This window comes from Arachis stenosperma, chromosome 5 (genome assembly GCF_014773155.1).
Source record: "Arachis stenosperma cultivar V10309 chromosome 5, arast.V10309.gnm1.PFL2, whole genome shotgun sequence".
Classification (NCBI taxonomy): Eukaryota; Viridiplantae; Streptophyta; class Magnoliopsida; order Fabales; family Fabaceae; genus Arachis; species Arachis stenosperma.
The window spans coordinates 6701765-6773853 of NC_080381.1; the positions used below are offsets into that span (position 1 = coordinate 6701765).

General features: G+C 34.5%; 3 protein-coding genes and 2 pseudogenes across 5 annotated transcripts; 3 read left to right on the plus strand and 2 right to left on the minus strand.

Annotated features, from left to right (window-relative positions):
• Positions 1-3376: 3376 nt before the first annotated feature.
• On the minus strand, positions 3377-17075 carry LOC130979532 (uncharacterized; annotated as a pseudogene).
• Positions 17076-17488: 413 nt separating this feature from the next.
• LOC130979533 (probable ribose-5-phosphate isomerase 2) lies at positions 17489-22097 on the plus strand. 3 transcript variants are annotated; one of them, XM_057902993.1, is made up of 4 exons: positions 17489-18457; positions 19814-20181; positions 20488-20952; positions 21052-22097. In XM_057902993.1, the coding sequence occupies exons 1-2, from the start codon at positions 17689-17691 to the stop codon at positions 19855-19857; spliced, it is 813 nt and encodes a 270-aa protein (XP_057758976.1). In that variant the 5' UTR covers positions 17489-17688; the 3' UTR covers positions 19858-20181; positions 20488-20952; positions 21052-22097. The 3 variants fall into 3 exon arrangements, with proteins under 3 accessions (XP_057758976.1, XP_057758975.1, XP_057758977.1); XM_057902992.1 differs by having other exon boundaries at positions 19961-20181; XM_057902994.1 differs by having other exon boundaries at positions 17500-19494.
• LOC130980343 (inactive beta-amylase 9-like) lies at positions 21340-21837 on the plus strand. The gene has a single exon (XM_057904036.1). It carries the CDS (start codon positions 21340-21342, stop codon positions 21835-21837), a length of 498 nt encoding a protein of 165 aa, XP_057760019.1.
• Positions 22098-23105: 1008 nt separating the features above from the next.
• Positions 23106-52521, minus strand: LOC130980344 (tubby-like F-box protein 3; annotated as a pseudogene).
• Positions 52522-52711: 190 nt separating this feature from the next.
• Positions 52712-54204, plus strand: LOC130982481 (probable ribose-5-phosphate isomerase 2). The gene is given in 2 exon segments (XM_057906502.1): positions 52712-53684; positions 53687-54204. Coding segments are annotated over 2 exon segments (549 nt in total). The 5' UTR covers positions 52712-53293; the 3' UTR covers positions 53845-54204.
• The last annotated feature ends 17885 nt before the right edge of the window (positions 54205-72089 follow it).

The following is a 72089-nucleotide window of genomic DNA, read 5'->3' on the forward strand; positions in this document are numbered from 1 at the left end:
GCAAGCAATGATCTCTTCAGAGGGCGCCTAGAGCGCAATAAGACTGATCTTCAGATGGCGCATAGAGCGCGATAGGATTGATCTTCAGAGGGTGCGTAGAGCGCGATAGGATTGATCTTCAAAGAGCACATAGAGCGCAATAAGAGTGATCTTCAGAGAGCGCGTAGATGAACTTGGCCTAAATGTCAAGAATAAGTAGTAGCTTAATTCAAACACCATTAAATGACATGAACAATAATGTAGGTAAAATTGGAATAATCAGGGAGGTAGTTTAATTCGTCAAGGTTGATGCTTTGATATCTGGGGTGCCCTTTTGGGGGCTTCTAACATACCATATCTGGTGTAGTTGCAATTGCTGGAGAAAGACAAAGAATCCTCCTAACAGCTCATTTAGGATATATACTTTTCTGAATACTCAGAATGGTGCAAAATTTGCTGTACTTGCAAATTTAGCAACACTTGATCCTGGATAAATCACATAGAATCTAAAGACATAATCTTGCTTTGCTTGTGAGAATACTCTAAAAATAAGAAAATTTACTTATATTGGAAAATCTTGTAATAACATGTGTTAGAAACAAGAGACTAGACTGGATAAATGATTTGTATATTATTGAGTGTATTCAAGTTGTCTATTCAAGTTGTCTGGAATGATACAATATAAAAGGGTATTTATTAAAAACGTAATCTCCTATAATAAATATTCAGATATACTGAATAATGCTAATTGATCCTAATTATATTCTAACATCCCCCTCAAACTCAAGTGACAACTTGAGTTTGAAACTTATTTAAAATAACGAAATAAAGAGAAAAAAAATGCATAAACTCTCTAAAACGGGTGCAGACGGAACTGTCGGAAGGAAGCACAGGCGAAACTGCCGCTTGTCTGAAGGAAGCGCAGACGGAACTGTCGTTAGTATGAAGGAAGCGCAGAAGGAACTGCCGCTTGTCTGAAGGAAGCACAGACGGAACTACCGCTTGTCTAAAGGAAGTGCAGACGGAATTGCCGGAAAGAAACGCAAATGGAACTGCCACAAAAAAAAACACAGACGAAATGCAAACGGAACTGCTACGAGAGAACGCAAATGGAACTGCCACGAGAGAACGCGACGGAACTGCCATGAGATAACACGGACGGAAAAAGAGAGCAAAAACTATATGATTTCTTCATGAGAATAGGAAAACAGTGGATGACATTGGTGTTTGATCATTCGACTCGAAAAGACACAAGACGGAGAGAATAGGCTAGTCAGTGAGGTGAAAAAGCATCAAAGGAGTGACAAAAGGTAAAGAAAAATGGCATAGAAAAAAAAAGTGCAAAAACTACGGTGATTTCACCGCATGAAAAATAACCTATCCTTTTCAAGGAGGATACCATGGCTTTGATACCATGTTAGAAACAAGAGACTAGACTGGAGAAAGGATTTGTATATTATTGAGTCTATTCAAGTTGTCTGGAATGATACAATATAAAAGGGTATTTATTAAAAACGTAATCTCCTATAATAAATATTCAGATATACTAAATAATGCTAATTGATCCTAATTATATTCTAACAACATGAATGATGCCAGTGTGCCTGTTGCCATCAAACATTCTGCCTTCTATATTATTAAAAAGTCCAATTGTTATGAAGTTAAGCAGATTAGAAAAAGAAACCCAACTTTCAGGAGTCAGCAACAAAATCATAAAATTTGAACACAGAATTAATAATTTCTTCATTTCCAACCATTATATAACAAAGGTAAGTTTCATTTACAGAGTAAATGACGGGATGCACAATTTGAGTAATTTACTCTATCAGCTTAAAAAATGGAGCTAAATCCTAACCTCGTATTGGTTACCTGTACCACCTAGCAAAAAAATCCCATCGAAGTTGCTAAATCACAGGAACACTCCCGTTTGGTTGTTGTATTGTTTCGAGAGGATTTCCTACAAAACCAAGCCCACGTCACTTCTATGGACATCTAAGTTTCCCATAATATTAATACAACTACTACAACTACTAAAAAAACCACACACACACTAACACACTCTCTCACTACTCAAACACTCTAACTATAACAACTAAATGTTATGTGGCTTATCCAAATGCAACAAAGGTGCTGTAACATATCTGTTTGCTCCTCGTCAAAGTTTATGCTTCAAAACTAGTTACGTAATAATTAATTAGTACCAAAATGCTGCGAACCCACTTATAGCTAGAGATACTCTTTTGATAATTGCCGAATTTACTTAATTTAGCACATGTCATGATCAGCATAAGCAGCTTGGTATAACAGTAAGACCAAATAAAACAACTTAATAACATATTACCTGTGTTGCTGGCAAAAGAATAAGGTTTTGAAAGAAAGTTGCTTCTTGTCAAATCCATATGGGTAGCTGCAGACCTTGAAACATTATCAACAAGAAACTGATTCGAAAAGCTACCACTTGGCGGACCTTCTTTAAGCATGGATATTTCTGAGCTTTTTGCAAGAATATGACAAGAATTTTGTGCATGACACAAGGCAGGTAAATTGCTCTTCTTCTAGCGTTGTGTTTGTATTTAAGTCAAATTTCTCCTAGTTTAATTTTAAAATTCTAAAAAATATATATTATTACCAAAATTTTAAAATATGAAAATATAAGTTAAAATAAAAATTAAAAAATTAAATTAAAGTATATTAAAAATCACTATGTTGCATTAATTTAACACAATATATAAATAACTATTTTGATAATAAAATTATTATGATAAACTTTAATATAAGAATACTATTTAATATCTTATCAAGTGTTGTGTGTTACTAGATCAACGAATTAAATTAGGAGCGTTTGAGAAATTTTTGTAATTATCTTATAAAATAATATTTTTGTATATAAAATGATTTCATTTATATTTTAATATAAGAATGCAAAGACATATTCTTCGATTTTCTTTTTTTTATCCCAAACATCTATATTATTTTGAAATATAAATACATTTTTTCGTAATAAATTTATAATAAAAGTTTTAGTTAAAGAGTACTCAGTACTTCTTTTATAATATAGAGTACTAAATTTATTTTTATTTCATAGTTATTACTTTGTAAGATATACCTATTCATCCATATTCAAAAATACACATAACAAGAAATAAGAGATATATTTATATTTTTCCTTTTTATTCTATTTGTTATTATTAGTTTTATGAATACATTGTTTATTTTAATTTTTTTTAACTATTTAATATTATATGATGAGGATGAAATATTAAAAAAAATTATTTTTTTGTCCTATAAATTTATTTGTTGAAATGAATTGTGTAAAGATACACTAAGTCTAAAAGAGTTGGACACCAAACTCTAGTAACTTTATATATTGTTTCATTAAGGAGTATTATGTTGTATGTAATTTTTTTTTAAAGTTAAACAATAGATATCAGAAATAAATAAATAGTGTATATTAATTTAACTAATTTTGTTATAGAATACCAATCAATTATATTATTATGACGGCTGTTACTTGTACCAGCTCCATGATCATGTGCTTCCATTCCTAGATTTTTTGAAGAGTAGAATATAGATATTAAGCAAAAATTGAATTTATAGCAAAAAAAATAAATTATCATTTTAAGTTTTGTATTACCTGAAATAAAATGAATCAATTTTAAATTTTATCGTGGGTAGAGTCATTTCTTTATAAAAAAAGAATTGAATATGTAGTGGCAATTTTTTTTATTAAAAGTGAATTAGTTTTTAAATTCTGTCGTGGGGTAAAATTATTTTTTAATAAAAAAAAAGGATAAAATAGAAAGAAATTGGATACCAAACTTTCGTATCGATATAGATGTTTTTCTATTATAATGTTAACTGTCTGTGTAGATATTTTTTAATATGCATGTGCTCACTTTCCCGCAGAAAAGTTCACTGGAAGATCACTCTTCGCATGCTCATTCCAAGTACGAATTCGTATGTGAAAAATGTGGCAACAGATTGGAGTTACCATTTTCTTTTCTTTCGTTCTGGTAGTTTTAGATCAAGATGCGGTAATCGGTTTGAAACCGATCCCGCGAGAAGAGGCATCCAGGTAATCAATTTTTCTTTCATGGTTTGATTATTCCCAATTATCGTAACTAATAATTGCATTTTCAATTAGGAAACTTATAAATTATACCTAGGTAATTAGGGTTAGAGTGCACGAGAGTACATGGGAGTACACTCAAATTGAATATTCCCAAAATGAAGAAATGAGGGGGAAACACGGGAGGATGACGGCATGCCATCGGAAGAGTGTGGGTGAGTGTGCATCTCGTGACAAGGAAGATCTTTTTTGGGATGATTTTCAGAAGATTTCTAAAGTCTCTTTTCGAGATAAGGTCATTGGTACAGCAAAGTCGAAGGCCTTTGGAGGGAATGGTATTGCGACGGTAATAGGCAAACAGGGTGATTCTCAACCACCATGTGTAAGCTTAACGACAGAGACGAAGACCTATTTGGTCGAATTTTATAGAGAAGCTTTGGTGATCAAGGTCCTGTACAGGAAGTATAGATACATAGCTCTTTCTCAAAAGCTGAGGGTAGTATGACATAAAAAAAGTTTCACTTTGTTAGACGTGGAATTTGGGTACTTCCTGGTAAAATTCGATGTTGCTGAGGATTGTGAGAATGTCATGTTTGGTCGGTATTGGTTGATTGAGGGTCACTACGTAGCGGTGAAACCATGTGATGTTGATTTCCGACCCGGTGAACAATCTTTCAGTTCTACGTTAGTTTGGATTCGGGTCTCCGGTCTCCCAATATGGTATGATCAGGAGCAGGCAAATAGGTCTTCGTCTCTGTCGTTAAGCTTACACATGGTGGTTGAGAATCACCCTGTTTGCCTATTACCGTCGCAATACCATCCCCTCCAAAGGCCTTCGACTTTGCTGTACCAACTCATTTCTTCATTTTGGGAATATCCAATTTGAGTGTACTCCCATGTACTCTCGTGCACTCTAACCCTAATTACCTAGGTATAATTTATAAGTTTCCTAATTGAAAATACAATTATTAGTTACGATAATTGGGAATAATCAAACCATGAAAGAAAAATTGATTACCTGGATGCCTCTTCTCGCGGGATCGGTTTCAAACCGATTACCGCATCTTGATCTAAAACCACCAGAACGAAAGAAAAGAAAATGGTAACTCCAATCTGTTGCCACATTTTTCACATACGAATTCGTACTTGGAATGAGCATGCGAAGAGTGATCTTCCAGTGAACTTTTCTGCGGGAAAGTGGGCACATGCATATTAAAAAACATCTACACAGACAGTTAACATTATAATAGAAAAACATCTATACCGATACGAAAGTTTGGTATCCAATTTCTTCTTTCTATTTTATCCTGTTTTTTTTATTAAAAAATAATTTTATCCCACGACAGAATTTAAAAACTAATTCACTTTTAATAAGAAAAATTGTCACTACATATTCAATTCTTTTTTTTTATAAAGAAATGACTCTACCCACGATAAAATTTAAAATTGATTTATTTTATTTCAGGTAATACAAAACTTAACATGATAATTTATTTTTTTGCTATAAATTCAATTTTTGCTTAATATCTATATTCTACTCTTCAAAAAATCTAAGAATGGAAGCGCATGATCATGGAGTTGGTACAAGTAACAGATGTCATAATAATATAATTAATTGGTATTCTATAACAAAATTAGTTAAATTAATATACACTATTTATATATTTCCGATATCTATTGTTTAACTTTAAAAAAAAATTTACATACAGCATAGTACTCCTTAATGAAACAATATATAAAGTTACTAGTGTTTGGTGTCCAACTCTTTTAGACTTCGTGTATCTTTACACAATTCATTTCAACAAATAAATTTATAGGACAAAAAAATAATTTTTTTTAATATTTCATCCTCATCATATAATATTAAATAGTTAAAAAAAAATTAAAATAAACAATGTATTCTTATATTAAAATATAAATGAAATCATTTTATATACAAAAATATTATTTTATAAGATAATTACAAAAATTTCTCAAACGCTCCTAATTTAATTCGTTGATCTAGTAACACACAACACTTGATAAGATATTAAATAGTATTCTTATATTAAAGTTTATCATAATAATTTTATTATCAAAATAGTTATTTATATATTGTGTTAAATTAATGCAACATACTGATTTTTAATATACTTTAATTTAATTTTTTAATTTTTATTTTAACTTATATTTTCATATTTTAAAATTTTAGTAATAATATATATTTTTTATAATTTTAAAATTAAACTAGGAGAAATCTGACTTAAATACAAACACAACGCTAGAAGAAGAGCAATTTACTTGCCTTGTGTCATGCACAAAATTCTTGTCATATTCTTGCAAAAAGCTCAGAAATATCCATGCTTAAAGAAAGTCCGCCAAGTGGTAGCTTGTCGAATCAGTTTCTTGTTGATAATGTTTCAAGGTCTGCAGCTACCCATATGGATTTGACAAGAAGCAACTTTCTTTCAAAACCTTATTCTTTTGCCAGCAACACAGGTAATATGTTATTAAGTTGTTTTATTTGGTCTTACTGTTATACCAAGCTGCTTATGCTGATCATGACATGTGCTAAATTAAGTAAATTCGGCAATTATCAAAAGAGTATCTCTAGCTATAAGTGGGTTCGCAGCATTTTGGTACTAATTAATTATTACGTAACTAGTTTTGAAGCATAAACTTTGACGAGGAGCAAACAGATATGTTGCAGCACCTTTGTTGCATTTGGATAAGCCACATAACATTTAGTTGTTATAGTTAGAGTGTTTGAATAGTGAGAGAGTGTGTTAGTGTGTGTGTGGTTTTTTTTAGTAGTTGTAGTAGTTGTATTAATATTATGGGAAACTTAGACGTCCATAGAAGTGACGTGGGCTTGGTTTTGTAGGAAATCCTCTCGAAACAATACAACCAAACGGGAGTGTTCCTGTGATTTAGCAACTTCGATGGGATTTTTTTGCTAGGTGGTACAGGTAACCAATACGAGGTTAGGATTTAGCTCCATTTTTTAAGCTGATAGAGTAAATTACTCAAATTGTGCATCCTGTCATTTACTCTGTAAATGAAACTTACCTTTGTTATATAATGGTTGGAAATGAAGAAATTATTAATTCTGTGTTCAAATTTTATGATTTTGTTGCTGGCTCCTGAAAGTTGGGTTTCTTTTTCTAATCTGCTTAACTTCATAACAATTTGGACTTTTTAATAAAATAGAAGGCAGAATGTTTGATGGCAACAGGCACATTAGCATCATTCATGTTGTTAGAATATAATTAGGATCAATTAGCATTATTTAGTATATCTGAATATTTATTATAGGAGATTACATTTTTAATAAATACCCTTTTATATTGTATCATTCCAGACAACTTGAATAGACTCAATAATATACAAATCCTTTCTCCAGTCTAATCTCTTGTTTCTAACATGGTATCAGAGCCATGGTATCCTCCTTGAAGAGGATAGGTTATTTTCCTTGCGGTGAAATCACCGTAGTTTTTGCACTTTTTTTTTTCTATGCCATTTTTCTTTACCTTTTGTCACTCCTTTGATGCTTTTTCACCTCACCGACTAGCCTATTCTCTCCGTCTTGTGTCTTTTCGAGTCGAATGATCAAACACCAATGTCATCCACTGTTTTCCTATTCTCATGAAGAAATCATATAGTTTTTACTCTCTTTCGGCATCTCTTTCGGCAGAAGAAATCATATAGTTTTTACTCTCTTTCGGCAGTTCCGTCCGCGTTATCTTATGGCAGTTCCGTCTGCGTTCTCTCGTGGCAGTTCCATTTGCGTTCTCTCGTAGCAGTTCCGTCAGCATTTCGTCTGTGTTTTTTTTTGTGGCAGTTCCATCTGCGTTTCTTTCTCTCGTAGCAGTTCCGTCAGCATTTCGTCTGTGTTTTTTTTTGTGGCAGTTCCATCTGCGTTTCTTTCCGGCAATTCCGTCTGCACTTCCTTTGGACAAGCGGCAGTTCCGTCTGCGCTTCCTTCAGACAAGCGGCAGTTCCGTCTGCGCTTCCTTCAGACAAGCGACAGTTCCGTCTGCGTCTGCACTTCCTTCAGACAAGCGGCAGTTCCGTCTACGTCTGCACTTCCTTCAGACAAGCGGCAGTTTCGCCTGCGCTTCTTTCCGACAGTTCCGTCTGCACTCGTTTTAGAGAGTTTATGCATTTTTTTTTCTCTTTATTTCGTTATTTTAAATAAGTTTCAAACTCAAGTTGTCACTTGAGTTTGAGGGGGATGTCAGAATATAATTAAGATCAATTAGCATTATTCAGTATATCTGAATATTTATTATAGGAGATTACGTTTTTAATAAATACCCTTTTATATTGTATCATTCCAGACAACTTGAATAGACTCAATAATATACAAATCCTTTCTCCAGTCTAATCTCTTGTTTCTAACATGGTATCAGAGCCATGGTATCCTCCTTGAAGAGGATAGGTTATTTTCCTTGCGGTGAAATCACCGTAGTTTTTGCACTTTTTTTTTCTATGCCATTTTTCTTTACCTTTTGTCACTCCTTTGATGCTTTTTCACCTCACCGACTAGCCTATTCTCTCCGTCTTGTGTCTTTTCGAGTCGAATGATCAAACACCAATGTCATCCACTGTTTTCCTATTCTCATGAAGAAATCATATAGTTTTTACTCTCTTTCGGCATCTCTTTCGGCAGAAGAAGTCATATAGTTTTTACTCTCTTTCGGCAGTTCCGTCCGCGTTATCTTATGGCAGTTCCGTCTGCGTTCTCTCGTGGCAGTTCCATTTGCGTTCTCTCGTAGCAGTTCCGTCAGCATTTCGTCTGTGTTTTTTTTTGTGGCAGTTCCATCTGCGTTTCTTTCCGGCAATTCCGTCTCAGACAAGCGGCAGTTCCGCCTGCGCTTCCTTCAGACAAGCGGCAGTTCCGTCTGCGTCTGCACTTCCTTTGGACAAGCGGCAGTTCCGTCTGCGCTTCCTTCAGACAAGCGGCAGTTCCGTCTGCGTCTGCACTTCCTTCAGACAAGCGGCAGTTTCGCCTGCGCTTCTTTCCGACAGTTCCGTCTGCACTCGTTTTAGAGAGTTTATGCATTTTTTTTTCTCTTTATTTCGTTATTTTAAATAAGTTTCAAACTCAAGTTGTCACTTGAGTTTGAGGGGGATGTCAGAATATAATTAAGATCAATTAGCATTATTCAGTATATCTGAATATTTATTATAGGAGATTACGTTTTTAATAAATACCCTTTTATATTGTATCATTCCAGACAACTTGAATAGACTCAATAATATACAAATCCTTTCTCCAGTCTAATCTCTTGTTTCTAACATGGTATCAGAGCCATGGTATCCTCCTTGAAGAGGATAGGTTATTTTCCTTGCGGTGAAATCACCGTAGTTTTTGCACTTTTTTTTTCTATGCCATTTTTCTTTACCTTTTGTCACTTCTTTGATGCTTTTTCACCTCACCGACTAGCCTATTCTCTCCGTCTTGTGTCTTTTCGAGTCGAATGATCAAACACCAATGTCATCCACTGTTTTCCTATTCTCATGAAGAAATCATATAGTTTTTACTCTCTTTCGGCATCTCTTTCGGCAGAAGAAATCATATAGTTTTTACTCTCTTTCGGCAGTTCCGTCCGCGTTATCTCATGGCAGTTCCGTCTACGTTCTCTCGTGGCAGTTCCATTTGCGTTCTCTCGTAGCAGTTCCGTCAGCATTTCGTCTGTGTTTTTTTTTGTGGCAGTTCCATCTGCGTTTCTTTCCGGCAACCTTTGGACAAGCGGCAGTTCCGTCTGCGCTTCCTTCAGACAAGCGGCAGTTCCGTCTGCGCTTCCTTCAGACAAGCGACAGTTCCGTCTGCGTCTGCACTTCCTTCAGACAAGCGGCAGTTCCGCCTGCGCTTCCTTCAGACAAGCGGCAGTTCCGTCTACGTCTGCACTTCCTTCAGACAAGCGGCAGTTCCGCCTGCGCTTCTTTCCGACAGTTCCGTCTGCACTCGTTTTAGAGAGTTTATGCATTTTTTTTCTCTTTATTTCGTTATTTTAAATAAGTTTCAAACTCAAGTTGTCACTTGAGTTTGAGGGGGATGTTAGAATATAATTAGGATCAATTAGCATTATTCAGTATATCTGAATATTTATTATAGGAGATAACGTTTTTAATAAATACCCTTTTATATTGTATCATTCCAGACAACTTGAATAGACAACTTAAATACACTCAATAATATACAAATCATTTCTCCAGTCTAGTCTCTTGTTTCTAACAGATGTTATTACAAGATTTTCCAATATAAGTAAATTTTCTTATTTTTAGAGTATTCTCAAAAGCAAAGCAAGATTATGACTTCAAAGGTTTCTTTTGCTCTATCAAACTGACCAAACCTGTATTAGATCTCAAATTACAAAAGTGTGGGCAAAAATTTCTATCTCACTACCGTGTAATTAAAGTACCATCGATAGTATGAGCACTGCTAGAATATTAGGTAATGTCTTATTGTTTGTGGGTTCCAGCTTGAATAAGTAGTCCTTGACATATGAATCCTTTATTTTAAATTATCAAATTGGTTGTATGAGGTCTAGCATAATTAAATAGTGATAAAATTTGGTAAAATCTATCTATCATTGGCTTTGGCTCCTAGTAACATGATAAGGAGTTAATCAACCTATATGTTAGGCAGCTCTAGTTCATTCACACTCTTGCTATATTAATTCACACAAGAATAAAAAACAATTATGAAAATATAATTATTGAGGAGATGCAATATATAATTTTTATGCATCAGCAATTAACTATTGACTGGGACAATGAAGTAGAACCAAACACAAGCAATATTGAAAGAAAAGTAATAGCTAATGGAGCATACTTTCAGTGTAGGTATTAGTTTGAAGAGGTATAAAGAGACTATCATATATACAATAAAATTTGCTAGTCAACCTACCTGATACAGGCATAACCCAACTGCCTGAACTGATGAAATAAATGCGATGTAGGAGGACATCGTGGATAATCTCTCGAACGCAGAAATTCATCTTTCAAAACAGATAAAGCAGTGGAAAACTTCAGAGCTTTCACAGCATAGACACCTCGCATCACCTAAGGTCACACCTCAACAAGATTAGATAGGCCATAACTAAAGTGGCAGGACAAAAGAATTTCATCATTACCTGGTGGAACTGTGGACCTGATTGGGATAATGACACTGCCAAATCTCCACAAACTGGAGAACCTCTGGAAAGGATGTCGAGAGACCTTGGTGTTATGCGCAGGCTGTCAAACCTTCATACATATAATAATTTACAGTATTAGTCATTACCAACTTTCATGATAAAGAAATGTAAAAACACAACTTTATGTCTAAAACTTTATAAGATATAGAAAGAAGCTAGATTTTTCCTAAGGATGTCCTAATACATATGTGGTAGAGAAGGAAACCTTGACGTTATTTGGTATAGTATTTCTGACAAGTCAAGTTTCTGCTCAAAAGTTTGCTGCATTGTAGCAAATCCGACGAGAAGAGGCTCAAGAAGACCAACAAGACAGCTTTTAATCTCAACCCCCTTCTTCTGTCTGGGATTTATTTCTGTGGGGCTAGCAAGCAACAATCGATCATTCAATGCACCAACCAAGACTGTGAGAAATTAAAAGAAAAAAAAAATCATTAGTACAATACCCTACAATATTTTGACAGAATAAAACATCCAAAGCAGATGGCTAAGATACAATGACATCCCAGCATGCAGTAACAGTTACCTGCATAAGGCATACTAATTGAGAGGATAGTCCTAGCTTTCCCATCCCAACCAAGTATACTGATAGCAGTGGCAGTAGAAAAAAGAAGGGCAGGTCCAACCCATAAGAGTGATCTAAAGTGGGCAACAGTTAGGCTGCGTTTGTTTCTGAGAACAGGATAGGACAAGACATTAAGAATAGGACAGAACAAGACACTGATGGACAGAGACACAAAATTTTGTGTTCTTGTATTCTGTTTGGTGATAAACTAGAACAAATTATGAGAATCTAATTTATTCTCATCTTTTTCATTCAAAAAATTTGAGATGAAAAATATAGTAATAAAAAAATACAATTATGAAAAATTAACAAAAAATAATGAAAAAAGAATGAAAAATAAGTTGTGTCCCTTGTTAGTCTCTGGACACACTGTCTCTGTCCATGTCTCTTCTGCCAAACATGATTTTGTGTCTCTGTGTCCATGTCTCAGTGTCCGTCTCTGTAAACAAACGCAGCCTTAAGGCTTTAAAAGCAAGGTAATCCACATGACAAGTACAATTTAAGGTCTGCTCAGCCAAGTAGGAAGAAAGTGGAAAGGTATAAATAAAGAACACAGTGAAAATTATCTTCAACAGAATTCCTGGCTTTGAGTGCAAGTGAGTACAGTTTATTTTCCACTTTCTCATTCATGTTATCTGGGCTAATTTAAATGTGAATAAATGGTTAGTTGATTTTAAACTTTATAAAAGAAAGTAAGAAACAAATTATAAGGATATTGAAGGAAGTCCCTTGTCAAAATTTGTAGAAGTGCCTGCAAGTATATCGAGACCTGCTGAAACTATAAGAACTCTATGTGTTTGTTAAAATTCCTGCAACATGTCCCCTAAGAGTCTCTTGCCAGTGCACCTGTCAAATTTGAACAAAAATGATCTGTTACCAATCAGAACCATAATCAGGGCCCTTTAATAACACTTTTTTTTATATGTGTATTCTCGAAAACAAATAATACTAGAACTAAGGACTTTTATGAAGGAAGGCAAGGATTAAAAAGATGCATTCTCATTGTGAGTGATACAAAAGAACTTTATTTTTTTTTATGCAAATTACAAAAAGGTTTTCACTGTGGAGCAAGCTCTAAGTTTGTAGTTAATAATTAAATAAGCATGGTTTTGAACAGTACCTGCAGTACAATCTCATGTCTTCTCAATTTGATTGACTTTTTGCCCTCAACCTTGGTTGATATATAGTGACCATCAGAAGTTGAATTTGAAGTTGAAAGGCGGTATCCTTGTATGAGCTTTACTAATCCAATCTGGTTCCCATGAGTAGCAAACATCAAAGTTGAATCTACAACCAAAAGGACAATTTTCAATATTTTATACCTAACAATAAACTACTGCTAAGCGCATAATGAATGTGTTTATGGGTATAAAGGGATCTATTGACCCCATATTAAGACTTGATGCAGTTATGGTTAATGATTTTTGTCTAGATAATTATTTAATAAATTCAACTGCCAAAATATGATTAAATATTATTAGGACAAAATATAATTATTTTAACACTAAATACGTTTACTTTTATAGAAAAAGAAATTTGATTAAGATAAGAATGAACAGAAGAGGATGAGACAGATAGTAAACGTTCAAGACCTAACAAACAAGAACATGTGACACACCAATATCCATTTAGGTTTCAGCTAAGAGAACACCCTTAATCGGACCTTTTGTTGAGCCCCAAATGGGGGCCAAAAAGGTGATCTTGTAGCAGATAAAATCAATAGTTTAAAAAGAATTATTAAAATAATGGATTTTGTGAAAATTTTTAGTCAATTCATTTGTGTAAAATGTTTATTAATATCATTGTCAATAGATCCCATGCATACAAACAGTGTACTCAAGTACCTAATGGAGTAGAAAAGATCCGATCAACTTCAGTCTCAAACAGAAATGGCGTAGGACCACGAATTGAGCCAACATTAGTTTCTGTAGGTTGGTCTTCCTGGAAAGCTTTTTCAATTTCCTTAGGATCCTGCAAGGCCCCTCCTGGGTAGAACATACAATGCCAACCCTGTCTTGTCATCATCGAGAATGGCAAATTGGTTTTCATTGGGACCAATAAATGCTGCATCTCGACCTACAAGACAATCGAATTATTATGTCACATAAAGCATGACCAGCAATAGAAAAGAAATACATTCCACACGTGGAAGTACCTTTCACTGTGCTGCTTTTACTATTTGCTGTCTCTGCGACAGTATTTTCCCAGTACAGCACAACTTCATTTGTAGCACCACTAAATTCGTAAACTATAAGAAACAGGCGTTGCTTTTTACTGTAAACCAAGTATTTTGCATGATACTCCACGTTCCCAGGAATCTATACAAGGGGATAAGCATTAGAAGGTTGAATACAGGATTCCTTTTCACTTACAACACCCACAGGAATCATAGTATCTACACAAATCTATACAAGTTACAGGGACAAGATAGATGTTAAATATACTATACTCTCCACATTACCGAATTATAGAGCTTCCTGTAGATACTCTCAGATCCAGATGAGAGATTATGTGCCACAAGATTTGGTCCATCCACAAAGAAAGCCGTGACAGGATAATGAAGAACTCGGTTTGCTTTGCTAAAGAAATTTAGCTCCAAATGAAATGGCTGGCAGTGCATAAATTGTATCAGTAGAATGAACCCAACAGAAGTAAGGACAGGCAATCAAGTACCAGAATCAGATCGCCAAAGGGATCATACCTGGACAACTGGAATGTCCTTCAGGTGATGCTTGGTATCTAAAACAGTGATCAAGGGCAAGCGAGATATCGGAGTACTTTTTGCATGGCCTTCCATGAAATGCTACAAGGACAACGTGGAGTAAGGGAACATACAACAGCATCCACCAAATTTCGTGATCAGAATTCAGGTAAGCTTTTGAATCCTTCTGACTTGAGGCTTATAAGAAAGACAAAAAAAATATGAAAGTAACATACACTGTAAAGAAAAGCTTTCCTTGCAATGTCTGATATCGTAAGATGACCGTGGCTGGAAGAAGGAATGAGATTGTCAATGACAGCATAAGATAATTACATGTCACATGCTTCATGTACTATATAATGGCAGGAGAAAATAATCAATATTGAGTTGCAAAAGCATTTGTAATGGTTTCAAAACTCGAACTAGTTAGTTAAGGCTTAATCTCCAACAGAAGTTTATGGAAAATCAATCCCATGGGAAACAGCATGATATGCATAGTGACACACTAATATTACGAAATTGTCACAGCAAAATCTAACAAGCAGGAACAGATATCAAGTAAAATTTCAGATACTATTCAGTATATAGTATATACCCAATCAATCTTCATGACCATAAATCAAAGCAAAAACATTGGGGGCATTCGAGTGAAATCATATAATTAACCGAATGAATTCAAGCCCCATTTTTCTATATAGTTCAGGTGGCTTATTTTCATCTACCTAATTTCAAATGCCAACTCACCCTTTCAGATGATGTTCTTGTAGTTGAGCTTGAAGCTGATGATCAGCTAAAACTCCAGAGGATCCCAAGGCTGCCAATTTTTCCTTTAACACAGATGCTGCATAGCAATTCTACTATTAACATATGTGGAAAGGAATAGACGGAGAAAAGGCAAATATTCAATAAACATGACATGCATGGTTCTAATAGAAGCAAAAGAGAACACACAGCATGCAACAGTAACTTCATAAAATAAGTTCACAAATGAGTATATATAGACATAGATACAAACATATATGATAGAAATTTAAATAACTAAATTAAGCCTTGCAATTGAAGACATTGCACAGCCTTAGGTGGTTTGGACATGTTGAGAGAAGGCCAAACGAGCATCTAGTTAGGAGGAATCAGATTAAGTACAGACATGATCCATGACTGCACACAATAGCATTGTTTGATCCATATAGCCAACCTCAACTAATGGGCTAATAATTTGATGTTGTTGTGAGACATTACATAAAATTGTGCACTAAAAGGAAATTAAATAGAATATTATGAAATATATTTATGAAAGGTAAGAAGAAAAGAGGGGGGGGGGGGGGGGATAAATCACATGCCACAAAAAAATAAACATGAAAACTCACTGAATATTATGAAGCATCATAATGACAAGTGGAAGTATAGTGGAAAACATACCAAACACAAATTGTAGAAGTTTTTATTTCTTCAAAATTCAAATAGCAAACATTCTGAAATACTAAGGACATTAACTGTGATTCCAGCTAAATAAAGACAATTACCTGACGATCCCCGTGCACTTTGCAAAACTGCAAAAAGTTGCTTTCTCCCTTCTCTACTGGATGTGGCCTTACTTTTAGAAGGGTCTCCACTTGGTACGTTCTGATAAAATGAACACCAAATTTATATTTACTATATTCACTTGCAAGCAAAATATAAGAAGTGTAAGGTCACACGTAACTGCAAACACTAGTGCTGCTAAATTAGATTTTGGATGAAATTCTAAAGTTTTAATCCGTGGTAAGGGATACACTGCTTCTCCACCCTGTTGCGAAAGGATGCGAGGAATATCCAGTGATTCAATTGCTGCATCAGAAAGTAGTATCTGTTAGAAACCAAATTTACTGAAATGAAAAACAGAATAGTGAAGCAACAGAAAACTTAGAATACAATTAATATAGGCGACACAAGCTTTCAAAAACAGAGGAAATACAGAGTACAGTCAGTAAGAGTTAAGATAGCTACCGGCAGTCTCACAAAAATTTGCCTGCACAGGAGGTCTGTTAGGATTAACTATAACCCGTGTTTTCCAAACTTGCAAATTCCCATCCCTCGTTACTGTTACAAGTAAACGCAACAAGGCTAGCCAAGCAACTGATGTTATCGGCTGTGAGCTAACTTGTGTTCTAAAATAGCAATAATAAAATGCACAGATCCAAAGTCAAGAACAAGAGCAACAGAAACTACAAGCCTCATGTTAAACATTGCCAACAACTGGCTGGAAAAAAAATGAAAAACAAATGCAAAAGAGAGCATAACTATTACCCTAGGTTGCTCAATTACAGAATGAGAAAACATCAACCATAGGTAAATTACAGCCACTCACATTCCAATCAAACTAGGTCTCTCAGTTGATACATCCCATGCCAGAAGTGTACCACGTCGATCACCAACAAAAATCCATTCGAGAGTTGGATGAAATGCAAATGCACCAGCTCCATTGAGCTTTATAGTATTATCAACTGGAGAGAAAACAATAAGTAATAAAACTAAAGTTATTGGATATTCTACCAGCACCAGAATGCTTCTCCGCTTGAACAGGTTCAGACTGAAGAGCTCTCAGAGTGAATCTAATCCCCGTTTTCTTCCACCTAATATTTTTCCCGAAACAAACCCTATCATTCGAAACCCTAAAACCATCCTTCAAATTAATAAAACCCAGCTCCCTATTTCCCAATTCGGGCATTCCCAATTTATCTTGGACTCCCAATCACCGAAATCTCCATGATCAACAGCAAAAAACCCTAGTAATAATCACACCGAACGAAATATACCGTAATAAAAATGAATCAGAAAAACCCACTCGAAATTTCCGAGATAATTAACACAGGAAATGAAGTATCTGAATGAAAGAAGAGATTTTGAAAATGGATAAAGAAGAATTGGGGGTAACATCATATATAAAGGTGTGGAACTCTCGCACGCACTTTTTCTTTGAAACCGGTAAACGTGAGACAAAAGGTTGCGTAAGACACACTTCCACTTGCATCCCCTTCCTCTGTTTTTTTCTGTCAATATATAAACCCCCACAACCAAACAAGCCCTCTCCACCTCTCTTCTCTTCTCTTCTCTTCTCTTCTCATTTCTCTTCTCTTCCACACGAACCCTATCTTCACACATTCACTCACCACCACACATTCACATTCATTCATTTCCCCCCAAACCCAATTCAATGCCAATCCCCTGCGCCCATTTCATTGCCTCGGAGAAAGCAGCCATGGAAGCTGGCCTTCTTCTCCCCTCTTCCTCTCTCTCTCAGCTCATTCTCACCCAAGACGATTTGAAGAAAATCGCCGCCTACAAAGCCGTCGAGTACATCGAATCCGGTATGGTTCTCGGCCTCGGAACCGGCTCCACTGCCAAACACGCCGTCGACCGAATCGGCAAGCTTCTCCGTCAGGGCAAGCTCAAGGACATCGTCGGAATCCCCACTTCCAAGAAGACGCACGAGCAAGCCCTCTCTCTCGGGATCCCCTTGTCGGATCTGGACTCTCACCCCGTCGTTGATCTCGCCATTGACGGCGCCGACGAGGTTGATCCTTACCTTAACCTCGTCAAGGGCCGCGGTGGCTCCCTCTTGAGGGAGAAGATGGTTGAAGGTGCTTGCAAGAAGTTCGTTGTAATCGTCGATGAGTCCAAACTCGTTAACTATATTGGTGGTAGCGGTTTGGCTATGCCCGTTGAAGTTATTCAATTTTGTTGGAAGTTCACTGCTTCCAGGCTTCAGAATCTCTTTCAGGAATCTGGTTGCGTTGCAAAGCTCAGAACTTTGGGCGAAAAGGCTGAGCCTTATGTCACTGATAATGGCAACTATATCATTGATTTGTATTTCAAGCAGAGTATTGGGGATTTGAAGGCTGCCAGCGATTCCATTCTGCAAATCGCCGGTGTTGTGGAGCATGGAATGTTCATTGACATGGCTACCACTGTTATTGTTGCAGGTGAACTTGGCCTAACTGTCAAGAATAAGTAGTAGCTTAATTCAAACACCATTAAATGACATGAACAATAATGTAGGCAAAATTGGAATAATCAGGGAGGTAGTTTAATTCGTCAAGGTTGATGCTTTGACATTTGGGGAGCCCTTTGGGGGCTTCTAACATACGATATCTGGTGTAGTTGCAATTGCTGGAGAAAATATCTTAATTTCTCCGCCAATTTTGTTATTTTTGACCTAGTTTGAGCAAGCAAGCACATGTCTGTCTTATTTGCATGTTAACTGCTTTTATTGATGTTTTGATAAGCATAATGTAATGGTTGTAATCTGAACATGTTGAATAGTTGCCTTTCACAACAAAGTTCATAATATATTATTAAGTAGCCAACTACATAATGAAAAGAGCTGAATAGACCATAGATTATGTAAGTAACTCTACTACTATTAAGTAGCCAACTACATAATCTGTACGTGGTAGAATGATAAGATAATATTATGGACCACTTCTTTCCGAGTGATTCAATTACTGGTTACTGCAATGACCAATTGAATAGACCATAGATCTTGTAGTAACTCTACTACTACCTCATATTGTTTGTTACATCAGCAATTTGTACAACTTTGCATCCTCATACCATTTTTTATTTTAAATTTAGTTTAAGGCGTGTATTAATAGTCAAAGTACTCAATAGTTAATAGTTGATGTGATTGGTTATGGCTCATAAAAGTTTCATTTTTCTTTGCTTTTTTCTCTTTTTAGATTTTAAGTGTAATTATTTGGATATTGGCTTATACATGCTTGTTTAGCATTGGCTTCCACTATGGCTTGCATGCCAAATATGCTATGATGGATAACATATCACCAACGAGATCAAGTAAAGGACAATAATATTTTTAACATGGATCTGAACAGCAACTTCAGTCCAAACATGCAGAAGCTGTTGGGAGGTTTCAGCTTTCATGTTTTTTGAGAGTCAATCCTGCCAAATCTCAATCAGAAAATCTACTTGGATTTTCACCAATCATTGGCAGGGTATGCCGGTAAAAATCTATACTTGACATGTTCAAGTAGATTCTCCATATGGTCCATTTCCAAGTTTTATTCTCTGGAATTATAGGATTGCAGATACTGATTTCGTTAACATATTCACATAATTGAGTGCCTTTTACACAGAGATGACAATGGATGTGCATGTGGGAAGCCATGAGAGATATAATCCTTTATTTCTATTCATTTTTTCAACATAGACTAGGCAAGAAAGTGTGAAATAACGGTTTTCAACTTACTAGCCTTCTTGAGAATTTGTCATGAGGGTTCGAGGGCCCCTTACAAAGAAGCTGTCAAAATTATTTTCTGCAGGACTGGACTTCATGGAAGTAACATTTTTTGGACCTAACAAGTGAAATCCAGAAAAATGCTCACCCCAAATATCATATCTATACTCATCTGCAAGCCCTTCTTCCTCTTGCGCTTGAACAGCTTTTTGGTTGTGACGTTTGGATCCAGGAGCCCGAGACTGCAATGTAACAGCAGAATTTGACACCAAGGAGGGGGGAGGCGACCCACCAACAACAGCAGTGGCATCACAAGTTGTCTGAACATGCATGCTAGCAGCACAACTTGAAGCTGAAGGTGGCGCATGAGGAGAAGACCTACTACTGCTGCAGTGTTTGAGGGGAACCTCAGGCTTAGAAGATGGGGAAGAAGCTTGATTGTTTTCAGAATGGGTATGGTTTTCTTACATTAACCTAGATTTTTTTATTAATGAAAACTGAAAACCATGAGAATCAAAGACTAGAGTGTTTTGTATGGGCTAAATGTGGATAAGATATTCTCTCTTCATCTGGATTTTATGCTAATTAGTAGAGCTATCCCTGTATAATATATTGTTGAAGTTCTTGCTATGATTTGTTTGCATCATTTCAAATCTCATGTTACATGTTGGGTCAAACTAAATGCATTAGGTGTTGTTATATGATGTTCAAGGTCAAGGATTAAAAAGAAACTGACATGGCTAAGATAATATGATGCAGGATGGTGTAAGATTATTTGTGGGTCTGCCTTTAGATGCAGTTTCTAAAGACTGCAATTCACTAAACCATGCTAGAGCAATTGCAGCTGGTCTAAAAGCTTTGAAGTTATTAGGAGTTGAAGGTGTTGAGCTCCCTGTTTGGTGGGGAATTGTTGAGAAAGATGCTGCAGGAAAATATGACTGGTCTGGCTATCTTGCTATTGCTGAGATGGTTCAGAAGGTGGGTCTTAAGCTCCATGTGACACTTTGCTTTCATGGATCTACAAAACCCAATATCCCCTTGCCCAATTGGGTTACCCGGATTGGCAAGTCTCAACCCAATATTTACTTCAAGGATCGGTCAGGACAGCATTACAAAGAGTGCCTGTCGCTGGCAGTTGATGGGAAGACTCCAATTCAAGTGTATCAGAGTTTCTGCTAGAGCTTCAAGTCTTCGTTCTCTCCCTTCATGGGCTCTACAATTACTGTAAGACTTTTGGATCCGACAACTATGTGATCAAATATCCAATTTAAGATTAGTATGTATGGTTGATAAGGTTGTAATCAATATCTTTAAATATTGCAGGGCATATCGATGGGTTTAGGACCAGATGGCGAGCTACGTTATCCATCTCACCATCATCTCTCAAGTGATGGTAAAACTCAAGGAGTTGGGAAGTTCCAGTGTTATGACCAAAACATGCTTAGCGTTCTCATTACCTATGATCAGCCACCGTTCTCCGGTTTCTTCACGGATGGGGCTTCTTGGGAGTCTCCATACGGGGACTTCTTTCTTTCATGGTATTCCAAACAGCTTATGGCTCATGGAGATAGCATCCTTTCATTAGCTTCTTCGACACTGGAGTGACAGTGTATGGAAAAATCCCACTTATGCACTCTTTGGTATGGAACTAGATCCCATCCTTCCGAGCTAACAGCAGGGTTCTATAACACGGCTAAGGGGGACGGGTATGAGCCAGTGGCCGAGTTGTTTGCTAGGAACTCGTGCAAAATGATACTACCTGGAATGGACCTGTCCGATGCATACCAGCCAAATGAAACCCGTTCAAGCCCTGAGTTGCTTCTTGCACAAATCATGGCAGCTTGCAAAAAGCATGGCGTGCAAGTTCTGGGAGGTTTTGAACAAATCAAGAAGAATTTAGGTGGAGATAATGTATTGGACTTGTTCACATATCAAAGAATGGGAGCATATTTCTTTTCTCCAGATCATTTTCCATCATTCACTGAATTTGTGAGGAGCCTTAATCAACCGGAACTGCACTCTGATGATCTACCAATTGCCGGAGAAGAAGAAGGCACTCAATCTATGATTACGAGCCAAGAATCAAGCGTTAGCATGCAAGCAGCCTAACCATTATTGTACCTTTTGCGATGTTGATAGTCTCATGTATATATACCAATTTATTATTCCTGCAACAGATTTGAGGACAGCTTATTTTGTAAGATGAGTGAGCGAGGTTGCCTATTTATTATAACCTCAACAAGCCTAGTTCCATGACAATTATGTGTCTTGTAAAATAGTCAAGGTGAATGGCAAATGACCTTGCTAGTCAATATATTATTATTTGGCTTAAAAACATTTTATATGGTAGAAGTAATACTTTATCTTCACTAATGTGGTTACTTTCTCTCTCTCATTCATAATGTGTTTGATTTTGATGTGATCTTCACTCTAATACAAAATCTTCTTTTTTCACCTCAACATTTTGTTGGATGTATTTTTGGGGATTCAAATAACATTTCTCTACTGGGAAGGTGAGGAGGGAGCAATACTTTTACAAAGAAGGGAGAAGCACTTGTGATAGCCATGACATGACAATGTTATCCAATGAATTAGACTTAGATTTAAGGTCCATAACAATCTCAATCTATTACAGGGAAGCTTATAGAAGAAGAGAAGGTTGCAGATGAACACTGACTCAGAGAGTCAGAGTGAGAAGCACCAAGAGAAATTTTTCTGGCATGTCTCTGTAGGTAGCAAATAGGAGTGTCAAATGGACAAAATGGCCAACCCAATATGGGTTAATCAGGTTAGACCCATTAAAGATTTCATTTTTACAAACCTATTTTTGAGCAAAAATCCGCCTATTTAAAGTAGTTAAAACTAACTAGTCCGCTTAAGCAAGTGTCGGGAGTTCGAATCCCGCCTTGTGCATGCAGCAACCCATTGGCCAGCGGCAAACCCTTAAATGGAGCTCAGTACCGCGGCGGATTAGTCCTTGACCTGTCGGGTTGGGGGATACCGTGGGAAACAAAAAAAAAAAGTAGTTAAAACAGGTCATCCCGATGGACTCGACTCATTTTGAAAACCAAAGTTTGTCTGTCTCCCCATGTCTGTCTTATTTGCATGTTAACTGCTTTTATTGATGTTTTGATAAGCATAATGTAATGGTTGTAATCTGAACATGTTGAATAGTTGCCTTTCACAACAAAGTTCATAATATATTATTAAGTAGCCAACTACATAATGAAAAGAGCTGAATTCTTTAATGCTCTTGATAACTCATTGCTATTTCTCAGCCAAGAGTTTCTAAGGCATAACATCAAAGTAGAGGAAACAACTTTTTGAAATTGTGCTTTTGCACACTTAATATGTTCATATGAGAGGATGAAGTCAGGGCTATCCAAAGTTGCAGCAGTTACTCCTACTTACATAATAATCTCAACAGATACCACCACTGTATTGCATAAACAACCAAATGGAGGGCAAATTGTAAGGAAATAAAGAGTTAAAAAAAAAAGAATTAAATTTATTTACATGGAGAACTGGATTCAACATTGGAACATTACAATTTCATCTGATGTTGTGACCTTCCCCAGAAGCTTGTGATCCCAGGAACCAAGTGAAACTCATCCATTCAAACTCTGTTTCAACACCAACCAACAATCACCTTTACCAAACGGTTTTCTAGAGATAGATTCCCACCAAGTGGGATTCAAATCTAGCTTCTCCAGCACCATAGCAATATCAATATGGCTGAGAGCTGGAAAGAACAAGAAGCAAGCACATCAATTAGCAAACTGAAAAAACCTAGACATCAAAGAAAGCAGTACCCAGAAAAAAATTTCATGCAACGATGTTCTCCTATACAGTAATTGGTGGACATGGCTAAAACCATAAATCCTAAATTATTATATTTAAGTTAACAGAAAAAAGTAAGACAATGCTCAATCGTTTTTGTTCATTAGATAAATTTGGTCACCATTATTAATACCAGAAATAGGATAATACACAACAAACCTCCCAGCCGGGAATTTCATAATATTGGCAATAAGATAGTAGTAACACTATTAAAACTCCTTTAGCTTCTCTGTCTTTCTATTCGTTTATGTATCATCTCAGCCATATTTGAGTTTTTACATATTGGGGTTTGCTTTCAAATGTGTACCTGTTCAAATGTCATTCACATGCAATCTTGGTATCAAAGCTGCTGAGGCAGATTGCAAATGCCTGAAATGCCATTGTAAACAGATCCTTCCCAACTTTTCCAAATTGGAGTATGATCTTATCATGTTCTGGTCCAGCAGGTCCATTTTCTGGGGAAGCCACCAACGGAAGCAATTGTCACCCGCCCATGAAAGTTCAAGCACCAACACTGCAGCTGCTCGTGCCACCTGGGCACCTTGTTTTTTAACACCAGAACCCCATCCTTTTGATCAGCCAGGGGTCCAGAAAGAGATTTGTCAAAAAAAAGGGAATGTGGGGAACATATCTGCATTGCTGAGGGAAAACTCGGTCTGTGTAGGGGCCACCCCTCCCGGTTCAATTGCAGAAGCATGAAGGGAATCCATGATGCAGTTCATTCTCCTAGGCCCCCTGCTTGCCATATTGAGGTAGAAAAGTACACAATAAGCAAATAGATTTTCAGCAAAATCTTCCACTACTTGGATAAAATGTTTTAGTTTAAGAATTGAGTTAATCCAAAGAAGATAGTTGCATAGTACATAATGCTTACCTAGAGCCTAGCACATTCAATTCATATGATATGTGAGCCTGTAGGAACCTTGGGTGCAACTTGTTTGGTGGAGCGACTTTTTGTAATCTTTGCTCGGGCATGGGGAGGCTGGCCATCATAGATTGTGAATGATCTTATTAAAGGGGAAGAAAAAGGTGTAAGTATTCACACTAATAAGGAAGAAAATAATGAATTCTCATGTTTCATGATTAGAAACATCACCTCAGTTTTCCAACATAGGTGTTGCTTCCCTTTGACAGATGATATAATCTGTGCAGGTGGGACGTCTGCATTTCGTGCAGCCAAAAGGAACTTCCCATCTTCAGATAGTGCTGAATTGGAGAGAAAATAGCCAAAGAACATACACACTTAAAGAGTTAGAATATTTAGATATCTACTTAATATACTAAAATTGGATTTTCTCCCAACTAATGAAAGTGAGGTATCACTTTCTTGTGAACCCATTTCCCCTCCTCCCCTCCCAAAATGAGTGCATTTAATGAATAAATACATAATTATATTAATTTAGGAAAACATCTTTATTATAATTATATAAAATCAATATTTAATGCATTATTAAACTACTTATCAATTATTAATCAAAAATATTTTTAATTATTTTAATGAATAATGCATAATTATACTAATTTAGGAAAATATCTTTGTTATAATTATATAAAATCAATATTTAATGCATTATTAAACTAATTATCAATCGAAAATATTTTTAAACATTTTAATTATATTCATTTTAATTATATTGATATCCTTCTAATTCTTATTCATTATTCAATGATTTTATTAGTGGCAAGTTATTAATCCATTTATATTGATAATAATAATAATTTTATTAGGATAAATATCAAATTCTATTCCTACTATAAATATATAAAATTTAATTTCTTCTATTTTTATTTTACCACTTTAAAAGACCATGTATGCTAGAAGAAAATATCATTCGTTTACTAATTATTCTTTCATTTGATAGTCTTTACAACAATTCTTTTTCTTCCTATGAGACGTCGTTGCAAGAAGGCAACTATCGTGGACACAAACTACCACACTCTCCAACTTTCGTGCTCATCATTCATAGCTATATAAGATATGTTATCTATGAAGTATTTATAGACCATGGTGTTATCATGTATGCATAAATAAAAATTGTTTCGTATTTAAATTTAAGTCATTTACCTGTTTGTGGTATATTGTAGTGTGAAATTACTTTCTATATGTGTTGTGTAATGATATTATGTTCTAATTTAAGCTTTTACTTTAGAACTGTATTATGAAACGGATGCGATATGAAATGTACCAAAAAAAAACTCTCACATTCAATTTATTTTATTGTAGTCTTCTATCTATTTTATTTATTTTTATTTTTTTCTTATTCATTTTATTTTCTTTTTAAATGTTATATAATTTATACTAATCTATCTACTTAATATACTAAAACTGGGTTTTTCTCCAACTTATGATAGTGAGGTGTCATTTTCTCGTGAATATATTTTCTTCCAAAATGATTGCACTATTTCTCTCTTTTAAATTTATTTTTAAAAATTATCTTTAATTGATATAATTAGATTATAATTAATATTTAATGAATGATACATAATTATACTAATTTAAGATAATCTCTTTATTATAATTATATTAATCTTTTTTAAATTTATTTCAGAAAATTATTTTAATTATAATTATATAACAATAGTATACTTAGCATTTAATGAATAATTTATAATTATACTAATTTAAAAAAATATCTCTATTATAATTATATAAAATTAATAATTAATGTATTACTAACCTAATTATCAATCAAAAATATTTTTAACTATTTTAATTATATTGATTTTAATTATATTGATATAATTCTATTTTTTATTTATTATTCTAAAATTTTATTAGTGACAAGTTATTATTTTAATAGTGACCTATATATAATAATAATAATAATAATAATAATAATAATAATAATAATAATAAAGATAGAAAATTATATTTTAAAAAAATATAAATTAATTATTAATAATTGGTTATTAATAATGATAATTATATGATTAATTTTTAGAAATCATTACATATATTTAATATAAATAACCAAGTTTAATTAGTTAACAAATAAAAGAAAATATTATAACGATTGTAAAAGCAACAAAATTATATATATATAATTTAATATTAATGATAATTCAATATATATATATATATATATATATATATATATATATATATTAATAACCAATTTAATATTAATAACGATAATTATCGTTATTATTCAATAATAATAATAATAATAATAATAATAATAATAATAATAATAATCTTTTCTTTTATTAAAATACTCATCTAATTAAATTAATATAAATATTTAATGAAAATAAAGAATGAATTTTTTGACTTGAAGGATAATACAATTAAATATTTTTAAGATTTTAAAGTTGTGAGTATATATTCTTCCTATATTAATATACGTATGCATGTTACTTCATTTTTTTCATAAATGGAAAATAACATTTACCCGTTAAATTTGTTAGTTGCTCAATTGATTCATCTTATTTATTGTGATTGAGATTGATATATAATCATAAAAATTTTTTTCCTCCATTAATTTTAGTAAAGAAATCCATGACATAAAATAAATAAAATAAAGTTAGTATCTACTTTTTTTCTTAATATTTTTTATATTTACGGTAAATATTAAATATAAAAAAATAATATTAATTATTATCACTTTTATTTATTTACATTCATGATTAAATTTAATATAATTATAGTAAGTCTCTATAATTATAACAATTTATATTTGTTACATATATAGCAATTATATTATATATAATTATATATCTCCTCTTTTATATATACTTAGCAAGTATTTCTATTTATATAATCTACTTAATATATTAAAATTGGATTTTTTTCTCAACTAATGAGAGTGAGGTGTGAAATTCTCATGAATTCATTTTTCCTCCAAAATGAATGCATTTAATGAATAATGCATAATTATACTTTAGGAAAATATCTTTATTATAATTATATACAATTCATATTTAATACATTATTAAACTACTTATCAATTATCAATCGAAAATATATTTAAAAATAATAATAATAATAATAATAATAATAATAATAATAATATACTTCTACTTAATATACTAAAATTGTATTTTTTCTAACTAATTGAAGTGAGTTTGTCAACTTTTCATAAATTCATTTTTCTTCTAAAATGAAAGCACTATTCTCTCTTCTAAATTTATTTTAGAAAAATATCTTTACTATATTTATATTACAATTAACATTTAATGAATAATGTATGATTATACTAATTTAGAAAAATATATTTATTATAATTATATAAAATTAATATTTAATGTATTATCAACTAATGAAAGTGACGTGTCAATTCTTCATGAATTATTTTCTCTCCAAAATGAAAATACTATTCTCTCTTCTAAATTTATTTTAAAAAAATTAAAATTCCATGCTGAATATAGGTGGAAAGTTAAAAAAAATAAGCAAGTTAATGGAATCAAATCATATTTCTATAATATATATAAGAATGTATATTTTTATTATATAAAAATTAAATTTCTGCACTCCACGATGGGCATGGCATACTTTTTAGTATGTTTCTTAATTTATTTTTTATAACTCATTGAATACAATTTATTACAGTAAATTAATTACATCAACTAATTGATTTGATTAGGTATTTAAATATCACACGATTTATTATAATTTATATCAATCAAATAATTGTAATTTATTATATCAATTATTTTAATTCATTAATTTATAAGGTACATAATAACATAAATGATTTGTTACTTATACTGATTAAATACAATAAATACATATTAATTTAGTTAAAAAAATCATTGTCTCCTATGTTTTCCTATTTATTTTTTTAATTCATTAAATTCAATCAATTATAATAAATTAATTATATCAACTAATTAATTCAATTAATTATTTTTTAATTTATTTTTTGAATTCAATAAATCAAATAAAATTAATTATGCTAATTATTTGTATTGACTAATTGATTTGATTAATTCTTAAAAATATTTTTATTTAATTTATTTTATTTATTTAAATATAACTAATTAGTTATTTAATTTTATTAGGATAAATATCAAATTCTATTTCTAATATAAAAATAAAAAATTTTATTCCTTCCATTTTTATTTTACCACTATAAAAGACCATATATGCTAGAAAAAAATATCATTCATTTACCAATTACTCTTTCATTGGGTAGCTTTTACAACAATTTTTTTCTTCCTATGAAGCGTCGTCACAAGAAGGCAACTATCATTGACACAAATCAGCACACACTCTTCAATTCCCGTGCTTATCATTCAGAGCAATATATGATATGTTATCCATTAAGCCTTTATAGACCATGGTGTTTTCATGTATATGCATAAATTAAAAAAAAACTGTAATTAAGCTTAAATCATTTACCTATTTGTGTGGTATATTGTAGTGTGAAATTACTTTCAATTTGTATTGTGCAATAATATTATGGTTTAATTTAAGCTTTTATTTTAGAATTGTGTTATGATTTTATCTCATTATTTTCTCTTAGATATTAAGTTGATGTATTTTTATTTATTATTATTGAAGCGGATGTGATATAAAATTTGTAAAAAAAGAAGAAGCTCACATTCAATTTATTTTATTGTAGTCTTCTATTCTTCTATTTCTTTTTATTTTTTTATTCATTTTATTTTCTTTTTAAATATCATATAATTTATTATAATTTATACCAATTAATTAATTATAATTCATTATATCAGTTAATTTAATTCATTAATTTATAATATACATGATAAAATAGATCATTTGTTATTTATACGTTTATTTTTCTAAAATCTAAATCTGAATAATTATATTTTCAGTTTTTGTTATGAACAAAATATTATTAATAATAAATAATAATTAACCACTCATACTTTTAATTAAAGTATTTGGATGATTTTTATATTTATTAATATTAATTATTGATTATTTTTTCATACATAAATTATATTATAATTTTATGTTAGTTCATAATTGATTAATGATTAACGTTCATGAAACTATGTTACTCTAAATTTTATATTTTATAAATATTTTATTTAAATATAATTTTTTTAACATAAAAATGTATTATTTTTAATAATATCATAATTTTATATTTTTTAATTATTCTAAATGAATATTTTATCAAATACTAATTAAAGTCATTCTTCCCTTTACTTTTACTAATCTATAATCTATTATCTAACCATTATATAAAATTAAAATCGTATTAATGAATTTAATATTAAAGTTAATTTAACTTTTTATTATTTAGAGTGTTTTTTAATCAATAATTTTATACTCTTTACTTTTTTTTTTCAGTTTCATTTTGAATTTTGATTTAGTACTCAAAGGTAGTGAAATTCTATTGATACTAAAATAAAGTTACAAAACGGTTCATAGAGTGAATAAATAAAATAATGTGATATTCACATTGCAACATCCAAATGAAACAACTTAGGATCTAAAATAAGATAATTTATTACTTATTTAAATTGAATACAACAAATATAAATTAATTTAGTTAAAAATTTACTATTTTTTAATCGTCTATACATAAAAATGACAAAACAAAATTATAAAAATAATCTTTTTATCACTTTTGCTATTTTAATTTTATTTTCTTTGCTTTTTTATGTATAATTTTATTTTATATTAACTTTATTTATTTAATAATAAAATATACTCATATTGATTCTGTCATATGATATATTTTTCTCCTATATTAATCGAAAAATTTCAATAGTTATCAACTACATCTAATAGAATGACTGAAAAGCGAGAACTACGAGAAGTTAAACCCAAGTTTAAAATGCTGAAACAAAGAAAAAAAAAACAGCGGATATATGATTAGAGAAAAATGTATAATAATGACAAAATATACTAAAACTGAATTTTTTCTCCAACTAATAAAAGTGAGGTGTTAATTCCTCATGAATTCATTTTTTCTCTAAAATGAAATCACTATTTTTTTCTAAATTTATTTTAGAAAAATATATTTATTATAATTATATTACAATTAACATTTAAAAAATAATGCATGATTATACTAATTTAGAGAAATATTTTTATTATAATTATATAAAATCAATATTTAATACATTATCAACTAATAAAAGTGAGGTGTCAATTTCTCATGAATTCATTTTTCCTTCAAAATGAAAGCACTATTCTCTCTTCTAAATTTATTTCAGAAAAATATCTTTATCAATAATTATATTAAAATATTACAATTAGCATTTAATGAATAATGCATAATTATAATAATTTAGAAAAATAAAATAAAGTCCAGTAATTTATCTTTCGACTGCACACGTGTGTAGAATAACTTTTAAGAATGAGTCATGTATAGTAAATACGGTCGATGATTGTAAAATTGTATACTAACATTGATATAATATTATTTCAGCTATATGTTTTGCAGGCATCAAAGAAAAGTGTTGAGTTGTTTTTTAGTAGGTTTAAATTATTTATTGTTTATTAGAGAATTTTGTGCATTAGAATTCTCTAATAATTTATTATTTATTTTGAACTAATTTTGATATGTTCTTACTTGACAGTAAAACAACATATAAAAATTTGTTAGTGGGTCTAAGTATTATTAAGTTATTTATGGTCACATTGAGTATATATGTTTGATTTATTAAAAAAAATAGATTACTAAAATCAATTAATAACTATTTTAGAGTTAATATATTTAATACTAAATTAAAAAAAATAAATAATACATAATATATTATATTTTTATTAATCAAATTATTATAATTTAAATTAATCTTAATAAAATAATTTAAAATTATAATTTCAATCTTATCACGTGCATAACACTAATTAATACACTTGTTAAAACATAAAATGGAAGAGGTTTTTCAAGTTTTTCAACGAAAGAAACTGAAAGTTTTATCATATACTCACTATTAGATAAACTAAGATACAAATAGTATGTTTGGGTGGACCGGTTGCGCCTTATAAAGCACTGGAGGCTATGCTCCCTTGGACCAGGCTGCAAAAGTTATTCGCCAATCAGAACGAATTATCGGTTCAAATTCTATTATTTTATTTTACCACTTTTTATTTTTATTATAATTTCAATTAACAAGCCTGAGTTCTCACCAACTCGACCATTAGCATTGTTCATCTCTTAGGTTTTCGGTGCGTTTAAGAAAATTGAAATATTAAAATTATTTTTAAAGCAATAATTTATTTATCATATAATTAATAATTATTCTAAAATATTTTTATAAATTCAATACTAAAAATCGAATTCAAACCGTATACAAAAATTCTAAGAAACTGATTTGATGATTAAATATTCTCTTAGATTTTAAAAAGAAAATATTATAAAATTGACTATATATAAGTATAAAAGCATTATATAAGAAGAAACTATAATATATAAGATATTAAGCATCATAATGAGAATATTTTATAAAAAGAGCAACTCATATAAAAAAAGTTTGTAATATTGTAATCTTATAATATATGTACTATTTTAAATATGTGCACTCATATATGATTTCTGTCTTAATTTCTTTTGCGACCCATGTTAACTTGAGCGTCAGAGTTCTTGCAATAGGAGAATGATGGCAATATCGTGTCTCCAACCTACTCTCTACAATTTTGTTCAGGTAATTCTTAAACTCAAGAGAAAAAAACACTTCTGAATAATGACGCCGTCTATAGAGACACGTTGTTTATCACATTCTCCTCATTCTAAGTTCTACCCAAGATGAGTTTAGCACAACATATATTCACAAGATGAACAATATAAAAAATGAGTAGAAAATACATGGTCACAAAAGACAAGTATTAAAACACATAATACAAAAGTTTCCACAAAAAAGATGAAAATATTTACAAATTTCAATTTGTGATTATATCACTATACGCTTTAAAGACTTATAATTGCTAGACCAATTAAATGGTCGATAATTTGGAGGTTTAGTAACAACTTAAAAATTGTGAAGCAAGAAATCAAGAAAAATGTTTTTGCAAATTTACCACAAAGAACACAACTTGACACCTAAAAATTAAAATTTACAAAGTTGGAAGATGAAAACTCATTCTCTACTAACGAAAAAAATATTAAAAATCCTAATTAAACTCTTTGAAGGTAAACCACATTCATACTTAGACACGTAAAAGTATGACTTATTTTAGTCAAATTTTATAAAATATTTTACAGCATATTATTATTTACAAAATAATAATATGAAAATTTGTGGTAGAAATAAAGGAATAATCTTTAAATAATTATTTATTAAAAAAATCTTGAGTCAACTAATCTAAATAAGAAAAATCCATCATTCAATTGTCCAAACAATTACTTTAGATCGAAAAAAGTAGATTGCAGTTAAATGAAAAGAATTCATTATGTAATTATTTTAAGAGAAATAATTTCTTTATTTTTAAACTCAATATTTTTACGATTGAGTTACTATTTCAAGCATAATAAATTTAATAATTATTGATTATGACAATTTGAATTTATTTTGATATGTCTTCATCAAAATCTCAAAAACTCGAACGCTTAAGCTTACAAGCTACGAGTTGGGGTATCCACAACGAAAAGTCCATAAAACTAAAAAATCAAAAAATAAAAAAAATATGATATTCAAAGAATAGGAACATTGACTCTTAATCCTAGAATCACAATATACAAACTTTGATTTAAAAAAATCTAATTTCCAAACTCATAAAGCAAGGTGGCAACCTATGATTGATAGAAATTATGGTCAGAGATCGAATTTTATAAAAAAAAGTAAGCAAAATAAAAAGCTTTACCTTAAAGGATGAGACACTTGGGCTGAGATATGAAACTCAGAAATATTTTCGAAAGAAAGACATACTGAGTTTGAACGTCTGTTCTAAAATATTTGTATAAGCCCAATACTAACAACTGAGTCTAAGAGTATAAGAAGTTCTAAAAAATCGGTTTGATGATTAAGTAATCTCTTGGATTCCAAAAAATATGTTACAAAGAGGATACTAACTCCTCATAACTCATTCTAATAATGTCTAAAAACTCAATTTCATGAGGTTAATTGTTACATTGTAACCGTCATTCTACTCCTAAAGAAAAATATTACAACATTGGCTATATATAGACCTAAGAGTATCTTATGAGAAAAGACCATAATAAAATATTAAGCATCTTATGATAAGAGTATTTCATGAAAAAAAACAACCCACATAAAAAAAGTTCGTAATAGTATAATCTCATAATATATAAACTATCCTAAATATGTGCACTTACATATGATCTCTATCTTACTTCCTTTTGTAACCCATACTAACTTGAGCGTCGATGTCTTTGTAAGTACACTTCCTATTATTGAGAATGACAAATTCGGGACATTAAAAATTCGGAATAAGAGAATAGTGATAATATCATGTCTCTAACCTATTGTCTATAATTTTGTTTTAGGTAACTCTTAAATTTGAAAAAAAAAAATTTAAACAATAATTATATCAAAATTGATCATCTATATTTGAATAATTTAGTTAGAAAAGCAATTTTGAAATAGTTTTACTAGTTGGACTTTATGCAGAGAAAAGAAAGTTGTCTATATGCAGAGAAAAAAAGTCGTCTACTTAGAGTTTATATAAAGTTTTAAATTTGCTCTTTTAAAATTTAAAAAAATAAAATCTATTATCAAATAAAGTTACTTAAATCAAACTGAATAAATTTTCATGAAACCATAAACAATTAAACATGGATGAGTTTGAAAAGTAAAATAAAATTGAGAGAGTGCAATAAAGATCAATGAATGACATCACAAGCTTAGTGTCAATGAAAGCATTATTATTGTGGATTTGATCAAAATAATGAAGAAGAAATTAAACATTATTGTGTATGTCATTGTCCAAATCAAATGTGGTCGATAAGCAATTGGTCTTAACTCGTGGACTTGATACCACAACTTAGCATTAGGTAGAGTTCCCCACCATTCTTAAATCTCCACGCAAAAACAATGTCTTTCATCGCATTCTTAAAACACTGTCATGCTTAAATCAATGTAATTGGGTACTATGTATTAGTTTATCTAAATGAATACAGTAGTTTTTTTGGATTAAAGGTAGAATGTTATAATTTAAAATGTTCTTTTTGCATATGTATTTAAAAAATGTAAGTTTTCAAGATAAAATGATATTGATTTTAACATAGTTTAAATAAGGAATTAATTAATATAAATGTCTTTAGGACATTTGTTAAGTCATCGAAAGAAAAAACATAATAACTTTTTGAAATTTTTAAAGCATTAAGTGTATTAGAAATATTAAAAACTTGAATTCTCAGTAATTATTTTATTTATTTACTGCTTAAACAAGTACTTCTTTAACAAATGTACCAAGGCATTTGTTAATCAAACTCTTAAAAACATATTTACTTTTTTTTTTTTTCCAAATGGAGCCCACACCTCCACGCGTTCAAACTCATTATTACTAATAACAGTTCTTTAAAACTTAGATTTCTTATCCTTAAGCAAGCATAATACAATAGCAAGTTGATATTTTGCGCAATTTCATGCTTTAGGGAAACAAGAAGCATATCTGCAAATGCTATGAATATTCACATTTTGGTTACCCATAGAAGATTCGAATGAAGTGGAGAATTGGTGCTCCAATTCAATGAGGAATCAATTATTTCTCTTTTTTCAAGCTTTTGGGAGCTTGGTGGGATAAAGTAGTTGCTGTGACAAAATGCCAATAGCAATTATAATTATCATTAGTGACCCTGTTATGGTATGTGATAGTAACAGAAAGAGGGGTGTTGTGTTTTTTTGTCGAGATTTGAGAATTAAGACACACTTCCACTTGCATCCCCTTCCTCTGTTTCTTTCTGTCAATATATAAACCCCCACAATCAAACACGTCCTCTCATATCTCTGCCACCTCTCTTCTCTTCTCTTCTCATTTCTCTTCTCTTCCGCACAAACCCTATCTTCACACATTCACTCACCACCACACATTCACATTCATTCATTTCCCCCCAAACCCAATTCAATGGCAATCCCCTGCCCCCATTTCATTGCCTCCGAGAAAGCAGCCATGGAAGCTGGCCTTCTTCTCCCCTCTTCCTCTCTCTCTCAGCTCATTCTTGATGGGTGGAAATCAGATTCCACACAAAACTTACCGGCAAGTGTACCGGATCGCATTAAGTAGTAATTACTCACATGAGTGAGGTCGATCCCACAGGGATTGAAGGATTGAGCAATTTTAGTTAGGCGGTTGATTTAGTCAAGCAAACAAGTATTGATTTGAGTGAATTGTGATTAACAGAAGCTAATAAATTGTATGAAACTAAAAGGGAGAGGGAGAATTAAAAGTAAATTAAAGAGCAAAAGAAGTAAAAGAGCTGAATCTTAAAGAACAAGTAATATAAATGACTGAAACTTATATTACAAGAAATATAAATGGCTGAAGCTTAAAGTGCAAGAAATGTAAATTGCTTGAATAGTAAAGGAATTTTTGGGAGCTGGGATGCAAAATCAAGCAAGAAAATGTAAAGAACAATCAATCAGAGAAGTAGAAGATGAAATAAGTTGTAGCAGATCTCAACAGAAATGGAAAGTTGCTTGAAGAAGCAAAACAGAGAGTAAATTCAACTTAATGGCAAAATCCAAATGAGAAGTTGAAGATCTCAGGGGCTCAATGAGACTAGAAAATAAATCTAGATCTCAATTCCTTCTTTGATCCAATAGAAAATAGTTTGCAGAAGAATTAAAGATAAAAGCAGTAAAGAAAACTTAGATCTAAGTCACAATTCACTGAATTATGCAGAATAAGAACAAAGAGAAATCTCAAATCAAGAATGAAACAAAATTCCTTCAATCTCAATCCAAAATTTCAAAGCAGAAAGTAGAGGTTGCAGAAGGTAGTAAAATGAAAACTAGAGAGCAAGACTTAGATCCAATCTCAAGTCTCAGAGCTCTCAAGGAAACTAAAATTAAAGAAAATAAAAAATGAGCTAAGAGTAAACTAAAAAGTGAAAAGAAGGTCCTCTCTAAATCAAATTAACTCCTATTTATACACTTCCTATTTTTTTATTTTTAGAATTTGAAGTGGGCTTGTCAAATTGGTGAAGAATTGGATCCAAAATGTTTTTTGAGTGAAAAGTTGAACTAAGCCACCTCCCAGGGTCATGCTCGGTTAACTAAGGCAACTGAGCGCTCAACATTTGGCTCGTGCCTTGTTTCCTTCGCCTTCCAATTTGTTGCGTGCCAAGCTTGTGTAAGGGAGTAGCGCTCGGTTAAGTGAGAGAGCGCAGCACTCCATGGGCATTGGGAGGGAGCCTCACTTCGAACCTTGGGTTCAGCATGTGTGGAGGATTTTTCTTTGTGAAATAATGAAAGGTAACGCTCAGTTGAATAAGGTAACTGAGCGCCCCTTTGTTCCATTCTTCGTGTCTCAAATTTCGAACCTTGGGGATTGCAATTTTTGCTTATTTCCCTTGGAGTAGCGCTTCTTCGTTGCTTCCTAGGTGCTTGGTTCGAGCCTTGGCTAGCTCTTTTTGCCAATTTCTTTTGTGGAGTAGCGCTTCTCTTATCCCTCAAGTACTTGGTTCGAAACTTGGTGGTTTCACTAGCAATTGTCATGCCTTGATTTTATTTTGGTGGAAGCCCGAAAAGGTTAACTAAGTTAACCGAGCGCTATGTTTGTTGCCTTGTTTACTTGGTTCATTGTAGCGCTCGGTTAAGTCATGCAGCGCAGCATCCCTTGCCCTTGCTTCCTTGGATTGCATTAGCGCTCAATTAGAGAGCGCTGTGCTCAATAAGAGAGCGCTGCTCCCTTGGTTTCTTGATGCGCCACGCTTTTCTTCTTCGTTAGGCCATGCTTTCCTTGTTTCTTTCTTTTCTTCACCTACAAGTAATCAAAACAACCAATCAAAGTATCACCAAATTCACAAGGTTTAAAATTCATACAAAATTCAATTAATTCTAGCTTAAACCTCATGATTTTGTGTCAATTAAAGGTGGTTGATTGATTTAACCAAACCATGCAAATCCGCTCCAAATTACTTACTTACAATGCAAGAAAGTGCATAAAATCTAATGAAACAAGTGAAAAATGCTTGAAAAGCTAGCAAAAAAGATGACTTGTCATCACAACACCAAACTTAAACCTTGCTTGTCCCCAAGCAAGCATTAAACATAAGAGAAAATGAAATGAAACAGAGAAGTATGCATGTCTTTATTTAGCAGATAATTGAACTTGGTTCATGGGGTTTTATGTAGACAATGGTAGCTCATTTATTCTTTGCTGATAGATAAGAAATGATTCTTCAAGGGTTCACTAGAGTTGCTGCTATACTATCTTACTTTTGCTTGATCCCTTGCTAGCTTTTTCTTTCTTTATTTTGCCTTAGAAAGCTTATTCTTTAATGAAGGCTTGGTGGCAAGTGTTGCAGCAGCCTTTTGGCTCAATTTTGCTCAACACTTCTTCACCACAGACACATGGCTCACAATTTCTTCCTAGGGACATTGATGCCCAGCATCTCTTTGGATTACTAAATGCTTTGTAACTAGGTTGCTCTTGATAGTGGAATTTTGGTTGGCAATCCCAGATCAGTTGATCTAAGTGGCCAAGTTTCAAAGTACTCCTCAGAACCTACTTGTCCAAGCATATCCTAGTACAAAAACACCACAGGCATATGTCATAGGGTCCAAGCTATTGGTGTCTAGCCTTATTATTTGTTTCTTTGCCAATTCTTGACTTTTCTCTTTCTTTTTCTTTTTGTTTTGCTTCATTCTCAAGGGATTTTCATTGATAGCAGACTTTATAGCAGCAAACTAACTCACACTTTAAAGAATCATGTTATTATGCAGCTTTTTGTTTTATGAGCTAACAATTGAATCAAACAAGTACCACCACTAAATTTCCTTTCAATTTCTATAACATTGGACAATCACTTTCTTGTTTCAACCATTTTTCTGTTATTCAAGCAGCCGGGAAACAAAACAAAATTTAAGCCAATGATGGAGGACAAACATAATGCAATTCACTTGTAAGGAAACTACTCAGAATATGAAAGTGCATAACATAAAACAATTGGAGGCATCTCATGTTGCAGGGATGCATCTTCTTTATTTAATTGAAAAAAAACATGAAAGAAACTCCACCACCTTCTATTTATTGTGCTCCTTGCTCTTGCTTGATTCTCCCTTCTTCTTCCTCTTCTTGGTGTAGTCTTGAGGCTCTTCAACAGGACATCTTCTATCCCAGATAGGGTCTAACAGACTTGAGAGTCCAGAATCCTCCAATCTCTGAAGCATACTTGCTGAATGCGTCTTGGTTCTTGCTCTCTGACGGTCCACTAACTCTTGGCATTGCTCGAATGGCTTGATCTGTGGGTTCAATGCTGGCATGCTGTGAGTCAAGTAATCCAACTTCGCTTGGGTGCTTTCATCATACTCTATTCTTTGATAGTGCTTATGTCCTCCAATGGTATGATATATATTCTTCCATTGGTATAGATTTTGAGTGTATTCCCCATACTTGGCTTGCCTCAGAAACAATGCATCATGTGATTTTCGAAATTCTGTTGATTGTTCCTTTTGCCCCTCAAGAATTCTTGTCTGAAATTCTTGTTGTTGAGCCATCATTTGTTGCTTCTAGCTCTCTTGTCGTTCCTCCATGTGGCACTGCCATCTTTCTCTTTCCTCTTTATCCTTCAAATACTGCTCATGTTGCCTCTGGTGTTGTTCTTGCTGTTGCTCCTGGGCTCTCATGAATTGCTGAGATATTTCTTCAATGGCTCTCTGCATTTGACTCAAATCCAGCGCATTAGGAGCCTGCTCTTCCTCCACTTGTGGTCTTCTTATTCTACTTTGAGTTCTTCTTTCTTCTTGATCGTCATCTTCAGCACTACCTTCCATACTTCTCTTTGTGATTCCCCTTCCTCTTTTTACTTTCTCTAATATCCATGTCTTCATCTTCAAATTAAAGAGCATCCTAGCCCTGTTGCATAGCCTTAGAATAGTGCTTGGATGACCAAGCCTACCCGATTTGCTTGTGTCTTCAGCCATCTCCTGAATACTATCTGCTATGAGTTGTGAGAGGTTGATTTCTCCTCCATGTAGGATGCAGTATGTCAAGAGGGCTTGCTTGACTGTGACCGCTGAAGTGTTTTCAGTAGGGAGTATAGATCTCCTTACTACCTCATACCACCCCTTGGTCTCAGGAGTGAGATCTAATCTTTTCAAGTGGCTCGGGGCTCCATTTGAGTCTCTTTCCCAGTCTGTGTCTTCCAAACATATCCCATGTAATATCTCATCAGGGTCATTCTCTCCCTGCAATCTATCCTCAAAGCTAAGCTCTCTATAGGTTATTCTCCTCAACTATAGGACCCTCATAACTAATGATGGACTAAAATCTACCTCAACACCTCTGACATAACTCTTAAAAGGGAGAGGGAGAATTAACAGTAAATTAAAGAGCAGAAGAAGTCAAAGAGCTGAATCTTAAAGAACAAGTAATGTAAATGACTGAAACTTAGATTGCAAGAAATGTAAATGGCTGAAGCTTAAAGTGCAAGAAATGTAAATTGCTTGAATAGTAAAGGAATTTTTGGGAGTTGGGATGCAAAATCAAGCAAGAAAATGTAAAGAATAATCAATTAAAGAAGTAGAAGATTGATGAGCGGATAATTTATACGCTTTTTGGCATTGTTTTTAGTATGTTTTTAGTATATTTTAGTTAGTTTTTATTATATTTTTATTAGTTTTTAGTTAAAATTCACTTTTCTGGGCTTTACTATGAGTTTGCGTGTTTTTCTGTGATTTCAGGTATTTTCTGGCTGAAATTGAGGGTCCTGAGCAAAAATCTGATTCAGAGACTGAAAAGGACTGCAGATGCTGTTGGATTCTGACCTCCCTGCACTCAAAATGGATTTTCTGGATCTACAGAAGCCCAATTGGCGCGCTCTCAATGGCGTTGGAAAGTAGACATCCTGGGCTTTCCAGCAAGTATAATAGTCCATATTTTGCCCGAGATTTGATGGCCCAAACCGGCGTTACAAATCAGCTTCAGAATTCCCGGCGTTTAACGCCGGAACTGGCATAAGAATTGGAGTTAAACGCCCAAACTGGCATGAAAGCTGGCGTTTAACTCCAGAAAAAGTCTCTACACATCCAAGCTTCAATGCTCAGCCCAAGCACACACCAAGTGGACCCCGGAAGTGGATTTTTAAGTCATTTACTCATTTCTGTATACCCTAGGTTACTAGTTCACTATTAATAGGATCTTTTGACATTGTATCTGTACCTCATGACACTTTTACACGTTTCTCATTGTATCTTCTACAGCATGAGTCTCTAAACCCCATGGTTGGGGGTGAGGAGCTCTGCTGTGTCTTGATGGATTAATGCAATTACTACTGTTTTTCATTCAATCATGCTTGCTTCCATTCTAAGATATCACTTGTTCTTAAACCTGATGAATGTGATGATCCGTGACACTCATCATCATTCTCAACTATGAACGTGTGTTTGACAACCACCTCCGTTCTACCTTAGATTGAGTAGATATCTCTTGGATTCTTTAATCAGAATCTTTGTGGTATAAGCTAGAATTGATGGCGGCATTCAAGAGAATCCGGAAGGTCTAAACCTTATCTGTGGTATTCTGAGTAGGATTCAAGGATTGAATGACTGTGACGAGCTTCAAACTCCTGAGGGCTGGGCATTAGTGACAGACGCAAAAGAATCACTGGATTCTATTCCAACCCGATTGAGAACCGACAGATGATTAGCCGTGCTGTGACAGAGCGCGTTGAACATTTTCACTGAGAGGATGGGAGGTAGCCATTGACAACGGTGAAACCCTACATACAGCTTGCCATGGAAGGAGCCTTGCGTGTTTGAAGAAGAAGACAGTAGGAAAGCAGAGGTTCAGAAGACAGAGCATCTCCAAAACCTCAACCTGTTCCCCATTACTGCAAAACAAGTACTTATTTCATGTTCTTTTGCTTTTTACAATCAACCCTGATAATTATTAATATCCTGACTAAGAGTTACAAGATAACCATAGCTTGTTTCAAGCCGACAATCTCCGTGGGATCGACCCTTACTCACGTAAGGTATTACTTGGACGACCCAGTATACTTGCTGGTTAGTTGTGCGGGATTGCAAAAGTGTGATTGCAATTTCGTGCACCAAGTTTTTGGCGCCGTTGCCGGGGATTGTTGAGTTTGAACAACTGACGGTCTATCTTGTTGCTTAGATTAGGACTGTTTTGTTTTTGTTGGTTTAGAGTCTTTTATTTGAGTGTAGTTTCATATTTTAAGTTTGGTGTCAGTTGCATGCTTTGTTTTTTTTTCTTTTAATTTTCAAATTTGCATGTCCTTAGTCCCTTTTTTATCTTTAAAAATTCTAAATTTGGTGTCCTCTTTGTATTTTCCTTTAAAATTTTCGAAAATTTGTGTTTGATTTCCTAAAAATTTTAAGTTTGGTGTCATTTTGTTGTTTTTCTCTTTCCTCATTTAAAAAAAATCAAATCTTTTCCAAAATAATTTTCAATCATATCTTTTCAATTGCTTTTTCCAAAATCTTTTTAATTAACTAATTGATTTAGTTTTCAATTTGTTTTGATCTTATTTTCTTTTAGTTTTCGAAATTATTTTATTTTCCATTTATTTTGTTTTAATTTTTTTCGGTCACTTTTCAAAAAAAAATAATAAAATAATCTACTTGCAATCCATATCACTTCCCTTTCTCCATCATGGACCTAAGTGGAATTGAGCAGTCCAGAAGGACTCTGGGGTCATATGCTAACCCCATTACAGCTGCATATGGGAGTAGCATCTGTATACACTCCCATCAAAGCAAGCAGCTTTGAGCTAAATCCTCAACTCATTATCATGGTGCAGCAAAATTGCCAGTATTCCGGTCTTCCATAGGAAGAACCTACTGAGTTTCTGGCACAGTTCTTACAAATTGCTGACACAGTACGTGATAAAGAGGTGGATCAGGATGTCTACAGACTATTACTATTTTCATTTGCTGTAAAAGATCAAGCTAAGAGGTGGTTGAATAACCAACCCACAGCAAGCATAAAAACATGGAGACAGTTATCAGACAAATTCTTAAATCAATTTTACCCTCCAAAAAGGATGACACAGCTAAGGCTGGACATCCAAGGCTTTAAACAAGAGGGTAATGAATCCCTTTATAATGCCTGGGAGAGGTATAGAGGTATGCTAAGAAAATGCCCCTCTGAAATGTTTTCAGAGTGGGTACAGTTAGACATCTTCTACTATGGGCTTACAGAAAAAGCTCAAATGTCTCTAGACCACTCAGCTGGTGGATCTATACACATGAGGAAGACGATTGAGGAGGCTCAAGAGCTTATAGATACTGTTGCTAGAAATCAACATTTGTACTCTAGCAATGAGTTCTCCACAAAAGAAGAAGTTATGGCAGTAGCCACTGATCCTAATCCTCAAGAACAGATGATTGAGCTTAATCAGCAATTACACCTGATGACAAAACAGTTAGCAGAATTTAAAGAGATGCTCCAAGAAACTAAAATTGCTAACAAGAACATAGAATCACAATTGAATCAGGCAAAACAGCAGCTATCTAAACAGATAACAGAAGAATGCCAAGCAGTTCAACTGAGGAGTGGGAAGACATTGAATAACACTGCTCAAAGTAGCAAAAAGCCAATAAAGGAACAATTGACAGAGGATAACCAAACCACTGTCCAAAATCCCTCTGAGGATAGTAAGAGCCCAGAGAGGAATACTCTTGGCGTTCAAACGCCAGAAAAAGGGGGAAAGCTGGCGTTAAACGCCCATTCCCTGCCCAGTTCTGGCGTTCAAACGCCAAAAAAAGGAAAAAAGTTGGCGTTAAACGCCTATTCTTCACCCAATCCTGGCGTTCAAACGCCAATGGAGGATCAAACACCTGAGAGTGCTGATAGTAACCCCTCTAAAAAGGCTTCTTCAACCACTTCTGTAAGGAATAAACCTGCAACAACTAAGGTTGAAGAATATAAAGCCAAGATGCCTTATCCTCAGAAACTCCACCAAGCAAAGCAGGATAAGCAATTTGCCCACTTTGCAGACTATCTAAGGACTCTTGAAATGAAGATTCCGTTTGCAGAGGCACTTGAGCAAATACCTTCTTATGCTAAGTTCATGAAAGAGATCTTAAGTCATAAGAAGGATTGGAGAGAAACTGAAAAAGTATTTCTCACTGAAGAGTGCAGTGCAGTCATTCTGAAAAGCTTACCAGAAAAGCTTCAAGATCCAGGAAGCTTTATGATACCATGCACATTAGAAGGTGCTTGCACCAAGACAGCCCTGTGTGACCTTAGAGCAAGCATCAATCTAATACCTGCATCCACTATCAGAAAGCTTGGGTTGATTGAAGAAGTCAAACCAACCCGGATATGCCTCCAACTTGCTGATGAATCCATTAAATATCCATCAGGCATAATTGAGGACATGATTGTCAAGGTTGGGCCATTCGCCTTTCCAACTGACTTTGTAGTGCTGGAAATGGAGGAGCACAAGAGTGCAACTCTCATTCTAGGAAGACCTTTCCTAGCAACTGGATGAACTCTCATTGATGTACAAAAAGGGGAAGTAACCCTGCGAGTCAATGAGGATGAGTTCAAGTTGAATGCTGTAAAAGCTATGCAGCATCCAGACACATCAAATGACTGCATGGGCGCGGACATTATTGACTCTTTGGTGGAAGAGATCAATATGACTGAGAGTCTCGAATCAGAGCTAGAGGACATCTTTAAAGATGTTCAGCCTGATTTGGAGGAATCAGAGAGAATAATAGAACCTCTGAAAATCCCTCAGGAAGAGGAGAAACCCCCCAAACCCGAGCTCAAACCATTACCACCATCCCTAAAATATGCATTTCTGGGAGAAGGTGACACCTTTCCTGTAATCATAAGCTCTGCTTTAAATCCACAGGAAGAGGAATCACTGATTCAAGTGCTAAGGACACATAAGACAGCTCTTGGGTGGTCCATAAGTGATCTTAAGGGCATTAGCCCAGCAAGATGCATGCACAAGATCCTATTGGAGGATAATGCCAAACCAGTGGTCCAATCACAAAGGCGGCTAAATCCAGCCATGAAGGAGGTGGTGCAGAAAGAGGTCACTAAATTACTAGAGGCTGGGATTATTTATCCTATTTCTGATAGCCCCTGGGTGAGCCCTGTCCAAGTTGTCCCCAAGAAGGGAGGCATGACAGTAGTTCATAATGAAAAAAATGAACTGGTTCCTACAAGAACAGTTACAGGGTGGCGTCTGTGTATTGACTACAGAAGGCTCAATACAACCACCAGAAAGGATCATTTTCCTTTACCATTCATAGACCAAATGCTAGAAAAACTAGCTGGTCATGATTATTACTGCTTTTTGGACGGCTATTTAGGTTACAACCAAATTGCAGTAGATCCTCAAGACCAAGAGAAAAGAGCATTTACTTGCCCTTCTGGCGTGTTTGCCTACAGGAGGATGCCTTTTGGTCTGTGTAATGCTCCTGCAACCTTTCAGAGATGCATGCTATCCATCTTCTCTGATATGGTGGAGAAATTTCTGGAAGTCTTCATGGATGACTTCTCAGTATATGGAGACTCATTCAGCTCCTGTCTTAACCATCTAGCACTTGTCCTGAAAAGGTGCCAAGAGACTAACCTGGTTTTAAACTGGGAAAAATGTCACTTTATGGTGACTGAAGGAATTGTCCTTGGACACAAAATTTCAAGCAAGGGAATAGAGGTGGATAAGGCAAAGGTAGAGGTAATTGAAAAATTACCACCACCTGCCAATGTTAAGGCAATCAGAAGCTTTCTGGGGCATGCAGAATTCTATAGAAGGTTTATAAAGGATTTTTCGAAAATTGCAAAACCTCTGAGCAACCTGCTAGCTGCTGACACACCATTTGTGTTTTGACACACAGTGTCTGCAGGCATTTGAGACCCTGAAAGCTAAGCTGGTCACAGCACCAGTCATCTCTGCACCAGACTGGACATTGCCATTCGAACTAATGTGTGATGCCAGTGACCATGCCATTGGTGCAGTGTTGGGACAGAGGCATAACAAGCTTCTGCATGTCATTTATTATGCCAGCCGTGTTCTAAATGATGCACAGAAGAATTACACAACCACGGAAAAAGAGTTACTTGCAGTGGTCTATGCCATTGACAAGTTTAGATCCTATCTAGTAGGATCAAAAGTGATTGTGTACACTGACCATGCTGCTCTTAAGTACTTACTCACAAAGCAGGATTCAAAACCCAGGCTCATAAGATGGGTGTTGCTTCTGCAAGAGTTTGATATAGAAATAAGAGACAGAAAAGGGACAGAGAACCAAGTAGCTGATCATCTGTCCCAAATAGAACCAGTAGCTGGGGCGTCCCTCCCTTCTACTGAGATCTCTGAGACTTTTCCAGATGAGCAACTCTTTGCCATTCAGGAAGCCCCATGATTTGCAGATATTGCAAATTATAAAGCTGTGAGGTTCATACCACAGGAGTACAGCAGGGTGCAAAGAAAGAAATTAATTTCAGATGCCAAGTACTACCTATGGGATGAGCCATATCTCTTTAAGAGATGTGCAGACGGAATGATCCGCAGATGTGTACCCAGAGAAGAAGCACAAAGGATCCTGTGGCATTGCCATGGATCACAGTATGGGGGACATTTCGGAAGTGAGCGAACAGCCACTAAGGTCCTCCAATGTGGCTTATACTGGCCTACTCTCTATAGAGATGCTCGGGAGTTTCTGCAAAACTGTGACAGTTGCCAAAGAGCTGGTAACCTGCCTCATGGATACGCCATGCCTCAACAAGGGATCCTAGAAATTGAATTGTTTGATGTATGGGGAATTGACTTTATGGGTCCATTCCCACCATCATACTCAAACACTTACATTCTGGTTGCAGTAGACTATGTATCTAAATGGGTAGAAGCAATTGCTACACCCACTAATGATACTAAGACCGTGCTGAAATTCCTCCAGAAACACATCTTTAGTAGGTTTGGTGTTCCCAGAGTACTAATCAGTGATGGGGGTACTCAATTCTGCAATAAACAGCTGTACTTTGCTATGGTCCGATATGGAATTAGCCACAAAGTGGCAACCCCGTATCATCCACAGACAAATGGGCAAGCTGAAGTCTCTAACAGAGAACTAAAAAGAATCCTAGAACGGACTGTAATTGCCCGTAGAAAGGATTAGGCAAAGAGCTTGGATGATGCTCTGTGGGCATACAGAACAGCATTCAAGACTCCAATAGGAACCTCCCCATACCAACTTGTGTATGGCAAGGCCTGTCATCTGCCTGTGGAACTGGAACATAAAGCCTACTGGGCAACCAGATTCCTAAACCTGGACGCTAAGTTAGCTGGTGAAAAAAGATTACTCCAGCTAAATGAGCTAGATGAATTTAGACTCAGTGCCTTTGAAAATGCAAAAATTTATAAGGAAAAGGCAAAGAAGTGGCATGACAAGAAGTTGTCATCCAGAGTCTTTGAGCCAGGACAAAAAGTTCTGCTCTTCAACTCTAGGCTCAGACTGTTCCCATGAAAACTTAAATCCCGCTGGAGAGGTCCGTATGTGATTACAGGAGTGTCACCATATGGATATGTTGAGCTTCAGGATACTGATTCTGACAAAAAGTTCACTGTTAATGGACAGAGGATCAAGCACTATCTTGAAAGCAATTTTGAGCAAGAATGCTCAAAACTGAGGCTTGAATGATTCTCAGTGAAGGTCCAGCTAAAGACAATAAAGAAGCGCTTGCTGGGAGGCAACCCAGTCATTAGCAGGTTATCTATTTCGTTTAATCAAAGTTTGATACATATTCTCAAAGGGCAAATATCAAAATTTAAGGAATTCACAGAGTTACAGAAGGATTCAGTGCAAAAAGCAGAGAAAAGGAGCTTACTGGCGAAAAAACGCCAGTAAGGGGTACTTTGGGCGTTAAACGCCAGAATGGGCATCATTCTGGGTGTTTAACGCCAGTAAAGGTGCCATTTTGGGTGTTAAACGCCAGAATGGGCACCATTCTGGGCGTTTAACGCCAGGTGTGCAGCATCCTGGGCGTTTAGCAAAACGCCCAGTGATGAAGGGAATTCTGGCGTTTAACGCCCAGCCAGGTACCCTGGCTGGGCGTTAAACGCCCACAATGGGCAACATTTGGGCGTTAAACGCCAGAAAGGTGGGGGATAGAGATTTTGCTTTCTAATCAAATTTTTTTCAAACTTTTCTGTTTTGATCCATGATTTTCTACATAAACACATTTCAAACTTTCATCATTCACCTTCAAATCTTCAAAAATTAAAATCATTCTTCAAATCTCTCTCAAATCCTTCCCAAATCTTCTTCAAAAACTCAAATATTTCTCAAATTCTTTCCATATCTTCTCAAATCTCCTTCAAAATTTTCGAAATCTCTCCTCCTCCCCTATAAATACACGTTCGGCCATCCCTTTCTCCCCACAATTCGAATTTGCTCTCCTCCTCTCTCCCCTCTTTCCTTTCTTTTGCTTGAGGACAAGCAAACCTCTAAGTTTGGTGTGCTTTTCCGTGATCACTAAGCTAAGATTCATCAAGATCATGGCTCCTAAAGGAAAACAAACCAACTCAAGAGGCAAGAAAGAGAATAATCCAAAGAGTCTTTGGAATCAAGAGAAGTTCTTAACCAAAGAACATGAAGACCATTATCACAAAATAATGGGTCTGAGGTCAGTGATCCCGGAAGTCAAATTCAATCTCAAAGAAGATGAATATCCGGGGATCTAAGAGCAAATTCGAAACAGAGGATGGGAAGTTCTAACCAATCCTGAGATAAAGGTTGGAAGAAATATGGTTCAGGAATTCTACTCAAATCTGTGGCTGACAGATAAGCAGAGAATGACTGGAACTGCTTTTCATACCTACAGAACCATGGTCAGAGGGAAACTTATCTACTTCCATCTGGACAAAATAAGAGAGGTCTTCAAATTGCCTCAACTGCAAGATGATCCTGAATCCTTTAATAGGAGAATGGTGAGAGCAGATAAGGGGTTGGATCAAGTTCTAGAGGACATCTGCCTCCCTGGAACTAAGTGGATAACCAATTCAAAAGGTGTCCCAAACCAACTCAAGAGGGGATACCTCAAACCAATTGCAAGAGGCTGGCTAGACTTTATTGGGCGCTCCATATTGCCCACTAGCAACCGTTCTGAGGTCACTATCAAGAGAGCTGTGATGATTCATTGCATTATGCTTGGAAGAGAAGTAGAGGTTCATCATCTGATTGCTTGTGAGATCTACACAATTGCAAACAAGAATTCCACTGAAGCCAAACTGGCTTACCCAAGCTTGATCTCTTTGCTCTGTAAAGAGGCTGGGGTGAAGATGTGAGTAGATGAATTCATCCCAATTGAACATCCAATCACCAAGAAGTCAATGGAAGGACAAATGCAAGACAACTCTATCAAAAAGAGGGCACAGGAGTTCCTCCCTGAATTTCCTGAAATTGACTACTGGGCCAGCCTAGAAGCATCTATCACCAAGTTGCAAGAAACTATGGAACAACTTAAGGAAGAACAGCAGAATCAAAACTGCATGCTCTGCAAATTGCTGAAGGAACAAGAGAAGCAGGGGCGTGAACTTCAAGAGTTGAAACGCCAAAAGCTCTCCCCCCAAGTTGAGGGAGCATCCACTTCTCAAAATCAAGGTTGTTGAGTCCGAACTCTGTGATAACCTCTATCATTAGGAGTCCATTTAAATTTTTGTTTTCTATTATTATTAGGCTTATCTTATATCTATTTTTGAGTCTTGTTTTTAATTCATGATTAATAAAAATTTAAGGTTCATGTCTTAAAGCTATGAATGTCCTACTAATCCATCACCTCTCTTAAATGAAAAATGCTCTAATCACAAAAGAACAAGAAGTACAGGATTTCGAATTCATCTTTGAAACTAGTTGAATTAGTTTGATGTGGTGACAATACTTTTTGTTTTCTGAATGAATGCTTGAACAGTGCATATGTCTTTTGAATTTGTAGTTTTAAGAATGTTAAAATTGTTGGCTCTTGAAAGAATGATGGAAAAGGAGAAATGTTATTGAGGATCTGAAAAATCATCAAATTGATTCTTGAAGCAAGAAAAAGCAGTGAGTACAAAAAAAAATGAAAAAAAAAGAGGAAAAAGAAAAAGAAAAAATAATAAAGTTGTGATCCAAGGCAAAAAGAGTGTGCTTAAGAACCCTAGACACCTCTAATTGGGGACTCTAGCAAAGCTGAGTCACAATCTGAAAAGGTTCACCTAAGTATGTGTCTGTGGCATGTATGTATATGGTGGTAATACTGGAAGACAGAGTGCTTTGGGTCACAGCCAAGACTCATAAAGTAGCTATGTTCAAGAATCATCATACTTAACTAGGAGAATCAATAACACTATCTGAGTTCTGAGTTCCCATAGATGCCAATCATTCTAAAACTTCAAAGGATAAAGTGAGATGCCAAAACTATTCAGAAGCAAAAAGCTACTAGTCCCGCTCATCTAATTGGAGCTAAGTTTCTTTGATATTTTGGAGTCTATAGTATATTCTCTTCTTTTTATCCTATTTTGATTTTCAGTTGCTTGGGGACAAGCAACAATTTAAGTTTGGTGTTGTGATGAGCGGATAATTTATACGCTTTTTGGCATTGTTTTTAGTATATTTTAGTTAGTTTTTATTATATTTTTATTAGTTTTTAGTTAAAATTCACTTTTCTGGGCTTTACTATGAGTTTGTGTGTTTTTCTGTGATTTCAGGTATTTTCTGGCTGAAATTGAGGGTCCTGAGCAAAAATCTGATTCAGAGACTGAAAAGGACTGCAGATGCTGTTGGATTCTGACCTCCCTGCACTCAAAATGGATTTTCTGGATCTACAGAAGCCCAATTGGCGCGCTCTCAATGGCGTTGGAAAGTAGACATCCTGGGCTTTCCAGCAAGTATAATAGTCCATATTTTGCCCGAGATTTGATGGCCCAAACCGGCGTTACAAATCAGCTTCAGAATTCCCGGCGTTTAACGCCAGAACTGGCATAAGAATTGGAGTTAAACGCCCAAACTGGCATGAAAGCTGGCGTTTAACTCCAGAAAAAGTCTCTACACATCCAAGCTTCAATGCTCAGCCCAAGCACACACCAAGTGGACCCCGGAAGTGGATTTTTAAGTCATTTACTCATTTCTGTATACCCTAGGTTACTAGTTCACTATTAATAGGATCTTTTGACATTGTATCTGTATCTCATGACACTTTTACACGTTTCTCATTGTATCTTCTACAGCATGAGTCTCTAAACCCCATGGTTGGGGGTGAGGAGCTCTGCTGTGTCTTGATGGATTAATGCAATTACTACTGTTTTTCATTCAATCATGCTTGCTTCCATTCTAAGATATCACTTGTTCTTAAACCTGATGAATGTGATGATCCGTGACACTCATCATCATTCTCAACTATGAACGTGTGCCTGACAACCACCTCCGCTCTACCTTAGATTGAGTAGATATCTCTTGGATTCTTTAATCAGAATCTTTGTGGTATAAGCTAGAATTGATGGCGGCATTCAAGAGAATCCGGAAGGTCTAAACCTTATCTGTGGTATTCTGAGTAGGATTCAAGGATTGAATGACTGTGACGAGCTTCAAACTCCTGAGGGCTGGGCGTTAGTGACAGACGCAAAAGAATCACTGGATTCTATTCCAACCCGATTGAGAACCGACAGATGATTAGCCGTGCTGTGACAGAGCGCGTTGAACATTTTCACTGAGAGGATGGGAGGTAGCCATTGACAAAGGTGAAACCCTACATACAGCTTGCCATGGAAGGAGCCTTGCGTGTTTGAAGAAGAAGACAGTAGGAAAGCAGAGGTTCAGAAGACAGAGCATCTCCAAAACCTCAACCTGTTCCCCATTACTGCAAAACAAGTACTTATTTCATGTTCTTTTGCTTTTTACAATCAACCCTGATAATTATTAATATCCTGACTAAGAGTTACAAGATAACCATAGCTTGCTTCAAGCCGACAATCTCCGTGGGATCGACCCTTACTCACGTAAGGTATTACTTGGACGACCCAGTATACTTGCTGGTTAGTTGTGCGGGATTGCAAAAGTGTGATTGCAATTTCGTGCACCAAAGATGAAATAAGTTGCAGCAGATCTCAACAGAAATGAAAAGTTGCTTGAAGAAGCAAAACAGAGAGTAAATTCAACTCAATGGCAAAATCTAAATGAGAAGTTGAAGATCTCAGGGGCTCAATGAGACTAGAAAATAAATCTATATCTCAATTCCTTCCTTGATCCAATAGAAAACAGTTTACAGAAGAATTAAAGATGAAAGAAGTAAAGAAAACTTAGATCTAAGTCACAATTCACTGAATTATGCAGAATAAGAATAAAGAGAAATCTCAGATCAAGAATGAAATAAAATTCCTTCAATCTCAATCCAAAATTTCAAAGCAGAAAGTAGAGGTTGCAGAAGGTAGTAAAATGAAAACTAGAGAGCAAGACTTAGATCCAATCTCAAGTCTCAGAGCTCTCAAGGAAACTAAAATTAAAGAAAATAAAAAATGAGCTAAGAGTAAACTAAAAAGTGAAAAGAAGGTCCTCTCTAAATCAAATTAACTCCTATTTATACACTTCCTATTTTTTTTATTTTTAGAATTTGAAGTGGGCTTGTCAAATTGGTGAAGAATTGGATCCAAAATGTTTTTTGAGTGAAAAGTTGAACTAAGCCACCTCCCAGGGTCATGCTCGGTTAACTAAGGCAACTGAGCGCTCAACATTTAGCTCGTGCCTTGTTTCCTTTGCCTTCCAATTTGTTGCGTGCCAAGCTTGTGTAAGGGAGTAGCGCTCGGTTAAGTGAGAGAGCGCAGCGCTCCATGGGCATTGGGAGGGAGCCTCACTTCAAACCTTGGGTGCAGCATGTGTGGAGGAATTTTCCTTGTGAAATAATGAAAGGTTGCACTCAGCTGAATAAGGTAACTGAGCGTCCCTTTGTTCCATTCTTCGTGTCTCCAATTTCAAACCTTGGGGATTGCAATTTTTGCTTAGTTCCCTTGGAGTAGCGCTTCTTCCTTGCTTCCTAGGTGCTTGGTTCGAGCCTTGGCTAGCTCCTTTTGCCAATTTCTTTTGTGGAGTAGCGCTTCTCTTATCCCTCAAGTGCTTGGCTCAAAACTTGGTGGTTTCACTAGCAATTGTCATGCCTTGATTTTATTTTGGTGGAAGCCTGAAAAGGTTAACTAAGTCAACCGAGCGGTATGTTTGTTGCCTTGTTTCCTTGGTTCCTTGTAGTGCTCGGTTAAGTCATGCAGCGCAGCATTCCTTGCCCTTGCTTCCTTGGATTGCATTAGCGCTCAATTAGAGAGCGCTGTGCTCAATAAGAGAGCGTTGCTCCCTTGGTTTCTTGATGCACCACACTTTTCTTCTTCCTTAGGCCATGCTTTCCCTGTTTCTTTCTTTTCTTCCCCTACAAGTAATCAAAACAACCAATCAAAGTATCACCAAATTCACAAGGTTTAAAATTCATTCAAAATTCAATTAATTCTAGCTTAAACCTCATGATTTTGTGTCAATTAAAGGGTGGTTGATTGATTTAACTAAACCATGCAAATCCACTCCAAATGACTTACTTACAATGCAAGAAAGTGCATAAAACCTAATGAAACAAGTGAAAAATGCTTGAAAAGCTAGCATAAGATGACTTGTAATTAATTCTCACCCAAGATGATTTGAAGAAATCGCCGCCTACAAAGCCGTCGAGTACGTCGAATCCGGTATGATTCTCGGCCTCAGAACCGGCTCCACTGCCAAACACGCCGTCGACCGAATCGGCGAGCTTCTCCGTCAGGGCAAGCTCAAGGACATCGTTGGAATTCCCACTTCCAAGAAGACGCACGAGCAAGCTCTCTCTTTCGGGATCCCCTTGTCAGATCTGGACTCTCACCTCGTCGTTGATCTCGCCATTGACGGTGCCGACGAGGTTGATCCTTACCTTAACCTCGTCAAGGGACGCGGTGGCTCCCTCTTGAGGGAGAAGATGGTTAAAGGTGCTTGCAAGAAATTCGTTGTAATCGTCGATGAGTCCAAGCTCGTTAACTATATTGGTGGTAGCGGTTTGGCTATGCCCGTTGAAGTTATTCAATTTTGTTGGAAGTTCACTGCTTCCAGGCTCAGAATCTCTTTCAGAAATCTAGTTGCGTTGCAAAGCTCAGAACTTTGGGCGAAAAGGCTGAGCCTTATGTCACTGATAATGGCAACTATATCACTGATTTGTATTTCAAGCAGAGTATTGGGGATTTGAAAGCTGCCAGCGATTCCATTCTGTAAATCACCGGTGTTGTGGAGCATGGAATGTTCATTGACATGGCTACCACTGTTATTGTTGCAGGTGAACTTGGCCTAACTGTCAAGAATAAGTAGTAGCTTAATTTAAACACCATTAAATGACATGAACAATAATGTAGGTAAACTTGGAATAATCAGGGAGGTAGTTTAATTCGTCAAGGTTGATGCTTTAACATTTGGGGTGTCCTTTGGGGGCTTCTAACATACGATATCTGGTGTAGTTGCAATTGCTGAAGAAAGTATCTTAATTTCTCCGCCAATTTTGTTATTTTTGACCTGGTTTGAGCAAGCAAGCATAAGAGAATTTTATAGACTTGCTGGAAATTTGGATATTCAGTTCATGTAATGGCTCTTGTGTTTTGTACACAACTTGTTATTGAACTGATATTGTTTAACTTATTGAATTAATTCAATTCAAATTTTGCTCCTTTTCCCCTCTTTGATTTGCGGATTTTATATTTTGGTGCTTAGCCTTTGTCTGGTTCTGAAGTGCTTTTCCTTTAAAATCAAGATGTAGCTCTGTTCATAAATCACTTGTAGTGTGTTGCATCCATTTAATTGCTATTTGGTGTCCAATAATTCGTGATTGTAAGTACACTTGTTAACAGGGTTTGTAAATTTTTGCAAACATGGAAACTCTTTGTGGTAGGTAGATCATAACTATCCCCAACCATTGACTTGAAAAAAGATTAGTTGTTCTGTACTTCTATGTCTAATTGTCTTATGGCATTGCAAAAGGCTATAAAATTATCGTCATTCATGCATTAAAATTTTTCAATTATATTGCCATGATTATTCAATAGTGTGAATGCTCGAGCAATTATTAGCATTGTCCTCTGCATTTGCTTGTACTCTGAAAAGGAGACTTCAGCTGCCTACCTAACTTCACACATGTCGTGTGATCAAGTTGTGTTCTTAAGTGGTTAATGCTTCTATTAACGTGTCTATATTGATTTTACGGATAAGCATCAACATAATGGAGGACTGTCTTGTTTTCACGATGAATTCTTCCTCATTAGAAACCATTGAAGCTTGTTATTTTGTCTTTAAATTTGGAAAGATGTGGCAGCTCTCACAATTGCTGGTATTATTTCATATTGTTGTGTTGTATTTCTAGCTATCAGATTATTTGAGCTAGGAAAAGCTTCTTGTCCGTAATAGTATTCTGTGATTAATACATAATGATTAAGTTATGATAACCTTATTCATGTAAAATTGGTGAAATATGTTAACTTCTCCGTAATTGGTTAATATTTTATCAGAGTTATGATCATCTTTGTGATCATTTATAGTATTTTATCATTGAGACCGATTCCTAATTCTCTTCTTACTACCTTCAATATTATGTACTTTCTTTGGTTACTGCAATTTAATGTTAGATCAATAATCATACTGCAACGTTCACCAAAAAAAGAAAAAGAAAGAGCAATAACCCAACTGTAACATGCTGTTGCTCTTTGATTTACAGGTCAGTTGGAAGGATGTTCTGTTCAATTCAATTCAAATATACTTTTCTTACATGTTGGATTTAACATTATATATTTTAGATGAGATCAAATGTTCACTATAACAGTATAACTGCTTCATTGATAAGTCATAACTAGGTTGCAATACTAACTTATTGGAGATTGGGTTGTGAGTATATTTAATCATGCCCATACTTGAGTTCTTTGAAAATTAATAAGCTTTAGCATAGAAGATGCCAAAGTTATGGGTATGATGATGCTTGCGGTTGTTTGTAGCGACCAAATAAACATGTTACATACTGGTAATATTCTTAGTTATCTTAGAATTCTTTAATTAACAATGCCGTGACTAGTGTTCTTTGGAATATGCTGACCCCAATTGCTAGGCGAGTTTCGGTTCCATCATCACTGATCTAGACCATTTCAACTTTTGTAATTGACCATTGCTTTCTTTCTTGAAATCAAAGGTCAGAAACATGTTCGGTATAGGAGATTGCTTTAAAACACAATTCTAAAATTTCTTTGTTTTATCTTAAGTCGAATTTAATGTGGTGATTAAGTTAGGTACTATAGTTTATCTCATCCATTTCAATGAATAACTGGGGCGGCATAGAATCCCTTTAATTCCGAAATTGCATGGATAAAATAGAGCAATTGTGTGTTGACTAAAGGTGTGCCTACTGCCATTGACACCAAACAAAAACAAAAGATTTGAAGTCCAATTCTCAAAGAAACAATCTAAGAGAGACGCAATTACACAGCCCAATTTATCTAATAATAGTACAAAGATTATTTACATTCCGATACATGAAAATTAATCTATTAAGAAATTGGCCCATATCCATCACAGGATAATGACACCACTCCACAAACCACAATGAAACATTATGGTAGGTTTTACTTCACCTGGTGTCTCTAATGGTGGTGAAGAGTAGTAGGTGCTGTATATGGTGCCTATTTCTTCTCTTTCTGCCCCCTCCGTGCGTTTCACCCTCTTATCTGCATTTTTTTAATCTCAATTTAGATTTGATTTTGCTGCACTAGAGAGTTTTCTCTAATGAAAAAAGTGAATAAATTGGTCCTTTTTTGGAAAAGTAAAATTAACAATATAGATACCTTTGAATGAGTGTCTATAGAAGCTTTCCCTTAATTCTTAAATTATTTTTAATATTTACAATTATAATTCAAGATGTACAAAAAAAGTTTAACCGTACTAATATCAAGTCGTTTAAAGCAACACTAGATACTTTGTGGTTTTGGAGAAAAAATAAAAATAAAGAAATAGGAGAAGTTATCAAGTCCGAGTTGAGTTAGTGGATTCGAGTTAATAGAATATATATATAAATAACCAGAAAAGGATAACTCAATTGTTAACGCAATGAAATGGACATGCATATGATCATAGTCCAAAAATATCTATGGGGTAGCATCAATAACCCATGGGAGAGACTCACATAAACATTGCCATAACAACTTTTTTTTTTTAAGTTGTTGACATGGCACTTTATAATTGGTAGTTTATAAAATCGGTTTATAAAATTTATTTTTAAACCAAATACTTTAAATTCGGTTTGACCCAATTGGTTTAAATAAATCGGTCCAAATCTTTTTTTTTTTTGTCCTTTTCTTCAGTCCACCAAACTACGTCGTTTCAAAATCCTTCTCTTCCCTCAACGTCACTTTCACAGAAGCTCTCTCATCTCTCATATCTCATTGACCCAAGTTTTCTCCTTCTATCAGCATCATCCGACAAGCTCGTTGTTGGTCTCTCCAGGCTCCGATCTTGCATGCCTTCCTTGCCGTCGTCGTCACTGGCGGCAGTAGCAGCAACTCCCAGACCTGGACGTCATCGTCGTTCCGTGTCTTGTCACTGTCTCGTTGTCAATCTCGCGCCGTCATTGCGCCCGTCGACGTCGAGACAGAAGCAGCAAGTCTCCGACTTCCTCCTCGCCTTCAGCAACTCCTCGACCTCCTTCGCACAACCTGGTCCCAATCTGGTGAGTTTTCAACAAATTTTTCTCTTCGTCTGTTTTGTGTTTGGTTGCTGTGTTTGATTTTTTTGTCAAAAATAATCACATTGAGTGAAGATCACCAATATGGACACATGGGTATTCATAAAAAGATGAACTGTATCAATGATTGAAGCTAAAATTGGGATTTTTTACTATTTTATTAATAATTGTATAATTGGGATCAAACAGAATTAAATGGGTTATGCTAAAAACTAGTAACTAAAATTGAAATTGATTTTGAAATAAGAAGTTCTGATGAAAGGGAAACAGTAATATAAAAAAATATAATTGCCATCCTTCAATTTTCTGTCAAAAACAGTGTATAAATGAAATATGAATATGAATAGCTTCTGAGTGTGTACATATATACAGAAAAAAAGAAAGTTATACTAATAAAAGGGTTTATTTAAGTTCCTTGAAACCAAAAAATAAATTAATGGATACAATGAGCTAAATAAACCCTTTCAAGGAACATTCTACCTTTAATCCAAAACAACTACTGTATTCATTTAGATAAACTAATACATAGTACCCAATTACATTGATTTAAGCATGACAGTGTTTTAAGAATGCGATGAAAGACATTGTTTTTGCGTGGAGATTTAAGAATGGTGGGGAACTCTACCTAATGCTAAGTTGTGGTATCAAGTCTACGAGTTAAGACCAATTGCTTATCGACCACATTTGATTTGGACAATGACATGCACAATAATGTTTAATTTCTTCTTCATTATTTTGATCAAATCCACAATAATAATGCTTTCATTGACACTAAGCTTGTGATGTCATTCATTGATCTTTATTGCACTCTCTCAATTTTATTTTGCTTTTCAAACTCATCCATATTTAATTGTTTATGGTTTCATGAAAATTTAATCAGTTTGATTTAAGTAACTTTATTTGATAATAGATTTTTTTTTAATTTTGAAAGAGCAAATTTAAAACTTTATATAAACTCTAATTAAGTAGACAACTTTTTTTCTCCGTATAAAGTCCAACTAGCAAAACTATTTCAAAATTGTTTTTTTTAACTAAATTATTCAAATATAGATGGTCAATTTTGACATAATTATTGTTAGAATTTTTTTTTTTTGAATTTAAGAGTTACCTAAAATAAAATTATAGACAGTAGATTAGAGACATGATATTACCATTATTCTCTTATTCTTAATTTTTAATGTCCCGAATTCGTCATTCTCAATAATAGGAGGTGTACCTACAAAAATGTCGACACTCAAGTTAATATGGGTTACAAGAAGAAGTAAGATAGAGATCATACTTAAGTGCACGTATTTAGGATAGTGTATATATTATGAGATTACAATGTTACGAACTTTTTTTATGTGGGTTGTTTTTTTTTTTCATGAAATACTCTCATCATAAGATGCTTAATATTTTATTACGGTCTTTCCTCGTACGATACTCTTAGACCTATATATAGTCAATGTTGTAATATTCTCCTTTTAAGAGTAGAATGATGGTTACAATGTAACAATTAATCTCATGAAATTGAGTTATTAGACATTATTAGAATGAGTTATGAGGAGTTAGTATCCTCTTTGTAACATATTTTTTGGAATCCAAGAGATTACTTAATCATTAAACCGGTTTTTTAGAACTTCTTATACTCTTGGACTCAGTTGTTAGTATTGGGCTTATAAAAATATTCTAGAACAGACCTCCAAACTCGGTATGTCTTTCTTTCAAAAAAAATTTTCGAGTTTCAGATCTCAGCCCAAGTGTCTCATTCTTTAAGGTGAAGCTTTTTATTTTGCTTACTTTTTTTTTTATAAAATTCGATCTTTGACCATAATTTCTATCAATCCTAGGTTGCCACCTTGCTTTATGAGTTTGGAAGTTAGATTTTTTTAAATCAAAGTTTGTATATTGTGATTCTAGGATTAAGAGTCAATGTTTCTATTCCTTGAATGTCAGATTTTTTTATTTTTTTATTTTTCAGTTTTATGAATTTTTCGTTGTGGATACCCCAACTCGTAGCTTGTAAACTTGAGCGTTCGAGTTTTTGAGATTTTAACGAAGACATATCAAAATAAATTCAAATTGTCATAATCAATAATTATTAAATTTACTATGCTTGAAATAGTAACTCAATCGTAAAAATACTGAGTTTAAAAATAAAAAAATTATTTCTCTTAAAACAATTGCATACTGAATTCTTTTTATTTAAGTGTAATCTATTTAAATGAAACTTTTTCCGATCTAAAGTAATTGTTTGGACAATTGAACGATGAATTTTTTTTATTTAAATTAGTTGACTCATGATTTTTTTTAATAAATAATTATTTAGAGATTATTCCTTTATTTCTACCACAAATTTTCATATTATTATTTTGTAAATAATAATATGCTCTAAAATATTTTATAAAATTTGACTAAAATAAGTCATACTTTTACGTGTCTAAGTATGAATGTGATTTACCTTTAAAGAGCTTAATTAGGATTTTTAATATTTTTCATTAGTAGAGAATGAGTTTTCGTCTTCCAACTTTGTAAATTTTGATTTTTGGGTGTCAAGTTATGTTCTTTGTGGTAAATTTGCAAAAATCTTTTTCTTGATTTCTTGCTTCACAATTTTTAAGTTGTTACTAAGCCTCCAAGTTATCAACCATTTAATTGGTCTAGCAATTATAAGTTTTTGAAGCGTATAGTGATGTAATCACAAATTGAAATTCGTAAATATTTTCATCTTTTTTGTGAAAACTTTTGTATTATGTGTTTTAATACTTGTCTTTTGTGACCATGTATTTTTTATTCATTTTTTTATATTGTTCATCTTGTGAATATGTGTTGTGCTAAACTCATCTTGGGTAGAACTTAGAATGAGGAGAATGTGATAAGCAACGTGTCTCCACAGACGGGCGTCATTATTCAGAAGTATTTTTTTTCTCTTGAGTTTAAGAGTTACCTGAACAAAATTGTAGAGAGTATGTTTGAGACACGATATTGTCACCATTCTCCTATTGCAAGGACTCTGACGCTCAAGTTAACATGGGTCGCAAAAGGAATTAAAACAGAGATCATACATGAGTGCACATATTTGGAATAGTGCATATATTATGAGGTTACAATATTACAAACTTTTTTTTATATGAGTTGCTCTTTTTATAAAATATTCTCATCATGATGCTTAATGTCTTATATATTATGGTTTCTTCTTATATAATGCTCTTACACTTATATATAGTCAATTTTATAATATTTTCTTTTTAAAATCTAAGAGAATATTTAATCATCAAATCAATTTCTTAAAATTTTTGTATACGATTTGAATTCGATTTTTAGTATTAAATTTATAAAAATATTTTAGAATAATTATTAATTACATGATTAATCCTTCTCATTGTAAAATCTTTGTCCAATTAAAAATTTAACAAATGGCAAAATTTGATAACGGTAAAATGTGTCGCAATTTTTTAAAAAGTCTAAATACTATATTAAATATTACAAGTAGTGAATGATTAAATAATTTTCGAATTCTAGAATTAAAAACATAGATAACACTTTATGTATTTATATGATTTACTAAGCTAATTTTATTGAATAAATAATTTGAATACCAACTATAAAAAAATGCTACTATATCAGCCAATGACAATAATCATGAGACATGTAACATCATTTATTATTAAAAAATACATATTAATTTAATAATAGTATGTAATAATTTCGGATATTTTTTTCACTATGACATGCAATCTATCATGGTCAGAAATAACTTCGGAAGTTAATCATATTCAAACTCCACAGAATCGTCTGGATATAACAACTAGGATTTTCAGAGCCAAATTTGAACAATTAAAGGAGTAGTTATTACCAAGGATGTATTGTGAAAGGTGAAAAGTTATATTTATGTCATTGAATTTCAGAAAAGAGGATTGTCACACTTACATATGTTGCTAATCTTAGAAAATAATGACAAATTAAGTGATCCTGACCAGTATGATAGTTTGGTACGAGCGGAAATACCATCTAAAGAAGCAGAACCACACTTACATGAGGCAGTGCTAAGGCATATGATCCATAGTCCTTGCGGAACACTTAATCAATCTTCACCATTCATGAAAATGGTCAATATAAACGCAACTACCCAAAAGAGTTTGTAGCAGATACACCATGAAGAGATGACTCATATCCTCAATATAGGAGGCGATTTGATACTTCAATCCCTATAAACCAAAATGTCACAATTGACAACAGATGGATAGTTCCGTACAATTCTTGGTTACTACTAAAGTATGATTGCCATATCAATGTAGAGATATATAGCAGTATCAAGAGTATAAAGTATCTATACAAATATTGCTATAAGGGACCATACCGTGTTGCAATGGAGGTTCACAGAAGTTCACATTATGATGATGTGAAACAGTTTATTGATGCAAGATGGATTGTCGCTCCAGAGGCATGCTGGAGAATATTTAAATTCAACCTTTACCGAATATACCTATCATTTGAAAGGTTGCAAATTCATTTGCTAAACCAACATCAAGTGAGGTTTTATGAGCACCAAACTATTTCTGAAATAATGATGATTATTTTTCAAAAACAATGCTCACTGAATTCTTTTCACTTAATCTGGCAGATGACCAACAATCTAGGCATCTTTTGTATAGAAAAATCGCAGAATATTACACTTGGCACATCAAGGAAAAAGAATGGCATTGGCGCAAGTCACAAAAGAGAGTTATCGGTCAGATCTATACTGTTTCACTAACAGAAGAAGAAAAATTTTATTTGCGTATTCTGTTGTCAAATTTAAGAGGACCAACTGGTTGGGATGACTTGCTAACCGTGAATGATGTCCAATATTCGTTCTTTAAGCAATCCGCTCAGCATCGAAGACTGTTAGAGAGTGACAGCAGCATAAGGGCGTGTTTGATTGAGGCATCTATTTTAAGAATGCCATGTGCTTTAAGAAGGTTGTTTGCAACCATCTTATTATTTTGTGAGCCAACAAATGTAAGAAGGTTATGGGACAAGTTTTTTTCATATACGGTGGATGGTTATCCATCAACAAGCACTGCAATATGCCTTGGGTTGACAAATCGCCTGCTCAAGAATTTAAATGACATCTTCCTTCAACATGAAAAACATATTGCACAATACGATATACCAGCTCTAACTTCGGACAACGACAATTTCAATTTGATGCCTAGAATTATCCAAAAAGAGTTGTCCATCAAAGTATCTCAAGAAGACCTGTGCTCTATAAAAAGATTGAATCATGACTAGTATGTAGTTTTCAAGTGCATTATGAATACAGTTGATCAGAGAGAAAGTGGAGTACTTTTCGTTGATGGGTCAGAGAGAGCAGGCAAAATATTTTTTTACAGAGCTATAATTACAGACTTAAGAAGTAAAGCACATATTGTCTTGGTAACTGCTTCATCAAGAATAGCTGCAATTTTACTGTCCGGGGAGTCGAATAACTCATTCTAGATTTAAAATTTCAATTAATTTAGAGCCATCTTCCATATGCAACATAAGTAAATAATTTGATCTCGCAAAATTGATTAGGCAAACAACTGTGATAATTTGGGATGAAGCACCAATGACTAATAAAGAAACAATAGAATCATTATACTGCACTTGCGAGACATAATAGAAAATAATAATCCATTTGAAGGAAATGTGATGGTGATAGGAAGGGATATATACTTCATTTATGGTGTGCTTTTATAATTTATCATTTTAAAGATTTTTTATACTAATTTTAATTTCAACAAAATATGATATAAATAAAGTCACGTCAATATTAAAATAAAAAATACTTATCTAATAAATTTAAAGAGTGAATGATATATTAACAAAAAAAATAAAATTAATTTCTTAAAAGATAATTAAAAAACGACTGAAATGCCTGTTGAGTTGTTAGTATATACGTGGCAGTCTCTCTGAACATTGGAAGGAATTAACGGAAGTGCTGATAGAGATTAGCAATAAAATAAGTTCTTATTGCGATGGTAATTTCTTCATTTTGTGATCCAAAAACTCTTTTTTTTTTTGGGCCTTGAATTGGATGTGTGAATCTTTGGCCACTTTTACATTTTGTGATCCAAAAATTCTTTTGTTTTTCTTCAGGGTCTTGAATTGGATGTGTAAACAACGTGGATGATGTGTTAATATTTATATTTTCTTTAATTTTTCTAGCAAAAAAAATCTATTCCCTTTAATCACCGTTTCAAATTTTTACCCTCACCGTTAGTTCTTTTACCGTGTTTAATACAAAGTAACTAAAAATCAAACTCCCTTTAAAAACGTCAGATGTCTACAATCAATTGGATGGCTCTTTATAGCCACCATAGACATGGAAAACAATGGCTACAGAAGGCACCATGTATTATATGTTATCATGGTGCTTTTCCACCAAACAATATATATTTTGCTAGAACAAACACCATTAAATCAGCTCGAATAGCACAAATTATTTTTAATTAATAAACCCTTGTTATGTAAACATTTTTTTTTACCACAGATAATTTTCAATCCACAAGATGGGCATCATGTTATGTAATCCGTTTTTGTTTTTATGTTTTTTTGGTCTGGTCTTTAAAAGTAAATTCATTATTAAAAACAAAATAAGTGTAATAACCCGTGTCATGCACTTAATAAGTTTAAAATTATAATTTTAAGTTATTTTATTAAAATTAATTTAAATTATAATATTTTGATTAATAAAAAAGTAATATATTATGAATTTAAAATATTTTTTTAATTTGGTATTAACTATATCAATTCTAATGTAGTTATTAATCGCTTTATTAATTTATGTTTTTAATAAGTTAGACATATATACTCACCAACAAATATTTATACGTTGTTTTACTGTGAAGTAAAAACATATAAAAATTAGCTCAAAATGAATAACAATAAATTAGTAGAGAATTCGAATGCACAAATTTTTTTAATAAACAGTAAATAATTTTAAATCACTAAAAAATAACTCAACATTCTCCTTTGATGTCTAAAAAATATGTACCTGAAATAATATTATGATAATTTTAATATTCTCAATATGTAAATATGGAATAAAAATGTATTACCAATTAGCACCTAGAATTTTTTAATTTTTTAATTGATAGTAATAAATTTGACTAAGAGATTTAGAAATTATCTTTTCATTATAAGCTCTCAAAAACTTTTCTATATACCACATTCATCGTACAATTATCTTCCGAGTGTCTGTAATCTTTCAACAGCACTCGCAGACCATCTTTACTCTTGATAATGCAACATACAATTGACCACTTATTTGGTTTACAGTTGTTTGTGAGCTTGGTTGTAACATGTATCAATTATTAGATTGATAGTTGAAGTAGACTCAAAAGCTCTTCTATAAATAATTACTAAGGGACCCGAAATGAAAAGGCACCCAGATAGCTTAGTTAAGTGCATATCACAGCACAACAGAACATATAAATTTTTTTTGTAATATCTATTTAGTTTATTTTTTATTTGAGTAAAAGACAAATAGGTCCCTGACCTTTTAAAACGAGAACATTTTCGTCCCTCAAGATTGAAAAATACATTTCGATCCCTCACCATGTAAATTCTGTGACAATTATGTCCTTCCGTGGAATTGGTGCTCGAAACGGTAACGGAGATTACTGAGGTGGAGGGGTGGAGAATGATGTGTTCATTACGGTTGCTGAAGTGGACGGAGAACAAATTGTTGGAGCACAAATTGGTCCTTAATGGCCAAAACGACGTTGTATGCATTCCCCACTTTCATGCCCACCATCCCAGACCTCTTCTTCTTCTTCTTCTTCTTCTTCTTCCATGGCAGTTTCATCCTGCCCTTTCTTCCTCTCTCGTCTCACAGACCTCTCACTCCACAACCCTCTCCACCCTCCAAAACCTCCACTCCCTTCTCCTCCCATATTCCGACTGACTCTGAGAATCCCTCGGTGGATCAGTACTAGAAGTAGCATATATCCAAAAATCTTAGTACAACAGCTTTTAAAGGGTAAAAAAGAGGCCATTTTCATTACAAAATCAATAAAAAACCAAACTCATCCAAATCATCTTATCATAATCAGAGTGAAATGAACTATAGGCAGCTGAATAACTAAGTCGAGCATGATGAGTTCAACTTGAACAGTTCAAAAAATAAAAAATAAAAAACCAAAATTTGCCTCTTTTTGTTGCAAAATTAACCTAAAGTCGAACACGCATGGATCCAAAATACAAATTAATCAAGGAAGTCATAGAAAGGAAACAATTGGAGTTAGAAATTGGCATACCCAGTGATGATTGAAGAGACAAGAAGACGGTGAAGTGGTTGCTTGGAAACGTTTACAGTAAAGGAGAATTGGTCGGAAGGGAGTAACCCTAGCATGGTGGAAATGATTTGCTTCATGGAGTCTCTGGCGGAGTCAGAAACACCTTTGGAGATGACAAAGTTATCAAGAGACTCGATTCGGCGGAGCATGTTGGCAATGACAGTGAAGCCTCGGTCGAAGGTGGACTTGCGAGTGGAAACGAGATCGTCGGAAGAGAAGAAGCCGTCAACGCCACCGGAGACGAGGCAGCGGGTGGTTAGAAGGCGGCGGCGGAGGAATATGGGAGGAGAAGGGAGTGGAGGTTTTGGAGGGTGGAGAGGGTAATGGAGTGAGAGGTCTGTGAGACGAGAGAGGAAGAAAGGGCGCGATGAAACTGCCATGGAAAAAGAAGAAGAAGAAGAAGAAGAAGAAGAGGTCTGGGATGATGGGCATGAAAGTGGGGGGATGCATACGGCGTCGTTTTGACCATTAAGGACCAATTTGTCCTCTAACAATTTGTTCCCCAGCAACCGTAATGGACACATCATTCTCCACCCCCTCCACCTCAGCAATCTCCGTTACCGTTTCGAGCACCAATTCCACGGAAGGACATAATTGTCACGGAATTTACATGGTGAGGGATCGAAATGTATTCTCCAATCTTGAAGGACGAAAATATTCGCGTTTTAAAAGGTCAGTGACCTATTTGTCTTTTACTCTTTTATTTTTATCGTAGGTTATAGTTATTTTTAAAATATTTATTTAATATATAATGTGTTAATACTAAGAGTATTTTCTAAAAAAGATATATTTGTAAAAATAGATATAATATAATTACAAATATAACATAAATAAATTAAATAAGTAAAAGGTTAAACTAATATGCTTACCAATGCCTTTGTTAAAATTTTTAAATTGGAGAATAATTATGTATTTGGTTGCTTGGTAATCACGTAGATGATTGAGTAACTGGGTTGCAAATTGATCTCACAGTGTGCACCTTATTTTTTTCCTCATTTCTAAATAAAAGCGAAAATTAAGATATATAAGTAGTAATATATAATGAAAAAGATAAAATAATTTGCATAAAAAAAGATAATTGTTACAAAAAAATCTCATTGTGAAATATTAAATTTTGGGTAAAGTATTAAATTGATTTCTTACGTTTGGGGTGAATTCTATTTTAGTCTCCAACGTTTAAAGTGTCCTATTTACGTCCAAAATAGTTTTGATTAGCATCAATCAAGTCTTGTCGTTAAGTGGGAGTGAAATTGTTAACGTTGTGTCCGACGTGGCAAACTGAAGGGGCAGAGGTTAATAGACGTGTAATGGTTCTTGCGTTGGGACAGAACGCATACGTACTCTACCACTGACTATTCTTCTTCTTCTTGTGAAGCACGAAACGATAAAAAAAACACACGAACCCTATTGATCGTCATTCAAGGGTTGCGATTCACAGCTAGAGAGGTGACATTGTCCTTCAGTAACATTTAAGTTCCACAAAAGCAATTAGTTTGAAACCCTTCCCTTCTGGAAGAAGATCGTGTTAGGTATTCCTTTATCAAATCTCCTCAACCCATTTGGTTGTCATCTTAATGCATGTTGATACGTAATGATGTTGTGTGTGTGATTGTATTATTTTATAGTTCTATATTTGTTTCTTGTTTTGTTTTGGAAGTTTTTATTTTTCCCTAGTGATTGCATTTATGTCTTTCTGTTTTTTTTATCAATGTGAGAATTTTATGAAGTATGTTATGTTTGTCTGACAGATTGTTGGGACAATGAGTTATTTTAGTGTCAAGATACACCATGGAGGGAATTTTGGGTTTGATGGTGAACTTTTACACTACGTGGGGGTGAGACTTCGATAGTGGACTACTATGATGAAGATATGTGGAGTAGGTTCGAGGCAACTGAGATAGTGGTCGAATAGGGATATGTGGCAGAGAACATCGCTGCAATGTGGTATAAGTCTCCGAAAGATAAAACAGAGGTAGGACAGAGGATGCTTCACACAGACAAGGATGCAATGGACATGGCCAGAATTGGAATGAGGGACAACATGGTGGAGCTTTTTGTTGTTCACAAAGATGGTGCTACTGCTAGGAAAGGTTGTACAATTGAGGAAGTTCAAGAGATAAATGGTGGTGAGGCTACTGCACCCATTGAAGGGACTATTGGGCTTGGTCCAATTGTGCTGCATAAGGCCCAATCATCTGAACAGGCCAAGGTGGGTAAGAAGCCCAAGGTGGTGACAGAAGCCCAAACTGATATGTTGGAGGATGATTCTATGTCTGCAGAGAGGTCAGATTTTTTAGGTGATGATGAATCTGAGGATGATGACTACCAGCCAGAGAATGATGATGCCACTGATGATGCAGGGAGTGATGAACAGTGGAGTGAAAATAGCTCTGAAGATAGTGCAATAGAAGTGGCTTTTGATGATAGTAATGATGATTGAAATGGTGATGGGGGGTTTGTATGATGTTAATATCACAACTATGAAGGATTTCCAAAAGATGAAACAGAGTGTTCCAACTGAGAGAGTGCAAGGAGAATTCAATGCCAATGTTAACAATGAAAAGGAGAAAGTGGTGGTTGCTGGACTAAGAGATGAAGATTATGGGTATGAGAGTGAGGAGTTATGGGATGTCCCTATAAGTGATGATGAAGGGAATCCCTCATTGAGGAAGTACCCGTTGCACAAGAGTTTGAAGAATATGAAGGAATATAAATGGGAAGTTAGGACAATGTATGTAGATAGGAATGCTTTTGAGGAATATGTAACTAGCTATGTTGTGCACAGTGACAGAAGAATATGGTTCTCAAAGTGTGATAGCCATAGGTGTAAGGTTGTTTGCCAAGAAGGATGCAAGTGGTTTGCATACTGCCATAAGATGAAGAGAGAGGATACATGGCGGTTGACCAGCTGTTATAAAAAAACACACATGCAGCAAGGCAACCAAGATTGGTATCATGAGTTCTCAGTGGCTAAGTAAGGCTTTTATAAAGAAGATTTGTGAGAACCCAAAAATCAAGTTGAGAACCTTGATGAGGAAGGCTCATAGCAAGTGGAATGTTGACCTCACAAAGACCAAAGCTACCAGAGTGAAGCAGCAAGCGTTGGAGGAGATTAATGGTACCTATGGAGAGCAATATAGGAGGATACATGACTATGCTGCCGAGTTACTGAGGTTGAATCCTGGAACCACTGTTCGGATACAAGTGGAGAGACCTCCTAAGTTTCAATTAGAGACACCAATCCCTAGTAAGGACATGAGACCACGGTTTGAGAGGATCTATATCTGCTTGGATACTTGCAAAATGATCTTCACAGTGTGCAGACCCATAATCGGTCTTGAAGTACATGGCCAAAACACCACCTAGGGCATGGAAAGCATTGGGATGAATTTATAGTAGATTTTAATGTTTACTTTATGTTTTGTAATGAAAGTGGTAATGACCAAGTGTTGATGTCCCTTTAATACTTTAGACAGCCTACTTTAAGACTTCTAGTTTCATGGTTATCTTTTGGGTTGTTATCTTTTAATGGTTATCTTTAAGACTTGTTTGGATATTATAATGGTTAAGAGAAGCTACTTTAAGACTTCTCCATTATCAATGGTTAAAATGAATTTTCAGGAGTATAGTTATGTGAATTGGCAACTTAAGCCTTCTATTTATTGGTTGATTAAACTGATTTAAAATGTTACAATGCTCAATAATGTATGTCAAAATTCAGGAACTCATATTTTTTCATTTCACTCAATACTTGATAATGTTTACAGCACATACCTTTACACATAACTGTTACCACTATTATCACCTTACACATAGCTGTTATCACCCTAAATGTATGTCAATTTTTTTTATTTCACTCAACATTTGACATTCATATCAAACTAGGAACAATAGGAGCAAAACAAATAAAGATAATTGTTAACCCCCTAAACCTCAATTAATTCGATTATATAGCAGCATCCCGGCCATTATCCATCCAAGAACTCCAACAGCAAGTGCAAATGCAAATTTTTTTTCAGCTTTTTGCAGGTTTTCCTTCAACACCCTTGCTTTCTTCTTCAGTCTTTGAATTTATGGGTCTTGCCCTTCAGCCTCTGCCCAAGTAAAATAATCACATTCTTCTCCGATCTGTTCTCAAAAAACCAAAACGATGACACCAAAGAGTTTATACCCACCACACACTAGCACCCAACGCTATTTCGAAACAAGAGACTGCAAAGAGGAGACTCACCTGATAGTTGACTGATGAGCGGATAATTTATATGCCTTTTGGCATTATTTTTAGGTAGTTTTTAGTAGAATCTAGCTACTTTTAGGGATGTTTTTATTAGTTTTTATGCAAAATTCATATTTCTAGACTTTACTATGAGTTTGTGTGTTTTTCTGTGATTTCAGGTATTTTCTGGCTGAAATTGAGGGACCTAAGCAAAAATCTGATAGGAGGCTGACAAAGGACTACTGATACTGTTGGAATCTGACCTCCCTGCACTCGAGATGGATTTTCTGGAGCTACAAAACTCCAAATGGCACGCTCTCAACTGCGTTGGAAAGTAGACATTCAGGGCTTTCTAGAAATATATAATAGTTCATACTTTATTTGAGCTTAGATGACGCAAACTGGCGTTCAACGCTAGCTCCATGCTGCATTCTGGAGTAAAACGCCAGAAAAACGTCACAAACCAGAGTTAAACGCCAAAAACACGTTATAAATTAGTGTTTAACTCCAAGAGAAGCCTCTGCACGTGTAAAGCTCAAGCTCAGCCCAAGCACAGACCAAAGTGGGCCCCAGAAGTAGATCTCTGCACTTAGACTTATTTCTGTAAACCCTAGTAACTAGTTTAGTATAAATATAACTTTTTACTATTGTATTCTCATCTTTGAACATCTGGGGATGTTTAGTTCTTAGACCTTGGGGCTGGCCATTCTACCGTGCCTGGACCTTTATCACTTATGTATTTTCAACGGTTGAGTTTCTACACACCATAGATTAAGGTGTGGATCTCTGCTGTACCTCAAGTATTAATGCAATTACTATTGTTCTTCTATTCAATTCAAGCTTATTCTTGTTCTAAGATATCACTCATACTTCAACTTGATGGATGTGATGATCCGTGCACTCATCATTATCCGTCCTTATGAACGCGTGCCTGACAACCACTTTCGTTCTACAAGCGAGAGCTAGAGTGTGTATCTCTTAGATTCCTTAATCAGAATCTTCGTGGTATAAGCTAGAATTATTGGCGGCCATTCCTAGGATCCGGAAAGTCTAAACCTTGTCTGTGGTATTCCGAGTAGGATCTGAGATGGGATGACTGTGACGAGCTTCAAACTCGCGAGTGTTGGGCGTAGTGACAGACGCAAAAGAATCACTGAATTCTATTCCAACATGATCGAGAACCGACAGATGATTAGCCGTGCTGTGACAGAGCATTTGGACCATTTTCACTGAGAGGACGGGAGGTAGCCATTGACGCCGGTGAAACCCGAACATACAGCTTGCCATCGAAAGGAGTAAGAATGATTGGAGGAAGGCAGTAGGAAAGCAGAGATTCAGAAGGGACAAAACATCTCCATACACTTATCTGAAATTCCCACCAATGATTTACATAAGTATCTCTATCTTTATTTTATGCTTTAATTATCTTTATATTCGAAAACCATTATAACCATTAGAATCCGCCTGATTGAGATTTACAAGATGACCATAGCTTGTTTCATACCAACAATCTCCGTGGGATCGACCCTTACTCACGTAAGGTATTACTTGGACGACCCACTGCACTTGCTGGTTAGTTGTGCGGAGTTGTGACAAAGTGTGATTCACGTTTGAGAGCACCAAGTATATTGGCGCCATTGTTGATGATCACAATTTCGTGTACCATTGACGCATCCCCAGAATCTTCTTCCTGGGTTCTCCGCTATAGAGGATGTCCGCAACACAGGTCTTTCCCCACAAAAGCATGTCCTCCTTCTCCCACGAGTCTTGCAGCTACTACACGAACCTTGAGAAGACAATTGAGGAGCCATTCTCAGAAAACGAAGAACAGCAATTTTGGGGGATTAGGATTTACTTATTGGACCCGAATTTCTTTTTTTTTATCTTACTTCCAATGGTTAACTAAGCCTCTGTACCCAGTTTGCCACGTCAGCCACGACGTTAACAATTTTACTCCCACTTAACGGCAGGACTTGATTGATGCTAATCAAAACTATTTTGTACGTAAATAGGACACTTTAAACGTTGGCACTAAAATCGAATTTACCCTAAACGTAGGGGACCAATTTAGTATTTTACCCTAAAATTTTACATATTGTAAATCATGAAAATCAACCATAATGTACTGGCCACTTCTCCCTATTTTTGACCATAATATAAGTTCTTCTTTTTCAATCAAGAAAAATGTGAGTAGAAAATAAAACATATCAATTAAAATTAAACTTATTAA

What these genes read in the sequence shown, in the direction of transcription:
- LOC130979533 (XM_057902992.1), top strand. Translation starts at nt 17,689, where the DNA reads ATGCCAATCCCCTGCGCCCATTTCATTGCCTCGGAGAAAGCAGCCATG. An exon ending in TACCACTGTTATTGTTGCAG is followed by an intron (nt 18,458 to 19,960) that starts GTGAACTTGGCC and finishes GTTTGGATCCAG; the next exon opens with GAGCCCGAGACTGCAATGTA.
- LOC130980343 (XM_057904036.1), top strand. Translation starts at nt 21,340, where the DNA reads ATGGAAAAATCCCACTTATGCACTCTTTGGTATGGAACTAGATCCCAT.